Source organism: Oncorhynchus nerka, linkage group LG8, assembly GCF_034236695.1.
Source record: "Oncorhynchus nerka isolate Pitt River linkage group LG8, Oner_Uvic_2.0, whole genome shotgun sequence".
Taxonomy (NCBI): Eukaryota; Metazoa; Chordata; class Actinopteri; order Salmoniformes; family Salmonidae; genus Oncorhynchus; species Oncorhynchus nerka.
This window is the reverse complement of record NC_088403.1, coordinates 64116324-64188136: the sequence shown is the minus strand read 5'-3', so window position 1 is coordinate 64188136 and position 71813 is coordinate 64116324. Positions and strand designations below refer to the sequence as shown.

Sequence of the window (71813 nt, the reverse complement as noted above, 5' to 3'; positions counted from 1 at the left end):
GGTCAGGGTATATACTGTAATATGGGGAGGGGAATGGTCAGGGTATATACTGTAATATGGGGAGGGAATGGTCAGGGTATTTACTGTAATATGGGGAGGGAATGGTCAGGGTATATACTGTAATATGTGGTAGGGAATGGTCAGGGTATATACTGTAATATGGGGAGGGGAATGGTCAGCGTATTTACTGTAATATGTGGTAGGGGAATGGTCAGGGTATTTACTGTAATATGGGGGAGGGGAATGGTCAGGGTATTTACTGTAATATGGGGGAGGGGAATGGTCAGGGTATATACTGTAATATGTGGTAGGGGAATGGTCAGGGTATATACTGTAATATGGGGGAGGGGAATGGTCAGCGTATTTACTGTAATATGTGGTAGGGGAATGGTCAGGGTATATACTCCCGAGTGGCACAGCGTTCTAAGGCACTGCATCTCAGTGTAAGAGGCATCACTACAGTCCCTGGTTTGAATCCAGGCTGTATCACATCCGACCATGATGGGGAGGCCGTCATTGTAAATAAGAATTTGTTCTTATCTGACTTGCCTAGTTAAATAAAGGTTAAATAAATACAAAAACAGTATACAAATTGAATTCTGTGGTATTTACTATACTTAAAAACCTGTAGTGATTTTGCAGACTTTACCACAGTGTTGCTTTTTCCCTCCAGATAATACTGTAAGTAGGCTACTGTGTGTATGTGTGACTGCGACACAAGTGAGATAACGTGTATTCCATTCCTATCATCACTATGTCGTCACCCAGCAATGATCTGAGGAGGACTATGTTACCTTACGAGAAACCCTTGACCAACAAAATACTTTCTATGCAGAAATGCTAAACATACAATAGGCCAACTTCCGATCTTTCTGCAAACAACTGGATTGATTCGCCAGTCGTGGAAATACTTAAAGACCAGTTTGCACAGCATGGTCTCAGAGAAAAACGTATTATATTTGACTCAAATCCACGCCACTCCATTTAGTATGATATGTTACGTTTAGGATGGTCACATGAGACAATAGGTTACTTAACGTCAAAATGAAAGCAGGGTGGTTGGTTGGGTTGGATGGCTGGGCGAATGACACGAATCTCATCACTGACAACTTTAGCATTTTATCTAATTTAGCAACTTCACAAACTACTTATTAACTCTAATATCTAACAACCCAAAAGTTGCGTGTCAGGGGAAAAGTAGAATTGATTTATTCCCGGAACGGGACCGATGTATGGAAGTGCTTGTCAAACAATCGCTTCAAAGGGCTCCTTTACTAGGCTACCCGCACACGTTCATCCCCTCACAACCCGTTTCCAGCCTCATAACAGTCGTGAATGGAAAGAGACATCCGTTAAAACCAAAAATCGAATGAAATGCGGTAATGAGTTAATAGTGGTGTAATAGCCTACAGTTCTCTGGACATTTTGTTTGAATTATTGCCGAAAAGCCTCATGTTTTACCTGTACAGCGTACCGCCTTACTTTCACCTCTGGTTGCAGTGTTTCAATCTCATCATGGACAACTTAAGCTACTTTACAACTATTTAACATGTAAATTAACAGGTAAATTCTTCCCCCTAACTTTAAAACTCTTAATTAAGGATACGCCCCCTTTTTTTCTTCTTCAATTTTCGCCTAAAATGACATACCCAGATCTAACTGCCTGTAACTCAGGACCTGAAGCAAGGATATGCCCATTCTTCATACCATTTGAAAGGAAACGCTTTGAAGTTTGTGGAAATGTCAAATTAATGTAGGAGAATACGACACATTAGATCTGGTAAAAGATAATACACAGAAAAAAACATGTTGTTTTTATTTATTTATTTATTCATCATCTTTGAAATGCAAGAGAAAGGCCATAATGTAATTATTCTAGCCCAGGTGCAATTTAGCAGTTTATGTTTGAAGTTTTAGACTGATCCAATGAACAATTGCATATCTGTTCAAAATATTGTACCAAGACTGCCCAAATGTAACTAATTCGTTTATTAATACATTTTCAAGTTCATAATTGTGCACTCTCCTCAAACATTAGCATTGTATTATTTCACTGTAATAGCTACCTTGAATTGGACAGTGCAGTTAGATTAACAACAATTTAAGCTTTCTGCCCATATCAGATATGTCCTGGGAAATGTTCATGTTGCTTACAACCTCATGCTAATCACATTAGCCTACGTTAGCTTAACTGTCCCGTGGGGGGGGCGATCCTGTAGACGTTAACCTAAGCACTTGTGTAATGTAACCTAACCTAATGTAGCATATAATACTAAAGCAGTTGAAAGTAATGTATCATACTAAATGGATTAAACCAAACTGGTGGGATTAAGACATATTGAAAACAAATGTTTAACCTTTATTTAACTAGGCAAGTCAGTTAAGAACAAATTCTGCTTTACAATGACGGCCTAAGGGGAACAGTGGGTTAACTGCCTTCAGGGGCAGAAATACAGATTTTTACCTTGTCAGTTTGGGGATTCAATCTAGCAACCTTTCGGTTACTGGCCCAACACTCTAACCATTAAGATTCCTGTCGTCCCAGAGGATAATAGGATAATATATGTCCTACAATTAGTTTTATATTGTATAACTGCTATTATATTGTTAGGCCAATGTAATGTAACCTAACTTAAAGTAGCATATCAATCCAAATGGAGTGTTATGGATTTAAAAAAATATATATAATACGTTTTTCGCTGAGACCAGATTGCCCTATGGTATTGATCTGTGTGTTGTGTCATAGGCTACATGGTGGGATGGGCAAAAACAAATCTGAACTCATCACGAGGGGCCGCTGTTGATAACAAGTTTAGATAGCTGGCCGCTAAACTAACTTTGCAAATCTAAAAAATGTTAGCTGACATGGGCTAATTGACTGACTATCAGTGATTAACATAACAAGAGAAAAACTGCTGATGCACAACCGAATTTCGAAATTGCGTCTTGTGTATTCTACTATTCAAACTCAAAACAATAGGTTGAGACCCTTGCTGAGTTCATTATAAAAAAGGGTGGAAATTCATCCGAGGGCCTTCGAAAGAGGGGGGGTCGCAGGCAGCCAGTGGTCCATCCCTGATCTACATGATGGGAGAATACAATGAACATCAATAACTATATCAGTGTTCATACAATGGGACATTCCCACAGTTAATGTATTACAAATAACTTGAATGACTCAATTAAAAGCCCCTACAGTATATCTTTAGCAGGGTTTGGGTAGGTTACTTCCTAAAAGTAATCAGTTACAGTTACCTCTCCAAAATTGTAATCCATTTTTGGGATGACCTAAACTCAGTAACGTAATCTGATTACATTCAGTTACTTTTAGATTACTTTCCCCTTTAAGAGGCATTAGAAGACAAAAATGTATGTAACCACTGGAACGACATCTGTTGCAGGATAAATCAATGTTAAAGTTTTCATAGCTGGCCACATATGGATGTTCAATTTTACTTTATGGGTTGGTTATGTAGGCTTCCTCTAACCCATCGCTTTCTACTGCATATAATAATACAAATAAATTACATCTTTACATTAAAAACCAAAGTCTATCAGAATTCCAACCTTCAAGAATAAGACTTGGAAATATGGAAGTATAGATTAGCCAAATTGTTTTACCCGAGCATAACCCCTTAACTAAGGATTTATTAGCCAGCTTTGCTCTGTTGTTTATGATTTTGTTGTCATGGAGGACTGATTGGGCTCGTTGATTCGAGTTGAAAAATAAATGTTGCGCTCATGGAATGGCGTGCTTTGAGGACTACTAAAATAAGTGCAATTTACATGTGAAAAATGAATGCTACATTTGATATAGGCCTTTTATTTAACTTTGTGTTGGTGACTCTTAGATATCTTGATAATATAGAGCTGTTTAAAGGGCAAATCCACAGGTGAAACAATAACAAAACGATCGCCCCGCCTCTTGTTTTGGTATAAAGCTGAAGGATGGGCCTGGAGAAATGTAACCACTCTCAGATTAATAGACAGAGCTATGGATGCAAGGACTGACCATCCATGATATCACAATTATTGTTTTTAACCATATTGTGAGGCTATAGAGTGTGTGTTTACATTTACAATGTTTACAAACAAGCAAGAAAAAAAGTTTATATTTTGGGTTCTCGTGAAGTGTGAGAGTTGAACTAAGATCATGAGGCATTTAGAAGTTATATTCTTCAAGACAGCCGGTCAAAAGGTTTAGAACACCTACTCATTCAAGGGTTTTTCTTTATTTTTACTATTTGCTACATTGTAGAATAATAGTGAAGACGTCAAAGCTATGAAATAACACATATGGAATCATGTAGTAACCAAAAAAGTGTTAAACAAATCAAAATAGATTTTATATTGGAGATTCTTCAAATAGCCACCGTTTGCCTTGATGACAGCTTTGCACACTCTTGGTATTCTCTCAACCGGCTTCACCTGCAATGCTTTTCCAACAGTCTTGAAGGAGTTCCCACATATGCTGAGCACTTGTTGGCTGCTTTTCCTTCACTCTGTGGTCCGACTCACCCCAAACCATCTCAATTTGGTTGAGGTCGGGGGATTGTGGAGGCCAGGTCATCTGATGCAGCACTCCATCACTCTCCTTCTTGGTAAAATATCCCTTACACAACCTGGAGGTGTGTTGGCTCATTGTCCTGTTGAAAAATAAATGATAGTCCCACTAAGACCCCCACACCATAACACCTCCTCCTCCATGCTTTACGGTGGGAAATACACATGCGGAGATCATCCGTTCACCCACACTGCGTCTCACAAAGACACGGCGGTTGGAACCAAAAATCTCAAATTTGGACTCCAGACAAAAGAACCAATTTCCACCGGTCTAACGTCCATTGCTCGTGTTTCTTGGCCCAAGCATGTCTCTTCTTATTATTGGTGTCCTTTGGTAGTGGTTTCTTTGCAGTAATTCGACCATGAAGGCCTGATTCACACAATCTCCTCTGAACGATTGATGTTGAGGTGTCTGTTACTTGAACTCGGTGAAGCATATATTTGGGCTGCAATTTCTGAGGATGGTAACTCTAATGAACGTATCTTCTGTAGCAGAGGTAACTCTGGGTCTTCCATTCCTGTGGTGTTCCTCAAAAGAGCCAGTTTCATCATAGTGCTTGATGGTTTTTGCGACTGCACTTGAAGAAACTTTCAAAGTTCTTGAACATTTCCCAATTGACTGACCTTCATGTCTTAAAGTAATGATGGATTGTTGTTTCTCTTAGCTTATTTGAGCTTTTCTTGCCATGATATAGACTTGGTCTTTTACCAAAAATGGATGTAGCAACTACAGATTACCCCCACACCATAACATCTACACTATGCAGCTGTTGTTCCATAGGCTGGGATCTACACTATACAGCTGTTGTTCTATAGGCTGGGATCTGCACTATGCAGCTGTTGTTCCATAGGCTGGGATCTGCACTATGCAGCTGTTGTTCCATAGGCTGGGATCCTCACTATGCAGCTGTTGTTCCATAGGCTGGGATCCTCACTATGCAGCTGTTGTTCCATAGGCTGGGATCTGCACTATGCAACTGTTGTTCCATAGGCTGGGATCTACACTATGCAACTGTTGTTCCATAGGCTGGGATCTGCACTATGCAACTGTTATTCCATAGGCTGGGATCTACACTATGCAACTATTGTTCCATAGGCTGGGATCTACACCTGTCACGTTCTGACCTTTATTTCCTGTGTTTTGTATTAGTTAGTATGGTCAGGGCGTGAGTTGGGTGGGCAGTCTATGTTTGTTTTTCTATGATTTGAGTATTTCTATGTTTCGGCCTAGTATGGTTCTCAATCAGAGGCAGGTGTCATTAGTTGTCTCTGATTGAGAATCATACTTAGGTAGCCTGGGTTTCACTGTGTGTTTGTGGGTGATTGTTCCTGTCTCTGTGTTTGCACCAGATAGGACTGTTTTGAGTTTTCACATTTCTTGTTTTTTGTAGTCAGTTGTTCATGTGTACCTTAACGTATTAAAAAGAACCATGGACACTTACCACGACGCATATTGGTCCTCAGATCCGTTTCGCCTCTCCTCTTCAGAGGAAGAGGAGGAAATTCATTACAACACCATGCAACTGTTGCAAGAGCGTATTTTTCACTGGCTGTCCATTGGTTTCAAAAACAATGATTGATAGGCAGCTTAAACGTCTTGAATTCAACCATTATGGGGTTGAAATACACATTTAGATTGTGAACAGCCGTCCACAACAACCACAATCCGTAAGGTGCAAATAGCTAAATGAGAGAGCAGCAGTGTGATTCACATCAATGCACTATGTAGATCTCAATAATAGGTGATATTTGTATCCCTGTAGACAACATCACTGATGTCACCTTTACCTCCAAGCGTTTATTCAAGATGGATAATCTTTAGATGCCGACAGCAGTCTCACCATTGGAAGACATAGCTTGGTACTGTAGCCTACAAAAGCCTATTCCTGCTCTTTTCCCACAATCCATCAAACACATTTGGTGTGTCATCATAGTGGTCTCTGATTGGTGGTCATCATTTGTTGTGTCATCATAGTGGTCTCTGATTGGTGGTCATCATTTGTTGTGTCATCATAGTGGTCTCTGATTGGTGGTCATCATTTGTTGTGTCAACATAGTGGTCTCTGATTGGTGGTCATCATTTGGTGTGTCATCATAGTGGTCTCTGATTGGTGGTCATCATTTGGTGTGTCATCATAGTGGTCTCTGATTGGTGGTCATCATTTGGTGTGTCATCATAGTGGTCTCTGATTGGGGGTCAGACTCCCTCAGGTGGAAAAAATGTAAACTTGCACCTTTTTTTCAATGCTGATTTGAATGTCATTGTGAAAACAGAGAAGGGTCAAAGATCATTTTTCTTTCAAACAGCCTTTCTGAATTTAAACGTAATCCTCGAAGTAATAATCTAGTTTTTCAAAAGTATCTGGAATCTAATTACAATATTTTATCTGGTAATTTAAGGGATTTACAGGAACCGTTTGTTTTGTACTTGACATGTAATCCGTTACTCCCCAACTTTGATCTTTAGTGTTTTGCCAGATCCAATACTCCTAATAAACTCCAAAACCACATTTACACATTAATACAAGTTTATTTGGGATGTTTTCATTTCTCAACCTTTTTTTCCAAGATGATACATGGCACATAACATGTAAACAAATCAAAATAAATGTTTACTAAATTAAACTAAAAGAATAGTAATTGAGGCCATAATCAACATTAGGAACCTGTAACTGTGGCAACATAGAACAGTAATATATCCCTATGTTTAGATGAGTCAGAACTTGTTCAATGTGCTTTCTGATCCCAAATGTAATCCCTTACAATGCAATTTGCCCCAGAGTCATATATTTGTATTCCTTTTTTCCTCCTTATGATTGGCCGGTTTAGGTCATCTGATTCTATATCTGTGGTTAAAGGCAACTTCTACCTCAAGCTATCTGACCACTGTCAAAGTTGACAAGATAAACACTCAGTGGTCCTGCAATTACTTATGGTTGTCACATTCGACTAATAAAATGTTCTCAAACATGTTTACATACCAAATTATTACCACATCACAAGGGAAAGAGTGTGTAATAGCAAATAATGGTCAACAAAACACTTGAGACAAATAGACAAGAAATTGAAAACACAAATTGCGATTTACATTCAAAAGTATGCCTCTCTTTGACAAAACTTTACATTTAAAATCTGAAACATTCCCTTTGATTAACTGAGTGGAATACATTTTTTTTTTTAAAAGGCCCATGATTAACCTCATCTAGATTACGATTCGGAAATCAAATAGCCTAATAGGCCATTCTAAAGGGTTGAGGGCAGTGGTACAAGCACAAAGAAATTAATAATAATAAGAAAAGAAAAACAAGACAGCATAGGTTCAAAATCCAGCTATAGTAGAAAGCACATTGTGAAATACTGCACTGAAAGCACAAATGACACAATCTAAAATGTTCAGCAGCCAAAGAGTTCAGAGTGAGTATATTCAAAGTCAGTATATTTTAATCCTAGTATCTGATCCAATGCATATGATCCACCTCAATTAATGAATGTACAAATCAACTTAAATGAAACTGCCGGTCTACAACGCTGAAATATTCCCTCATCTTATCCATATAGATAGTTTGTGTGTGAGCAGTACAGTTAGATAGTTTGTGTGTGTGAGCAGTACAGTTAGATCGTTTGTGTGTGTGAGCGGTACAGTTAGATAGTGTGTGTGTGAGCGGTACAGTTAGATCGTTTGTGTGTGTGAGCAGTACAGTTAGATCGTTTGTGTGTGTGAGCAGTACAGTTAGATAGTGTGTGTGTGAGCAGTACAGTTAGATAGTTTGTGTGTGTGAGCAGTACAGTTAGATAGTGTGTGTGTGAGCGGTACAGTTAGATCGTTTGTGTGTGTGAGCGGTACAGTTAGATAGTTTGTGTGTGTGAGCGGTACAATTAGTTGATGTGTGAACAGTTGGGGTTACAGCAGTGTTAACAGTTAACAGCAAGTGACAAAAACACGATGATAGGTGTATTGAGACTGTGAGCTGATACAGTGCGCCCTTTGACCCCTGAGTGGCTCTTCAGAGGGACTGGTAGCCATCTGATCTTTTTCGCCTGCTCAGGAGATAGGCCACCACCACGATGATGATGAGGATAAGGAGGACAATCCCCACAGCAATGGCCACGCGGTAGTCAGCAGGTCTGTCGGCGGGGCAGGGGTCAGCTGGAACACAGAGAAATGGGTTTAAGGTCAGAGCTAAGGCTGGATGGAATCTGCAGGGGGACATTTTCGCATTTCACTAACTATGCGCTTGTTAGATATCTAATCTAGACAACTGATGCTATTAATCAATTGTTAAGAGTATTTGGTTTGGATTGGTTTGATTTGTCTGTATTGATTTGAATCGGTTTGGTGAATCAACCACTGAGGACCAGGGAGGAACAATGACATGAACAGATGAAACATGTTTGTTTTGTTTTTGTAGTAATCTAAAAACCCGTAAACACATACTGGCAATGCAAAACGTCAGAAGACATTTAACAGGTTTGCCCTGAGGTTTAGTATGTTCAACATTGCAATGCAATGGGATACATACATGTGCCGAAGTCCCACTCCTTGGTGATGTTGAAGGCCTGTATCCTGTCCTGGGTGATGTCCAGATAGAGCCCTTTTCCCATGAAAACTGATTCGCTCTTGCAGGAGTAGGAGTGGCCAACCTTAGTGTGGAAGAGATCCAGTGACCCATTTTTGGCGACGTAGGGTAGAGACATTTTGCCGTTGTCTGCAGCATAAAAACAATCAACCAATCAAACGTCACCATCACAAATGTATCATTTTTTGTCTTGGTGAAAAAACATTAAAACTGTGTTGGTCTACATGGCATTAAAAGGTGTTTGTTTATTGTGGAAACAGGTGCACTACTGTAAATTCCCTATTCAAACATAAGGCCTTGTTTCAGTCATATGACGCAGACACACATACAGATATAGGATCTTAATTTGAGCCCGTGTTTGCTTCAGCAGGAAAATAATCCTGCAGCAACAGGAAATGTGAATTCTTCTGTGGATTATAATTCATGGACATTTTCTGTAGGGGTTGATACATTTGTCTTTAGGGCAAATCAAGTATGAAGTTTCAAAGTGGAAATTACAAACGGTAGAAGCACTTTTAAAACTCAAATACACTACAAGTTTGCATTTTCCTGCATGCAGGAAAATGATCAGTAACTAAAAAAGAGTGATCAAATGAAGATCCTACATCTGTAGATGTGTTGGTGGTTGGTAGTTAAGCAAAGCCGTGTTAATATTTACCCTTATATTACACAATCTCTTCCAGAGACTGACATATCAATGCAAAACGAGCAACTGATGTGGGCCTATGAAAAAGTCCAAAGTGTCAACAGGAACTTTTGGTGGAGATTATTACATTTACTGCATGAATAACACTGGCTGGGGCTAACACGTTCATCGTTCTATAATGTGTGGTCCACTGCATTGACAGACGGGTTGGAATAAGAATCTCTGTGCCCAGACGGCATGTAACATTACCTCCAGACGTTAACGGGTAGGAAAGAGAGAAAGAAACCGTGTCGACATAGACAGCGTTTTGGGTGGTGTTCTGAAAAAGACAAGAGAAAGATTTATTTTTTCACACACACACACACAAGGAATCACCTAATCAAAAGGTTTGTATTGCGTCACAATGGCAGTAAAGCAATGTTTCATCTACCGTAATATATTTTATGACCCTCCTAAGTAACATCAACGCTAAAACAATATGACAATATCATGATTTCACAGTACCGCTAGACAGTAGCTAGAAAAATGACAACGTTGCAATCTAACCCAGTCCACTAATTCATCACTTTTTCCACACAAGGTTGCTTCCCTAGCAGGATGCAGAAATATGTCTTCTGTCACCCTACTTCCCCTTTACAAGCCAATGTTCCCTTTTGAACACAGTCAAACAATTTACCAATTGATTATAACTGTGTAGATTATTTTTTATTTTTTTATTTAACTTTTATTTAATCTAGGCAAGTCAGTTTAAGAACAAATTCTTATTTACAATGACGGCCTACACCGGCCAAACCCTCCCCTAACCAGGACGACGCTGGGCCAATTCAAATCAAATCAAATTGTATTTGTCACATGAGCCCGAATACAACAGGTAAGACCTTACAGTGAAATGCTTATTGTGTGCCGCCCTATGGGACACCCGATCACGGACGGTTTTGATACAGCCCAGGATAGTTACTGTGGAGCTTGATACACAGGATGTCAAAGTGATGTGACAAGGTGAGCTTTATCTAAGGTCAGGACCATGTGACCTGACTAGGAAAAACTTGGGAACATATGTGGCATATAGAGAGAGATATAGGGCCCGGAGTTTGTCCAGGTCCGGGTCCCAATGCAAGGAAAACCTCCTGGCCCTTTGATCCAATACTTTTAAAAAAACACTGGCACATGTAGAATAACCACATTTTCATGCATGTCTTGTTTCCCCATACACAAATAACCATTATTCAACATTTTACAAACAGTGTTCGATTAATCATTATAGATCTCCATAAATGTAATAAACGGTCAACAAACTGCAGGCTAATCTCTATACATGTTGTAAACTCAGGTCATATTCAATAAGGCTCACAGTAGCAAAAAAAGAAGAAGAAGTTTTCCAACAGAAAGCGAAGAAAATGAACGATTCTTATTGGACAAGTTCAGGTAGTCTCTCTCTGTTTCAGTACATTTTTCTTCTGTTTGGTGCCTAATGAATAATACCCATGGGGGTGGTTGTTCTTTTTCTCAGTGGGTAGTGATGATAGGAGTATCGAAGCCATTCTTACCTTATTAAACATGAAGGTGATGAAGCCCTCCTTGAACGTGAGGGTTAAGTTGGCCGTGGAAGTCTCACAGCCCCCTTCAGCATTTGTCTGCGCTGGTTGAACGATGAATACTCCTGTCTGGAAAATGAACAGATGACATTAGTTGTACATGTCATACACACACAACGGCGTAATGTTGAGGAAACAGAAGATTAAAACACACGTGGCTTATGGCCACGTGTCAATATGATGGAGGATGGTAAAAAAAAAATATCCTGGACCTACAAAACATCAACTGAAAGAGTTGGTAACTCAGTGGCTCAATACATGTGATAAACTTGTAATAACTTAGGTGACACAGAGAATTTTTCCCTGTTTTGCAAAAGCCTCGTATGATGCACTCTCATGGGCAACGCACTTTCAGTAAGTCTTATTTGGCCCCAATTTGACCGTTAAAATAATCAGCCAATGTGTTCTTGGTGTTTGTCATGAGGCTCACACGGTGCTGTACCTTTCCAGTGTCTTCCACTCTGATCTGCAGGGCCAGCTGGGCCATCAGACACAGACCCTTCTTCGACTTGAGAGTGTAGTTTCCCACGGTCAGGTTAGCAGGAGGGGTGGGCTCCGGTTTTGGAGTGGCAGTAGTGGTGGGAGCATGTGTGGTGGCATTGGCTGTTGTGGGGGCAGCTGTGGTGGCATTGGCTGTTGTGGCATTGGCTGTTGTGGGGGCAGCTGTGGTGGCATTGGCTGTTGTGGGGGCAGCTGTGGTGGCATTGGCTGTTGTGGGGGCAGCTGTGGTGGCATTGGCTGTTGTGGGGGCAGCTGTGGTGGTATTGGCTGTTGTGGGGGCAGCTGTGGTGCTGTTGGATGCAGTCGTAGTGGGTGTAAGAGTTGTAGTAGGAGCTGCTGTGGTGGTATCATTCTGGGATTCTGTGGTGGGTAATACAGTCGTAGTTGTAGTAGAGGTTGTGGTAGTGTTGGACGTGGGGCCAAACTCAGAGGGGGGGAAGACAGTTGCAGACGGTTTGGATCTTTTGGTATCCTCTTGAGCAGATGCCAGCGCTTCAGGAGGAGAAAGAACCAATAGTTAAAATGTAATCTTGTTTGCTAATGAGATATTCTCCAGCATCATCATTGGATGTAAATCAAATCATTTGAATTGAGGATTCCATAAACCGGGATGAATGGTGAAGTAACTTTTTCAAATCTTGATTTGGAGAATTAGATGTTGGCTTTAGTCCATGAACCCTGCCCTAAAATACATGTGACTACAATCTTTGAAAAATCTTGCTTTCTAGAACCTAAACAGGTTCTTCAGCTGTCCCCATAGGATAACCCTTTGAATAACCTTTTTTGGTTTCTAGGTATCACCCTTTTGGTTGCAGGTAGAACCTTGTGGGGTTCTTTGTAGAAACCTTTCCACAGAGGGTTCTATCTCGAAGCCAAAAGGGTTCTACCATGAGGACAGCTGAGTAACACTTTTTTCGAACCATTTTTTCTAAGCATGTAGTCTGAAACATGAAACCTGCAACTTGGTGTGGGTTTATCCGGAAGTGCAGAATAAAATATTTCAATGCCTTCCGTGTAGGCAGCAACAACAACCTCGACTTAATGCCGCATTCACGTGCTATAATACATTTGGGGCAGGGACAGAATTAGTATTCATGCGTTCTGGTATGATGTTGGCCATACATGCATTCGTTTAAATCAACTTTATCGTTCACCTTTTATTATTTAATTGGCTAAATATATAGCGCGTTCGCTTTGTATTCGGAACTATTAAATACTCGGAAATGTCAGACTTGCTAACTGGTTATAGTTAAACACGTGCCGCGTTCAACCAGCTAGCAAGTCGGACATTTCCGAGTTCCAACTACAACTTGAACGTGGTATATTTTTAGCATATCAAAAAATAAAAGGTGAACGATAAAGTTGATAAAAACGAATAAATATTTAGCTAACATCATACCAGAATGCATGAAAACTAATTCTGTCCCTCCCCCATATGTATTATTATATAAATATAATACATTTTTTTTGTATTTTTATTTGTTTTACTTTCTGTGAAAGCTCTGTCCTAACGCGGCCGTAACAGAACGATCATCAGAATGAATTTTTTAAAATAAATTTAAAAAGCTCATCAGAATGAACATTTCATAATGATTTATTAGACAACAAATCGAAACTCACATGACCATACTTCAACTAACTCGTGGAAAACAAAACACATAGGCTACTACTCCGTTAACGTGATTAGGGGTATGGAATATGGAAAAAAATATATGGAAATAAATAGGCTATGTAATATAATGATCAGAAATAACACATGGTTATTGATTTGCAGGGAATTTAACATCAGAGAAAAGAAAGCTTTTTCAACATCTGAAACAGAAAAATAGGTGGATCCCTTCTTATATCATCAAAATGATCTAAACTCCATATCATTACATTTTGGGGAATATTTTAGGTTTTTTAACCTGAAAACATTCAGTTTGAGATGAGTAGCAGATTGACCAACAAATCTATTCTATTTAGGAAAATCAGGGGGAACTTACCTGAGACAATAGCGCTGAGTATAAACACGAACAGAAGTACCTTCTTCATTTTGACTGATTCTATTATTCGACTTTCAAACCAATATAATAGCCTACAATGTGTCTGACCCAGACTCTTTATCCCGGAGATGTAGGCTAGCCAGACAAACTACCACAGCAAAATGGAGAAATGTGTCGATCAGCAGCTGCGTTATACGAAGGAAACGAAACTAAACCAACAAGTTCGAGGAAGTTGGAACTATTCCTCAGTCACTGCACAGTCAGACCACGAGCGTTGAGGTTGAGGTAGATATTGCTCAATAAACTGATGGGGTCCGTGCTAACCGGAAACCATGGGACGTCCCTACTCCAATTGAAGTTGAAATGTAAAATGGTAAGGGTTCGGGTAGGGGTTACATTTAAGGTTAGGGTTTAGGGGAGGGACGTCCCAAGGATCCCAGATAGCGGTGATCAAACTGATACAGTAGGAATAGGATAGGAAGCAGAAAGTAAGAAAACGAAAGTTGGGCTAATATTATACCTATTTATTTTAATTGTGATATGAACAGACTGTCATTGTCTCGTGTTTTGATGAAGATTATGTTAGACAGAAACAAATCTATAATTTCGGGGACTTCAATAGGCATTAGGTTTGGAAAGTCTCAACCACAGATCATGCAATGGTATTGAGTTTTACAGCTGCTGGGGTCAAAATCATGTGACAAAAAAAAACAGGAAATAAGTCACACCTCTAAATGGCATGCACACACACACACACACACACACACACACACACACACACACACACACACACACACACACACACACACACACAGACAGACAGACAGACAGACAGACAGACAGACAGACAGACAGACGTGAGAGAAAGTAGTGTAGAAAACTACCAAGAAAACAATTAGACAACTACAAATTAAATCCATTTTGGATAACTTCCTGGACAAAACATTTCACTGTAATAGTGAAGGTGTATGTAAACTTGGCAGTAGAAAGTCTAAACAGTATATTTGACCTTTCAACTTCTCTACCAAATCTAAAAATGTAGAGCAGACAACCTAAGAAAATTAAAAACATTGACAAACGGTTTGATGAAGAATCCAAAAACCTAAGAAAGAAATTGTCTTTGTTTTAGTATGGTCAGGGCGTGAGTTGGGTGGGTTGTCTATGTTCCTTTTTCTATAATTTGGGATTTTCTGTGTTCGGCCTGGTATGGTTCTCAATCAGAGGCAACTGTCAATCGTTGTCCCTGATTGAGAATCATACTTAGGTAGCCTGGTTTCACTTTTGAGTTGTGGGTGTTTATTTTTCAGTTTCAGTGTTTGCCCTATTTGGGACTGTTTCGGTTTTCATTTTGATTCTCTTGTTCTTTTGTATTTTGTATTCATTAAATAATTATGGATACATACCACGCTGCATTTTGGTCCGATCCTTGCTACTCCTCGTCAGAAGAAGAGGACGAGAATCGTTACATTGAGAAACCAATCCAACCAAAACCCAGAAAACCCGAGCCTTCACTAAAGTGAATCACTTAAACAACACATAAATACACTATTGTGTCAAAAAAAGGGACAGCACCTCAGAAATCAGCTCAACGTAATTGAAGAATCCATAGAACCAGGACACAAAGAGTTATCTATCCGAAATAGAGATGTATGGATAAACAAATTCTCCAATCTTTTTGGCTCTATAACAAAGAACAAACAGCAAAAACATATACTTGATCAATTACAAATCTTAGAATCAGCTATTAAAGACTACCAGAACCCACTGGATTGCAGAACAAACTGGATTCCAGAACCCACTGGATTCCAGAACCCACTGGATTGCAGAACAAACTGGATTGCAGAACAAACTGGATTGCAGAACAAACTGGATTCCAGAACCCACTGGATTGCAGAACAAACTGGATTCCAGAACCCACTGGATTCTGCAATACATTGAAATACATTACAAATACACTGCAAATACAAACCCTCCAACACAAAAAGGCCTGTGGTGTTGATTGTACACCAAATGAAATGATAAAATATGCAGACCACAATATCCTATTCGCTATACATAAAGTCTTTAACATCATCCTCAGCTCTGGCATCTTCCCCAATATTTGGAACTAAGGACTGATCACCCCAATCCACAAATGTGGAGACAAATTTTATCCCAAATGACTACAGTTGTATATGCGTCAACAGCAACCTTTGGAAAATCCTAAGCAAATGTCAAATGAGCTTTTTACCAAATTACCGTATGACAGACCACGTTGTCACTCTGCACACCCTAATTAACAAACAAACGAAACAAATCAAAGTCAATGTCTTCTCATGCTTTGTCGGTCACTCTGACTGAGTTCCAGAGTTCCTCTGTAGCTTCCAGAAGGACAACCATCTCTGCAGCACTCCACCAATCAATGGCCAGACGGAAGCTACTCCTGAGTAAAAGGCACATGACAGCCCACTTGGAGTTTGCCAAAAAGCACCTAAAGGACTCTCAGACCATGAGAAACAAGATTCTCTGATCTGATAAAACCAAGATTAAACTCTTTGGCCTGAATGCCAAGCGTCACGTCTGGAGAAAACCTGGCACCCACCATCCTTACGGTGATGCATGGTGGTGGCAGCATCATGCTGTGGGGATGTTTTTCAGCTGCAGGGACTGGGAGACTAGTCAGGATCGAAGGAAAGATGAACGGAGAAAAGTACAGATAGATCCTTAATGAAAACCTGCTCCAAAATGCTCAGGACCTCAGACTGGGACGAAAGTTCACATTCAAAACAGGGCAACGACCCTAAGCACACAGCCAAGACAAAGCAGAAATGGCTTTGGAACAAATCTCTGAATGTTCTTGAGTGGCCCAGCCAGAGCCCGGATTTGAACCCCATCGAACATCTCTGGAGAGACCTGAAAATAGCTGTGCAGCGACGCTCCCCATCCAACCTGAAAGAGCTTGAGAGGATCTTCAGAAAATAATGGGAGAAACTCCCCAAATACAGGTGTGCCAAGCTTGTAGCGTCATACCCAAGAAGACTTGAGGCTGTAATCGCTTCCAAAGGTTCTTCAACAAAGTACTGAGTAGAGGGTCTGAATACGGATATAAATGTGATATTTCCGTTTTTTTATTTGGAAAACATTAGCAAAAAATTCTCAACCTGTTTTTGCTTTATCATTATTGGGTATTGTGTGTAGATTGATGAGGGGAGAAACGATTTTATCCATTTCAGAATAAGGCTGTAACGTAACAAAATGTGAAAAAAGTCAAGGGGTCTGAATACTTACCGAATGCACTGTACATCAACGAATTGGGCAATTAGGACAGTCTGCAGCACCTGGCCTCACCCAACTAGAACCTGAAGTCAAATGTCTACTGTTTGCTGATGATCTGGTGCGCCTGTCCCCAACCAAGGGGGGCCTACAGCAGCACCTAGATCTTCTGCACAGATTGTGTCAGACCCGGGCCCTGACAGTAAATCTCCGTAAGAAGAAAATGATGGTGTTTGCAAAAGGTCCAGTTGCCTGGACCACAAATTCAAATTCCATCTAGACACCATAAATTTAGAGCACACAAAAACTATACTTACCTTGGCCTAAGCATCAGCATTAAAGGAAACTTCCACAAAGCGGTGAACGATCTGAGAGACAAGGCAAAAAGGGTCTTCTACACCATCAAAAAGAACATAAAATTCAACATCCCAATTTGGATCTGGCTAAAAATAATTGAATTGTTTATAGAACCTATTGCCCTTTCTTGACAAACAAATCTTTTGTATGATAATGGGAATGGAAGTTAGGGAAATTAGCATTTTGGGTACTGCTACACTGTGAATGGCAATCATTTTCTATACAACTCTCATTAAAAAGCATTATACCAGAAAAGTCCAGTGAATAACTATTTTGCAGGTGGAACAAAGGAGTAAAATCTAATAACGAGTTAAAAGTACTCTTGAGAAGCTACCCAGGAAAGGGCTGAAAATAGCAGTTGTGGACTCGAGTCACATGACTCCGACTGGATTGACTCAAATTACGAATTTGATGATTTGAGACTCGACTTGATATAAAATAAAATAACTCGAGACTTGACTTCGACTTGGAGTCTGAAAACTCGACTTTGATTTGAGACTGATGACTTGAAATTGTCAGTGTTTGTAATGTTTTGTCACTCATTTTGTGGCACAAGAGTCTACCGGATTACTCTACACCCAACCAGAGACAGTATCCGCAGTAATCGCTTTTGCAAAAAAATAATTGCAACAGATTGGCGAGTGAAACGCACTCTCGGCACTCTGATTTGACCAGCAAACTGTCAATCAAAACAGGCTGGGTGAGCTAGCGAACAGATTGATGATTTGCTGTACAGATGGTATTGTTAGCAATTGGATATGTAGATGGGTGAGCCGGTCAAGGATCGATTCAGACTAAGTGGTAAATTTTATGACAAGTAAACAGTTTATTCAGAGTGAAAATATCTGGTACACGTAAATACGGCTCTTCCGTTAGTTCGTGTTGGAACAGCAGGCAGAGAGCGTAAACAGTCAGCACAGCTCTTATATACGTCACAGAAAGTAGGTTGACCCTAGGAAGATCGGATCTCCGGATTGGTTCAGCTGGTTGTAGTCTGTAGTCTTCCGCCATTGGCTCAGTTGTCTGTCCATCATCGTAGGATCTTCTTCGGGCACACAGTGTTCGGTTAAAATTAAAAGGAGATTGTGTGTAATGTGGGAGCTATCCTGTAGGGGACCCCACAGGCTTTACTGTGAGTTGTAGCCATGTAATTAGCAGTAAGTTAGTCACCTGCATACGAAATAGCAATTCCTTACAAAACCCTCTCTTCACGTCTCACCAGAGACGTGACACAACCTAACTGGATCCAGACACAAAGAGAAACTTCTCCCATAAGGACTATGAAATAAGGCACGGTATTAAACAGAAATAGATATTTATGTATTACCATCATGTTCTCCATTCAATCCCACTATGTACTAAGTTGGCTACCAGCCACCTAGGAACTTACAACCCTCATTTAACAGAGCGGAGAACAGCTCAAAATAAAAGTAAAATGATTGTCCACATTAGCCCACTTTTTCCAGCAGGAAAAAGTTTCTGATACCCTCTCTTCACATCTCCTAAGAGATGTGATATAGTCCAGATACATTACTCCAAGCAAAAACGAAGACATAATCCAAAAAGGAAAAATATCCTAAACTAGGTATGTCTATCCGGAAATGGCCCACAAAGAAAAATAATTCCCCCTCTTCCCATCCCAGATGGGACACGACATACAATGGAGAAGCTTAATCAATAAAAGCAACTGGATCCCCCTTTTTACTCCTGCTAGGGTGTCACTCAATTATCCTTTATTTCAGCAGTCATAGCATTTCATGAAAATAATAAACAGTTTATTACTAATTACAAGTTATATATGCCTTTGTTCCCCCCAAGGGTGTCACTTATCAAAAACAGGATAAAACTTTATTGTTATTGACATGTAAGATGTAGGATAAAACTTTGGTCATGGAAAACAGAGTAAAGAATTATTAGAAACCATCTGGTCCTCTCAGCTACTTCTATCCTGTACCAGGTGGTACCAGTCCCATCCTCCCCTGAAAGCATGCGTCCGTATCAGCATCGCCAACTGGAGCATCAAGCAAAGGCATCATGCCTGAAGCCCTCACCACATCTGTAACAGACTTGTCAAAACACAGTATGATGCAAGCAGCACATCACATCAATAACAAATAATACAAGAATTAGGGTCAGAAATCCAGTAACCATCCTCTGCTACCATTTCTGTTAGCAATTGGATATGTAGATGGGTGAGCCGGTCAAGGATCGATTCAGACTAAGTGGTAAATTTTATGACAAGTAAACAGTTTATTCAGAGTGAAAATATCTGGTACACGTAAATACGGCTCTTCCGTTAGTTCGTGTTGGAACAGCAGGCAGAGAGCGTAAACAGTCAGCACAGCTCTTATATACGTCACAGAAAGTAGGTTGACCCTAGGAAGATCGGATCTCCGGATTGGTTCAGCTGGTTGTAGTCTGTAGTCTTCCGCCATTGGCTCAGTTGTCTGTCCATCATCGTAGGATCTTCTTCGGGCACACAGTGTTCGGTTAAAATTAAAAGGAGATTGTGTGTAATGTGGGAGCTATCCTGTAGGGGACCCCACAGGCTTTACTGTGAGTTGTAGCCATGTAATTAGCAGTAAGTTAGTCACCTGCATACGAAATAGCAATTCCTTACAGTATCCGGTGCAAGGCATACGTCAAATTGTAGGGAGAGAGGATTTCCATCAGGGGCGCAACTTTCACTGGGGACAGGGGGGACATGTCCCCCCACATTCGGAAATATAATTTCTGTCCCCCTCAGTTATATCGTTGGAATGTGATACAAAATTAGGTAATATTGTGCTTTAGGACCTTGCGGACGCCTCCGAGCGGTCGGGTAGGCTATTTGGAGTGCTTATCCAACTGGGGAAAATAATAATAATATTATATGTATATATTATATCCCCTCACTTCTAAAACCAAAGTTGCGCCCTTGATTTGTCATTAAAAAAAAATATGCAGCTCCAAAAAAATGTGCTGATCACGAATACTCCGCAAACTCTCCAGCAACGGAGCAACAATTACTAGCATTACTGTTCGATTGGCATGTAACAATTGCTTGACATTGATCATTTACTTATGAAGCGTGCATTTGGAATGTGTTATTACTGTGGCGAAGTTGCACGGTAGGCCCGGCTCCCGCCAGTAGAGACTCCTTTTAAAAAAAAATATTGTTTAAATGTTCGCTGTTGCTTTCACACGTTTAAATGCATAGGCCCTATGTGGTAAATCTATATTCTATCTAATACTACAACAATTGCTAGCGTTTCATCATTCCATCCCAGTACCGTTTATAGCAACACGTAGATACTTCTGTCTCATGTTTGATAGGTCTTCGATACATTTTAATTTTATAGCCAACTATTTCTTACCATGCTCTGAGTGGGAGCGATGTTTATAGTGCACATGAACGTTTTCAAGACTCAGAAATTCTGTTTATTTAATTCAATGTATGGGTTCCTTTGTTCATATTTCATGGGTTATGTCGGAGTTCCGTGTGTCTGTGATATCTGTCATTTTTGTTGTCTGAAATAGGAGCGCATAGGCTACGTAGCCTGCGCTCCACGCTTTTGGAGTCAGAAGAACGTTGGATAAGAGAAAATGATTGTTCCATCTATTCATTGTGTGGAAATATCATTCATAATTGTTATGTCTGAATGTAACAATGGAACATGCTTTTTACATTGTAGAACCAGGTTATTGGTTGTAATTGCCAATTGGGTAGGCTAATTGTATGGTCCTGAGGGCCAGGTTCTTATGCAGGCCTACCTGTTTATGCTCCTGTTAGATTAGATGTGATTTCTCAAGGGGAGGTTCTATGGTCTTGTCCTCCACCTGTGTCTGTTCAGATAGGACAGGTTAGGCCTGATACAGAGGCTATTTCTTTTGGGGCTATTGCCTATGTATATTTGGTGAATCTACATGCATATTTTGTATGATATGGTGCTTTCCCCATTGGAACACCAAGACCTGTAAATAAATCGACACTCTGAGCACGTCAACCTGCCTTGCCTTCAGCTGAATCAATGCACAGGACATCTACAAGGTCCCTATTTTACAATTGCATAGGCTAATAAAAAATGTGTTGTAGATAAAATAATGAAAATAACTGTCTGGTAGCCTCAATAAATAGACAAAGAGTTGTAGTAGAACAAATGGTTGCATGTATAGATTTTTTTTTTTTACTTGACTTGAAACCTGAAACCTTGTGACTGGACTTGACTTGCTCTTAGAATGCATGAGTTGGCCTTGAGAGCTGCCCTACGGGATACCACATCCTTCACGTGTGACATTAGGGAAACTTCCATGAAAAGGAAACCCTCTGAGTTCTATTAGATAGATAGCCCTGAATCCACAATATGGCGGAGGTTGAAAAGCCATAAAACATGTTTTTTACAACAACAGGTTATGGTCAATAATATCGAAGGCTGCACTGAAATCTAACAGTACAGCTCCCACAATCTTCTTATTGTCAATTTATTTCAACCAATCATCAGTCATTTGTGTCAGTTCAGTACATGTTTAGTTCCCTTCTCTATTAGCAGGCTGAAAGTCTGTTGTCAATTTGTTTACAGAGAGGTGACTTTGTATTTTCTGAAACGGGTTCTAAACTGACACATGGAATTGTTTTAAGATGGTTATACCATGGATCATTTGGCTATTTGATTTTGAATTTTAGGACCCCTTTAGATATTAAAACATTTGAGTCCTCAACTGGCAGCTTCATTAAAATGTACACCGCAAAACACCAGTCTCAACGTCAACAGTGAAGAGGCGACTCTGGGAGGCTGGCCTTCTAGGCAGAGTTGCAAAGAAAAAGCCATATCTCAGACTGGCCAATAAAAAGAAAAGATTAAGATGGGCAAAAGAACACAGACACTGGACAGAGGAACTTTGCCTCGAAGGCCAGCATCCCGGAATCGCCTCTTTATTGTTGACGTTGAGACTGGTGTTTTGTGGGTACTATTTAATGAAGCTGCCAGTTGAGGACTTGTGAGGCGTCTGTTTCTAAAACTAGACACTCTAATGTACTTGTCCTCTTGCTCAGTTGTGCACTGGGGCCTCCCACTTCTCTTTCTATTCTGGTTAGAGCCAGTTTGCGCTGTTCTGTGAAGGGAGTAGTACACAGCATTGTACAAGATCTTCCGTTTCTTGGCAATTTCTCGCATGGAATTGCCATCATTTCTCAGAACAAGAGTAGACTGACGAGTTTCAGAAGAAATAACTTTGTTTCTGGACATTTTGAGCCTGTAATCGAACCCACAAATGCTGATGCTCCAGATACTCAACTAGTCTATTGCTTCTTTAATCAGAACAACAGTTTTCAGCTGTGCTAACATAATTGCAAAAGTATTTTCTTATGATCAATTAGCCTTTTAAAATGATAAACTTGGATTAGCTAACACAACGTGCCATTGGAACACAGGAGTGATGATTGCTGATAATGGGCCTCTGTACTCCTATGTAGATATTCCATTAAAAGTCAGCCGTTTCCAGCTACAATAGTCATTTACAATTAACAAAGTCTACACTGTATTTCTGATCAATTTGATGATATTTTAATGGACATTTTTATATATATATATATATATATATATATATTTAAAAATAAAAATAACATATTTCACCCCATCACTGGTCATCACTGGTCTGGCAACAGCCTGGTATGGCAACTGCTCGGCCTCCGACTGCAAGGCACTACAGAGGGTAGTGCGTACGGCCTAGTACATCACTGAGGCCAAGCTTCCTGCCATCCAGGACCTCTATACCAGGCGGTGTCAGAGGAAGGCCTTAAAAATTGCCAATGACTCCAGCCATCTCTGTTTATTATCTATGCATAGTCACTTTACCGCTACCTACATGTACACATTACCACAGTTACCCCGACTAACCTGTGCCTCCGCATATTGAACATGACCACTCTATGGAAAGATGGTACTGTCACGAACACAATACTCTATATAGTATTACCCCACAGGTGTCACAGACTCGGTACCGGGTTTAAAAAGGAACAGAAGTATGGAGGTTGTTTTGTGCTTCCTGAGCTTTGTTATATCTCCTATATAGGACAGACACTTCAACACCTTAATTCCTTATAATACAATTTTTACTGTCTTTTTGGCCATTTCTGAATGTGTTATTCAATGCGTTTCTATGGGCTACAGTAGTAAAGGCCCAATTCCATATTTTATCAAATATTTTTTTATATAAATGTTTTGATACCTAAGGGGGTTTTAACATTCCAAATCAAATAGCTAAATGATCCATGCAATTGTAACCGATGTGAAATGGCTAGCTAGTTAGCCGGTGGTGCGTGCTAATAGCGTTTCAATCGGTGACGTCACTCACTCTGAGACCTTGAAGTAGTTGTTCCCCTTGCCTTGCTTTTGTGGAGCGATGGGTAACGATGCTTCAAGGGTGACTGTTGTCGATGTGTGCAGAGGGTCCCTGGTTCAAGCCCATGTAGAGGAGAGGGACGGAAGCTATACTGTTACATTGGTGCCATGACCCGGATCACTGGTTGCTGCAGAAAAGGAAGAGGTCAAAAGGGGAGTGAGTGTAACGGATGTGAAAGGGCTAGCTAGTTAGCAGCGGTGGTGGTGGTGCGTGCTAATAGACGTCACTCGCTCTGAGACCTTGAAGTAGTTGTTCCCCTTGCTCTGCAAGGGCCGTGGCTTTTGTGGAGCGATGGGTAACGATGCTTCGAGGGTGGCTGTTGTCTATGTGTGCAGCGAGTCCCTGGTTCAAGCCCAGGTAGGGGCGGAAGCAATACTGTTTGTTACACTATGACCATCTTAAAACAATTCCGTATGTCAGCTTAGAACCCATTTCACCAAATACAATGTCACTTCTCTGTAAACAAATTGACAACAGACTTTTAGCATGCTTATAGAGAAGGGCACTCAACATGTACTGCACTGACACAAAGTGATGGGGAGAGGTCTGTCTGTAATAAAGAGATGGGGAGAGGTCTGTCTGTAATAAAGAGATGGGGAGAGGTCTGTCTGTAATAAAGAGATGGGGAGAGGTCTGTCTGTAATAAAGAGATGGGGAGAGGTCTGTCTGTAATAAAGAGATGGGGAGAGGTCTGTCTGTAATAAAGAGATGGGGAGAGGTCTGTCTGTAATAAAGAGATGGGGAGAGGTCTGTCTGTAATAAAGAGATGGGGAGAGGTCTGTCTGTAATAAAGAGATGGGGAGAGGTCTGTCTGTAATAAAGAGATGGGGAGAGGTCTGTCTGTAATAAAGAGATGGGGAGAGGTCTGTCTGTAATAAAGAGATGGGGAGAGGTCTGTCTGTAATAAAGAGATGGGGAGAGGTCTGTCTGTAATAAAGAGATGGGGAGAGGTCTGTCTGTAATATAGAGATGGGGAGAGGTCTGTCTGTAATAAAGAGATGGGGAGAGGTCTGTCTGTAATAAAGAGATGGGGAGAGGTCTGTCCGTAATAAAGAGATGGGGAGAGGTCTGTCTGTAATAAAGAGATGGGGAGAGGTCTGTCTGTAATAATTTTTTTGTCTAGTCATGTGGTCAAGTCCTGCAGCCTCTAGTTTAGTCTTAGTTTGATTATTGTCTAGTCATGTGGTCAAGTCCTGCAGCCTCTAGTTTAGTCTTAGCTTGATTATTGTCTAGTCATGTGGTCAAGTCCTGCAGCCTCTAGTTTAGTCTTAGCTTGATTATTGTCTAGTCATGTGGTCAAGTCCTGCAGCCTCTAGTTTAGTCTTAGTTTGATTATTGTCTAGTCATGTGGTCAAGTCCTGCAGCCTCTAGTTTAGTCTTAGCTTGATTATTGTCTAGTCATGTGGTCAAGTCCTGCAGCCTCTAGTTTAGTCTTAGTTTGATTATTGTCTGGTCATGTGGTCAAGTGCAGCAAAGAAAGACCTAGTTAAGTTGCAGCTGGCCCAGAACAAAAAGGCACGTCTTGCTCTTCATTGTAATCAGAGGGATAATATAAATGCTATGTACGCCAGTCTCTCTTCGCTAAGAGTTGAGTAGAGAATGACTGCGTCGTCTTCCTCTTTTTATAAGAAACATTAATGTGTTGAAAATTCCAAATTGTTTGCATAGTCAATATACACACAGCTCTGACACACACACTTAGCCCACCAGACATGCCACCATGGGTCTTTTCACAGTCCCCAAATCCAGAACAAATTCTATAAACCATACAGTATTATACAGAGCCATTATTACATGGAACTCCCTTCGATCTCATATGGCTCAAATGAACAGCAACCCTGGTTTCAAAAAAACAGATAAAGCAACACCTCACGGCACAACACCTCTCCCTATTGGACCTAGATATTTTGTGTGTCTGTATTGATATGTAGACTGTGTGTGCCATTTTAAAAATGTATGAAGTTCTGTCCTTGAGCTGTTCTTGTCTATTAATGTTCTGTGTTGTGTCATGTTTCATGTGGACCCCAGTAAAAGTAGCTGCTGCTTTCGCAACAGCTGATGGGGATCCTAATAAAATATAAATGAATGGCTTACTTTCTCGGGAAAAGTTCATAATACAAATGTGGTTTTATTGGTGATTTGTTGCCAGATATTTTGTTTACATAGCAGGTTAGGATAATTAACGGACAGGTTATCATAATTAACGGACAGGTTATCATAATTAACGGACAGGTTATCATAATTAACGTGGCAGGTTGGGCGAATTAACGTGGCGGATTATGAAAACTAACATAGCAGGTTTGGAGCACGAGGTTAACGTTAGGAAAATAGTTAGGATTATATCCTTAATTTGTCGCCACAGATGATTTGTTTACGTTTCAAACTACCCGTTGTAGCTGGATAGCGTAAGCCTATAGCGCCATCTAGTGGTTAAATCGGTGACAACAGTTGTTGACAAAGGTAACATTGGAGCCTAAAACACTGTGGCGACAAATCAGTATCTTGTTCACAGCCAATCCAAAAGCTAGAAATATGAATGGCCCATCCCGTCAAGTAAAAAAAAATTCACAGCCAATCCAAAAGCTAGACATATGAATGGCCCATCACGTCAAGTAAAAAAAAAATTCACAGCCAATCCAACAGCCAATCCAAAAGCTAGACATATGAATGGCCCATCCCGTCAACTAAAAAAATGTTCACAGCCAATCCAAAAGCTAGACATATGAATGGCCCATCCCGCCAAGTAAAAAAAAAATTCACAGCCAATCCAAAAGCTAGACATATGAATGGCCCATCACGTCAAGTAAAAAAAATGTTCACAGCCAATCCAAAAGCTAGACATATGAATGGCCCATCACGTCAAGTAAAAAAAATGTTCACAGCCAATCCAAAAGCTAGACATATGAATGGCCCATCACGTCAAGTAAAAAAAATGTTCACAGCCAATCCAAAAGCTAGACATATGAATGGCCCATCCCGTCAACTAAAAAAATGTGAAAATGCGATGCATTGCCATAAAAGGAATATAGTCGCTCATGCGCAGTGGGTGCAGTTTTGTTTGAAGTGAAGTGCTGCAGTTCGCCTTGCGGATGGAACTGCCCATTACAAACCATACTAGCTAGATACATTTTTTATTTTTTTATTTTTTAAATCATCTCAAATCTATGTACATGTTTTCTTGTCTCGATGCATCGGTGGAACAATGTTAGGTCATAATCATTACCCAAACGTAGAAAAGTCGCAACTCGTCAGCTATGTGGAAGATTATTTGGAATGTGTTGAATCCCTGCCTTTGGATATACAAAGAAACGTCTCTCTGCTACGAGAAATTGACTCAAAGTATCAAGGTATTGTTTTATTCTTTCGTTGTTTTTGGTGGTTTTATTTAAGAGTTATGACGATAAAATCGTATAAAAATTGAGTGCGTTGTATTGACCAGTGCCGGAGTCACTTTAGACAGCTACAATAACTAGCTGATGTTAATACTCCATACATTAGCAACTAGCTAACATTAGCTAGCTAGTATTAAACTCGGGTCCCCCCACCCCCTTTTCTTTCTGAAATATAACGTTTGGTTCTTCTATCGAGTAGTTATGTATGCCTTCAATTTGTTATCCATAAACAACGTCTCCGAAGTGAGGTCCGAGTTGCCTCGATAGCAATGAGATTGATAACCACAGATCAGCCATTTTGGCAAGAAGGGGTGTTTATTTGTGTCGTTTAGCGGCTTACTTAAGAGTTGGTCAAACCTTTTCTTTTCATTTGCATGCGTTTTTATTTATATTTTTAATGTTTACTATGCAAGGGATGTTGACTTTTTTTTTTTTTTTTTGGTCGACGGTGTTGCTTGCTAGCAAATGTTATATTGGGAGTAACGTCAACTCAGTTTAGGTGGTGGTTGCAATCCGCCGGTGTTGAAAATGTCTCATTTACGAGCTGAAAAAATGTCTCGTTTCTTTTGTTGTGCCAGTAACGTTACTTCGTCTGACAGTTGTGTTGTTGTAGTCGTGTGTGTGTGTGTGTGTGTGTGTGTGATCCACTTAGCAAGCAGGGGGACAACCCCCTGACCAGGGCTGTCACTAGTTACCATTGTCAATATCTTACAAATTCATAACTCAAATTCGCTTTTTAGTATTTAAGGTTAGGCATAAATGTTAGCAGCGTGGTTAGGTTTTCAAGACCAATGTAGAAACAGGCGGGGTTTATGACTTTGTGGCAACTAGTGACGACCCCTGATCAGGCAGAAAGTGTCATCACTTCCTGAATATAAACCAATGCGGAAGTAGTAAGGAATCTATAAATTCTAATATCTTCCATCTTATTACTCGTTTGTCAGATTGACATCAGCTGATTTCAGTGCTCCTACAGTTTGCAGCAACAATAAAATATGCATACAATTGTGCACAAAAGGGACATTTGTAATGCATTTGCCCCCTGTTCCTACCAGGAACTTCATTGAGTATGTAAAAGTTTCCTCTGACTGACATCGCGTCGGATAGGATTATATTCCCAATGCAAATTTCTCAACTCAATAGTAACGCCACAACATTGAACTCTTGTCATTCTGTGTGCTTTGCAGAGGTCCTGAAGGAGGTCGACGATGTCTACGAGCGCTACCAGGGCGAGCGGGACGCGGCACAGCGTAAGAGGCTTCAGATCCAGCTGCAGCGGGCCCTCATCAGCAGCCAGGAGCTGGGCGACGAGAAGATCCATGTGGTCACCCAGATGACTGAGCTGGTAGAGAACCGTTCCCGCCAGATGGACTCCCACTCCCTCTGTCTCCAGGAGCCCAGCGAGGCCAGCGAGCGGGAGCGGGTGGTCACCGAGCGGCGCTCCGGTTCCGTTCAGGAGGCGGCGGTGTCCACACCTGCGGAGCGCTCCTCCGCCCGCCGGCCGAGACGTCAGCGTAACAGCGAGAGCCGCGACGCCAACCACGCCTCAGGGAACGGAACAGCGATGGATGACCCGGTGGATGAACTGCCTATGCAGCCGCGGGAGAAGAGGTCAAAGTCTGCCAAGAAGAAGAAGCGCAAGGCCAAGCAGGAGCGAGGCACCTCGCCTGTGGAATTCACCATCGACCCCAACGAGCCCACCTACTGCCTGTGTGAGCAGGTGTCCTACGGCGAGATGATTGGCTGCGACAACGACGCGTGCCCCATCGAGTGGTTCCACTTCTCCTGCGTGGGGCTCACCTACAAGCCCAAGGGGAAGTGGTTCTGTCCCAAGTGCAGAGGGGACAACGAAAAGACTATGGACAAAAGCCTGGATAAGAACAAAAAGGACAGGAGGTCCAGGTAGTTGTGGCATGTCCTCTCTTTCCTCTCGGGAACATTGCCGAACTGAGGGTTGAGTTTGTCAAAGTAAGTCATTCAAGGTATGACTAAATGTTGTGAAGTTTTGAGAGCACAATCGAAACACATTTTCCTCCTGCAGCGCCTACTCTTGAGTAAAGGATTTGACCAATACTGAACTGGTGCTGTTACCATACTGGTGGACCCACACTGAAGCCTAAAGGTTATTCTGGGAAGCCAGATGTTGACTTTAAGAAGCCTAAAGCTGCCATCTACTGGGTTCTATCGTGTTACTCAACACTTGGCTGAATGGAATTAAAGTAACTCAAAAAGCATATTTTGGCTTACTGGCCATTTTGACTTGATGTAATGTACCTGAATGATGTCCTCTTTTTGTGAAAATGAATGCATTATGTTCGCCCCGTCTTTCAATTCAGTAAGTTTCATTTCTTATGCAGTTTTAAAAAATAAATATGTTCCAAATCAACAAGTCTGGATTCACTGATTTGGTCACTACCAGATGGGGCTAAATAGTTCATTGTGCTACGTTTTATTTGTATGGCAGATGGAGGGCTAGATTGCTCTGTTTCTGCCTTATGTGAAGTTACTTACCTGAGCTGGGATTTGACACAATACTTCACATTTTTAGGTTGTTTTATGATTTCTTTGCCAACTGACCATCCTCAGGTGGAGCACTTTTTGATTTGCTATATAATGATAATGATGATGATGATCGGGGGCACCGTCAGAATGGTATTTCATGTTTGTGTTGACATTCTATATACTTTGTCAAACTAGTGTAATGGCATGTAATGTTTATTTTATATCCATTAAAACAGTTCTATTGCAGATGGGAGACCAATCCTTGTCTTTTCTTAAATATATATATATATACACACATTTCACATTCTACTTATCAGGTCATCCTGTTCGAAGGCTGAAGTGTCTCGGTAAGTCAGGATATCTCCAAATACTCAACATGAAGTTCCTGAACAAACTCTACTCCAGTCCTACGTGTGTCCGACTGTCGTCTTCGTCCTCGCTACTACTGGACTCCGAGAACACGTCTTCGTCCCTGGAGCCGGTTGCCACGGCGACCCCCTGTGATTGTGACGTCAGCCTGACAGCGACGAGGGCGGGGCTGTGGCTAAGGCCCAACAGTAGGGTGCTACTGTTGTCTCCTCCAAGGAGTGTCAGACACTGGACGTGGGCATCAGGGGAAAGGACAGAGAGGACGTTGCAGGCCTCCAAGTCCCATAGGCTCAGCTCACCTGTGTGAATAAAACAGCATGAATTGTCACTTTACTATAACCTGTGTGACACTATATAACTCGCTCTACTTTCACTTGAGTGTAAACACACATTCTATCAGTTGTTTGTGAACACCCTGTCCCACTCACCACTATCCCTTACTGATGCACTCAAATATAGTGGCACCCTTGCACTTGTCAATGGAAAAGAAAGTTGTTTTCTCTTTTCAAAACTGGTTGAATGGCACCTGCAACTTACCACAAGTAGGATCAATTACAGTTGTCGAGGATGACTTTCCTCCAGCCAAATGTATCTGAATTTGGGATCATTTAGTCCAGATAATTTTTTTTACTTTGAAGTGAGTTTAAATATTTGTTTTGAGTCCTGTGCATGTTTGAAAACCATGTTTTTTTCACATCTATTTTGAGAAGAAATAGTGACTTGTGCAAGGTTGCCAATATCTTTGTGCACAGAGAAACCTAATTATCTCACTTTTCTATAAAAGGGAAAGATAGCTGAAAATCTAAAGTGGTCTCTGTCCTACCTGCTAGTAGAATGGCTTTGGCTCCTCCCTCAGTGATATAAAGCTGGTTGGATCCTCCTAGCCTCAGGCTGGCGTAGCCAGAGATAGTCTTGTGATTCCTCCTGAAGGGATCCCACACTTTAAGCCTAATCGGGAGAAGAGGTAAGCATGAGCCTTCTCATTGTGACAGACCATAAAGGCATGAGCCTTCTCATTGTGACAGACCATAAAGGCATGAGCCTTCTCATTGTGACAGACCATAAAGGCATGAGCCTTCTCATTGTGACAGACCATAAAGGCATGAGCCTTCTCATTGTGACAGACCATTCCTTCTCATTGTGACAGACCATAAAGGCATGAGCCTTCTCATTGTGACAGACCATAAAGGCATGAGCCTTCTCATTGTGACAGACCATAAAGGCATGAGCCTTCTCATTGTGACAGACCATAAAGGCATGAGCCATATGTTTAGATATGGAACTTAAATGACTCGGAGATGTTATGAGTGACGTGTCATTTTGAAACTTATTACTTGTTACATCCGCTGATCCCAAAGGCGACTCTGCTGGCATCATCTGTGATTGCCACACAACAGACTCCTGGCTCGTTCTTCAACCTTTTCCTCACCTTTCACAAGTGTAAAAAATACAATAATTGGGGGGGGTGTCAAATAATTTAGCCAATGTACTGTAAAATAGTGTTGTCACTGATCCCAGTTGGACAATAAAGCTATTTGAATCTGGCTTTATACTGTACACTCAGAAGAAAAGGTTATATCTAGAACCCGTTGAAGAACCCTTTTTGGTTCCACGTACAACCCTTTCCACAGATGGTTAAACCCGGAACTCAAAAGGGTTCTACCTAGAAAAAAAAGTTCCTATGGGGACAGCTGATAAACCCTTTTCGAACCCTTTTCTCTAAGAATGTACATACCGTGCCTTTCTGAAGGTCCCAGAGGGTGAGGTAAGGTATATGATGAGCTTGGCTGTAGTTGGCCAGCACCAGGTGTCCCCCGGGGTGTGTGAGGGCGGCGGTGTGGAGGATCAGCAGGGACGTCCTATCCTCCAGGGTGTGGAGGTGGTCCTGGGAGCCCACGCTGAAAACGTTGAGGTGGTGGGAGAAATAGGAACACACCACCACCTGGTAGTGAGGGGATCAGGGGAATGAAGATACATCGCAACACAAACACACACATTTTACCTGTTGGTCCCCACTGAGAAGGTACTGGTCTATGGAGTTGTATTTCTCCCTGTCTAGACTGCGCTGCTCCTCCTTCTCCCTCTGATCCTCCTTCTCCAGCCTCCTACACTTAGCAGAGTGGCTCTCTGTCCGCCTGTCCCAGGGCATCACTAGAGCTGGAGGAAATAGTCACCAAATAGCTTAGCTAGATCCCCGTGCACAACTTTTCTGGTATTGGTCTCTGGTATTGTTACCTGTGGTCTCATTTGGTGGTATCTGGGACTGTCTGTCTCTGACGGTGCTGCTGGACAGGAGAGACTCTGTGTGGGATGCTTTCATCCTCCCTTTGATATACCCAGACTCCAGGTCCCACAAAATCAGATGGTTCCTGTAACTCCCAACAGTCCCAAATGAAACAGGTCATGATCCCTGTACCTCCCAACAGTCCAAATGAAACAGGTCATGATCCCTGTACCTCCCAACAGTCCAAATGAAACAGGTCATGATCCCTGTACCTCCCAACAGTCCCAAATGAAACAGGTCATGATCCCTGTACCTCCCAACAGTCCCAAATGAAACAAGTCATGATCCCTGTACCTCCCAACAGTCTAAATAAAACAAGTCGTGATCCCAACAGTCCAAATGAAACAGGTCATGATCCCTGTACCTCCCAACAGTCCAAATGAAACAGGGTATGATCCCTGTACCTCCTAACAGTCCCAAATAAAACAGGGTCTGGACAATGAAAAAGCTCTAGCCTTCCACATCCCAAAAGCAATTCACGACAATGAGGCAAAACGTATTAGGGGCAACAATGAACACAACAACGTTAAGCTATGAGACAATTAGGACGCTAGAAGGTGTTATTTATCTAGAGTAACTGGCTCAGAGGGACTTTATTTGGGGTGTGGTGTTTCAGGAAGTGGACTAAGTTAGCTGGTGCTTGTTTCAAGTAACCGAATCGCTCTCACCTCGTCTCAGACAGACCCAGAAGTAGCTGCCCCTCCAGAAGCCTGTATTCGTGTCGGGGACAGGGGACGATGTAGAGACCAGACTGTCTCCTCACGTAGCTTCTCTTGATCAGGTCATAGACCAGTAGAGTCTACGGTGTCAAGTGAAACAGAAGATGAATGACTAGGCGTTTAGCTCAATGGGCTAACACAGTCTTGTTGCATGTAGGAGACCCGGGTTAAAACCTATAGGCCAGGGATCATCAACTAGATTCAGACGCAGGCCGTTTTTTTTCTAGAGCGGATGGACGGGGACCGGAACATAATTACAAATCATTTGTAGACGGCAAATTGAAGCCCAAACAGATTTAATGTTTGACTAAAACATAATAATTTCAAATCTTGATTACATTTGTATACGATTCTCTCTTATGCACGGGAATACTTGGGAACACATTTCTTAAATTAAAATAATTTGGGAGCTAATTTCCTCGTGTTTTCAGTCTATTATGTCCAACAATATATATATACAGTGGGGAGAACAAGTATTTGACACACTGCCGATTTTGCAGGTTTTCCTACTTACAAAGCATGTAGAGGTCTGTAATTTTTATCATAGGTACACTTCAACTGTGAGAGACGGAATCTAAAACAAAAATCCAGAAAATCACATTGTATGATTTTTAAGTAATTAATTTGCATTTTATTGCATGACATAAGTATTTGATCACCTACCAACCAGTAAGAATTCTGGCTCTCACAGACCTGTTAGTTTTTCTTTAAGATCCCCCTGTTCTCCACTCATTACCTGTATTAACTGCACCTGTTTGAACTTGTTACCTGTATATAAGACACCTGTCCACACACTCAATCAAACAGACTCCAACCTCTCCACAATGACCAAGACCAGAGGGCTGTGTGAGGACATCAGGGATAAAATTGTAGACCTGCACAAGGCTGGGATGGGCTACAGGACAATAGGCAAGCAGCTTGGTGAGAAGGCAACAACTGTTGGCGCAATTATTAGAAAATGGAATAAGTTCAAGATGACGGTCAATCACCCTCGGTCTGGGGCTCCATGCAAGATCTCACCTCGTGGGGCATCAATGATCATGAGGAAGGTGAGGGATCAACCCAGAACTACACGGCAGGACCTGGTCAATGACCTGAAGAGAGCTGGGACCACAGTCTCAAAGAAAACCATTAGTAACGCACTACGCCGTCATGGATTAAAATCCTGCAGCGCATGCAAGGTCCCCCTGCTCAAGCCAGCGCATGTCCAGGCCCGTCTGAAGTTTGCCAATGACCATCAGGATGATCCAGAGGAGGAATGGGAGAAGGTCATTTGGTCTGATGAGACAAAAATAGAGCTTTTTGGTCTAAACTCCACTCGCCGTGTTTGGAGGAAGAAGAAGGATGAGTACAACCCCAAGAACACCATACCAACTGTGAAGCATGGAGGTGGAAACATCATTCTTTGGGGATGCTTTTCTGCAAAGGGGACAGGACGACTGCACCATATTGAGGGGAGGATGGATGAGGCCATGTATCGCGAGATCTTGGCCAACAACCTCCTTCCCTCAGTAAGAGCATTGAAGATGGGTCGTGGCTGGGTCTTCCAGCATGACAACGACCCGAAACACACAGCCAGGGCAACTAAGGAGTGGCTCCGTAAGAAGCATCTCAAGGTCCTGGAGTGGCCTAGCCAATCTCCAGACCTGAACCCAATAGAAAATCTTTGGAGGGAGCTGAAAGTCTGTATTGCCCAGCGACAGCCCTGAAACCTGAAGGATCTGGAGAAGGTCTGTATGGAGGAGTGGGCCAAAATCCCTGCTGCAGTGTATGCAAACCTGGTCAAGAACTACAGGAAACGTATGATCTCTGTAATTGCAAACAAAGTTTTCTGTACCAAATATTAAGTTCTGCTTTTCTGATGTATCAAATACTTATGTCATGCAATAAAATGCAAATTAATTACTTAAAAATCATACAATATGATTTTCTGGATATTTGTTTTAGATTCCGTCTCTCACAGTTGAAGTGTACCTATGATAAAAATTACAGACCTCTACATGCTTTGTAAGTAGGAAAACCTGCAAAATCGGCAGTGTATCAAATACTTGTTCTCCCCACTGTATATATATATATATATATAATTATTTTTTTGCTCAGAAAACTTGGGGGGCCAAATAAAACCATGCCATTTGGGGACCCCTGCTATAAGCAGTCACATGCAGAGCACATATGTCACTACACGTATGCCACTGTCAACTCATGAGGTGACTTCAAGTGTAACCGTGAAGTGAAAGAACAGCGTAGTTCACAGTGGATTCAGTAGGGATCCCAGGCTAACTGATACATGAAGTAGGGATCCCAGGCTAACTGATACATGAAGTAGGGATCCCAGGCTAACTGATACATGAAGTAGGGATCCCAGGCTAACTGATACATGAAGTAGGGATCCCAGGCTAACTGATACATGAAGTATGGATCCCAGGCTAACTGATACATGAAGTAGGGATCCCAGGCTAACTGATACATGAAGTATGGATCCCAGGCTAACTGATACATGAAGTAGGGATCCCAGGCTAACTGATACATGAAGTAGGGAAGCCGGTGACCTGGAATATGGGTGAGGGGGTGTCTGTGAAGGTGGCCGTCCCTCTGTCTGTCAGGATGTACAGCTTCAGGTCGTGGGCCAACGCCACGTCGGTGTTGCCATAGAGACCGTGCTCCACTCTGACAGGTCGACCTGTGAACCTGGATCTGGCCAGGTTCCAGACCCGTACCGTGCCAGGCCGAAGGGACTTGCACACCGCGTAGCTGTCACCGGAGGGAGAAGAGACCCAGGAAAGAGCAAGGCAATCAAAGCAGATGCATATGAGGGTGCATCTCAATAATATAAAGTGGCTTCCTTCCTCCTTGTCTCATCTCCTTCAACTGGCAGGAGGAGCAAATCCCCAGTGGGTATGTACACTTCTCAACTATGCTGTGTAAATAGAACAGTGAATATGGAGGAGGAGGAGGAGGAGGAGGAGGATAGCAACTTAGCCTATTGAGATGACGTTAAAAGAAACCAATAATGTCTGAATATTTAAAATACTATTACCAGTACTATTTAAACAATACAGCAAATAGTACAGATAATACTAATCCTGATATTATTGAGATAATAATAGTCCTGTAAATTGAAGATTGTTGATAAAGACCTACCGTGGGCGTTTCCCCATGAGGATGACTTCTTCTGTGCCGTCCCTCTTCACCTTGTGGACATTGTAGGTGAGGGTCTGGTCGTTGACCCTGGAGGCCAGGTCCCACAGCCTTGGGTACCTCTCCCCACTGCACACACCCACACAGAACCGCAGTTCCAAACACACACCTACAGACAGGGGGAGGGGAGAGGACCAATAGGAAATGGTTTTCCTGAGCGTAAACTCAACGTCAATTTAGCATCAAAAGTAAACGGTTTGTGTCTGTCAATGTCAATGTTAGTCTCGGAGTTCACTGATAGGTCATGTCATGTGAATTAAATGGTGGTATGTTTATTCCCTGGGCCTTTCTTTATGAATCCACAGCAGTCTCGCCACCGTTAGACACAAACACTGCAAGATAATACCCGGATGAACTTGAAGCCTTTTCCGAACAGTCTCCGACTCCACCACATTCTAACCGATTTCCAATCAGTCAACCAAGACAGCAACCGATGCCTGGAAGTCTCCACCTAACCGCTCTTACTAACCTGCAGTCAGTATCCCGGGGAAACAGGCGATGTGTTTGTGGTCCTCTGTCTCCAGGTTCCATGTCACGACCTGCGTGATGCCGGTGCGGGGGGAGGGGCAGAAGGCCACGGCGTGCGTCCCCGTCCGGTTGACGGTGACCTGGGAGATGTCGTCCTGGCTGCAGCCCAGGATGGAGCGCTCGTACTTGAAACTGGCCGTGCTGTACAGCTCAATATGAATAATCTCACTGTCCCGCTTGTAAGGGTACCTGGGAGGGAGGAAGGGATGAGGGAGGAGGGAGGAGGGATGAGGGATGAGGGAGGGAGGCATAAACATAGGCAGGTGCACTATGAATAGCAATGGTCTGTTTCTTTAATAAAACATCTAATATGATCATGTGATTATGATGCCGTGATAGACTTTTCAGAAGCACTTATCACTACTCTGTTCATAAGGCATTATACACACACACACACACATCTATAATGCCTTATGAGCTATGCATTCTGGGTTGTAATGCATAACATAGGGTTATGGTTAATGGAGGGGATGCATACTTGCACTTAAAGTAACTGTCGAGTGAAAATCGTACTTTTAAAAGTTAATATCCTGTTAACTCATACCTAAAGGCCTACTCGTATTTGTGGCCAAAGCATAAATTAGAGAGAAAAAAACACCTCAATCTTGTATCTCAAGTAGACCGTTTAAAAAAAATGGTTGCTATTTCCTCATAATACATGACATGTTGGCTCATTGCCTGAGCCGGCCAATCAGCTGTCTACTCCTATGAATATTTTTAATGACCGGTATACGCCCACACCATTCTGTTTTTGGGGGTATGCCCACACCATTCTGTTGTTGGGGTACGCCCACACCATTCTGTTGTTGGGGTACGCCCACACCATTCTGTTGTTGGGGTACGCCCACACCATTCTGTTTTTGGGGGTACGCCCACACCATTCTGTTGTTGGGGTACGCCCACACCATTCTGTTGTTGGGGTACGCCCACACCATTCTGTTGTTGGGGTACGCCCACACCATTCTGTTGTTGGGGTACGCCCACACCATTCTGTTGTTGGGGTACGCCCACACCATTCTGTTGTTGGGGTACGCCCACACCATTCTGTTGTTAGGGTACGCCCACACCATTCTGTTTTTGGGGGTACGCCCACACCATTCTAAATATATAAAACAGATACCTGCAGAAGAGCAGTAGGTACTGATTGGTCATCTCCACTCCTTGTATGGAGGCAGCACCATGCTGGGCTCTGAGGACAGACAACACAGCCCCCCCTCTGGCACTAAGCACCGCTGCCTGACCTCCAGACCTGAGAGACAGAGAGACAGAGAGAGAGAGAGACAGAGAGAGAGAGAGAGAGAGAGAGAGACAGAGAGAGATAGAGAGAGAGAGGGAGGGAGAGAGAGAGAGAGAGAGGCCTCCAGAGAGAGAGAGAGAGAGAGAGAGAGAGAGAGAGAGAGAGAGACAGAGAGAGAGAGAGAGAGAGAGAGAGAGGGAGAGTGAGAGAGAGAGAGCGACAGAGAGAGAGAGAGAGACAGAGAGACAGAGAGAGACAGAGACAGAGAGACAGAGAGACAGAGACAGAGAGACAGAGAGACAGAGAGAGACAGAGAGACAGAGAGAGACAGAGAGACAGAGAGACAGAGAGACAGAGAGAGAGAGAGAGACAGAGAGACAGAGAGAGACAGAGAGAGAGAGAGAGACAGAGAGAGAGAGACAGAGAGAGACAGAGAGACACAGAGAGAGACAGAGAGAGAGAGAGAGACAGAGAGAGACAGAGAGAGAGAGAGAGAGAGAGAGAGAGACAGAGAGAGAGAGAGAGAGAGAGAGAGAGAGAGAGAGAGAGAGAGAGAGAGAGAGAGAGAGAGAGAGAGAGAGAGAGAGAGAGAGAGAGAGAGAGAGAGAGAGAGAGAGAGAGAGAGAGAGAGAGAGAGAGAGAGAGAGAGAGAGAGAGAGAGAGAGAGAGAGAGAGACAGAGAGAGACAGAGAGAGAGAGAGAGAGAGAGAGAGAGAGAGAGAGAGAGAGAGAGAGAGAGAGAGAGAGAGAGAGAGAGAGAGAGAGAGAGAGAGAGAGAGAGAGAGAGAGAGAGAGAGAGAGAGAATGCAAAAGCCAGAAAAAGTGAGTGAGAAAACACAGAGAGGAACCCACAGACTATTAAAGGCCCATCAAGACACTGCCTTGGCTACTCAGCCAGACTCACTCAGCCAGACCCAGACTCAGCCAGACCCAGCCAGACCCAGACTCAGCCAGACCCAGACTCAGCCAGACCCAGACTAGGCCAGACCCAGCCAGACCCAGACTCAGCCAGACCCAGACTCAGCCAGACCCATCACCTAACTCAAATAGCAAATAGACCATAGAAAGCCTTCCAGATACTGGCCACGTCTCCACTTCAAAGGGCTGTACGGTTGTAAACACAGTAACACAGTAACACAGTAACACAGTAACACAGTAACACAGTAACACAGTAACACAGTAACAGGGTTTATTTGAGGTTTCACTGTTTTTTTAAAAGTGCTATTGTTAGCTATTTTTCCTAACAATGGCAGTCCTGTGAGAACACAGCGGTAGCTTTGTAGAGTTAGTCATGACTACATATGGACCTCTGAATTCTCAAGTACTCAAAATACCTATATTGAAATATATACATTTGTTAGAACTTTGTATTTATTTAAAATAGTATTTCTAAAATAATATTTGGAAGCATTGTAATTCAATTGTGGTCTGCACACACAGCTGTCAAATTCTTTCCCTGTTACAGCAACCTGCCATATATGTATATACCTTTATTTAACTAGGCGAGTCAGTTAAGAACAAATTCTTAGTTACAATGACGGCCTACCAAAAGGCAAAAGACCTCATGCAACATGTAAATATAGGACAAAACACACATCACGACAAGAGAGACAACACTACATAAAGAGAGACCTAAAGACAACATAGCAAGGCTGCAACACATGACAACACAGCATGGTATCAACACAACATGACATCAACACAACACGACAACAACATGGTAGCAAACAGAATGGTAGCAGCACAAAACATGGTACAAACATTATTGGGCACAGACAACAGCACAAAGGGCAAGAAGGTAGAGACAACAATACATCACGCAAAGCAGCCACAACTGTCAGTAAGAGTGTCCATGATTGAGTCTTTGAATGAAGAGATGGAAATAAAACTGTCCAGTTTGAGTGTTTGTTGCAGCTCGTTCCAGTCGCTAGCTGCAGCGAACTGAAAAGAGGAGCGACCCAGGGATGTGTGTGCTTTGGGGACCTTTAACAGAATGTGACTGGCAGAACGGGTGTTGTATATGGAGGATGAGGGCTGCAGTAGATATCTCACATAGGGGGGAGTGAGGCCTAAGAGGGTTTTATAAATAAGCATCAACCAGTGGGTCTTGCGACGGGTATACAGAGATGACCAGTTTACAGAGGAGTATAGAGTGCAGTGATGTGTCTTATAAGGAGAATTGGTGGCAAATCTGATGGCCGAATGATAAAGAACATCTAGCCGCTCGAGAGCACCCTTACCTGCCAATCTATAAATTATGTCCAGAAGAAGGTCCAAGCGTCTTCGACAGAGGAGATCAAGCTGATTCTACATCAATTTACAGAGGCCAGTTCATGAAGGAAGGCTTGCTCATTTTTTCTTATTTTTTTTAGCAAGTGAATATGAGGACAGGTCATTTCACTGAGCAGCCATTATGAACACAGGCTGTAAAACAGTGATCACTAAGGTCATTACAGAAAACACCAGACTGATACCTATCAGGATTATTTGTGAGGATAACATCAAGAAGAGTAGCCTTTTCTGGGTGTTTGGAGTCATACCTTGTTTGATTGGTAACAATCTGATAAAGATTTAGGGAGTCCCATTTCACTTGGTCAGGTGGTTTAAGCGTGTCCCAGTTTAGGTCACCAAGCAGGACAAATTCAGACTTGGTATAGGGGGCCAGGAGAGAGCTTAGGGCAGGTATGGTACAGGCCAGTGATGATGGAGGACGATAACACCCAGCAACAGTCACCCAGCAACAGTCACCCAGCAACAGTCAACAAAGAGCTATTTGAAAGTTTAATACTTAAAACCAGCAAATCAAATTGTTTTGGGACAGACTTGGTAGAGACAACCGAGTACTGAAGGTGATCCCTGGTAAAGATTGCCACTCCCCCACCTTTGGAAGATCTGTCTTGCCAAAAAAAGGTTATCAACCAGAAAGGTTCACATCAGTGTTCATAACACTCTTCCTTAACCACGTCTCAGTAAAGACCAACACGTCTGGATTGGAGCTGTGAACTGTGACAATAACTCTAGTACGAACTCAGACCCAGGTGCAGAGAAACGCGGCAGGCAGAGGTGAGGGAAAATGCAGAATGTTTACTGAAGTTGTAGTGTCTTAACACTTAGTACTTATTTATATAATAAGAAAGACTATGAATACAAGCAATTGAACTGGAGCTTCACATTTACTCAAACGAGTTAGTACCAGAATAACATAGAACAACACTGCTCATGACCAATGGTGCTCCATCCTTAAAGGGGACATCAGTAATTAACAGAACATAACAGAAGTATTCACAGGAAAAACAACAAAGCAAGTGCACATGAGTACAACACAACACAAAACAAGACAAGAGACCTGAGCAACCGGCCCAGTTCCATAGAGGAACCTAAATAGCCCTAAACTAGGTAAACCCAATAAACCCAATCAGGCTCACCTGGACACTAGAAACATAAGGGTGCCCTCCAGTGGCACCCTCAGGTATAACACTCCATGATGACCTCTAACCTGTGACAGGCCAATCAAAGCACAGAACAGAGAGAGCTCTGCTGATTTATGACATCTGAATGTGCGTCAGATGGAAACATGATCATATTGTACAGCGATTTCATCAGGTAACATGAATACAAAGCCGACGAGAGGTGGTTTAGAATGGGATGGGAGGACAAAAGTCTGTGTAACCAATAGAGAGTCAGAGTCCCGAGTCTGGGAACAAAACTGAGTCTGTCCCACGGTTGGGTCAAGAAAGATCGTAGTCAACAAAGCATTCAGGAGTCATGAGACAAATAGCAAAATGCACAAGATAAAAAATATACAGTTGAAGTCGGAAGTAATTACAGTCATTAAAACTTGTTTTTCAACCACCCCACAAATGTCTTGTTAACGAACTATAGTTTTGGCAAGTCAGTTAGGACATCTACTTTGTGCATGACACAAGTCATTTTTCCAACAATTGTTTACAGATAGATTATTTCACTTATAATTCACTGTATCACAATTCCAGGTGGTCAGAAGTTTACATACACTAAGTTGACTGTGCCTTTAACCTCTTAAGTCGACCCTCTACTTTTTTGAACATTCTGTTAAAAATCGCGCAACATTTCAGCGCCCTGCTACTCATGCCAGGAATATAGTATATGCATTTGCTTAGTCTGTGTGGATAGAAAACACTCAGACGTTTAAAAAACTGGTTAAATCACTGCTGTGGCTTTACCAGAACGGCATTTACATCGAAAAGCACAGGAAAAACTGATCAGGTCTAGGACCGGATATTTTCGTTGAGTTTCTAGCCGGACATTTTTCCAGACGGACAGCTAATGATCTTTACATCGCCTCCTGATGAATTTTATCGCTTATTAACGTTTACTAATACCTAAAGTTGCATTACAAACGTATTTCGAAGTGTTTTGTGAAAGTTTATCGTCGACTTTTTGAATTTTAAAAAATGACGTTACGTTTTGAAACTATGTTTTTTTCGTTTATCACACAGTCTACATATAACGATATCTAGGCTTTATATGGACCGATTTAATCGAAATAAAGACCCAAATAGTGTTTATGGGACATCTAGGAGTGCCAACAAAGAAGATGGTGAAAGGTAATGAATGTTTTCTATTTTATTGTGCGGTTTGTGTAACGCCGAAATGCTAATTATTTTGTTTACGTCCCCTGTGGGTCTTTTGGGGTGTTGCATGCTATCAGATAATAGCTTCTCATGCTTTCGCCGAAAAGCATTTTAAAAATCTGACTTGTTGCCTGGATTCACAACGAGTGTAGCTTTAATTCGATACCCTGCATGTGTATTTTAATGAACTTTTGAGTTTTAACTAATACTATTAGCATTTAGCGTAGCGCATTTGCATTTCCAGAGCTCTAGTTGGGACGCAAGCGTCCCGAGTAGAAGCAACAGGTTAACAGCTTTGAAAATTCCAGAAAATGATGTCATGGCTTTAGAAGCTTCTGATAGGCTAATTGACATCATTTGAGTAAATTGGAGGTGTACCTGTGGATGTATTTCAAGGCCTACCTTCAAACTCAGTGCCTCTTTGCTTGACATCATGGGGAAATCAAAAGAAATCAGCCATGACCTCATAAAAAAAATTGTAGACCTCCACAAGTCTGGTTCATCCTTGAGAGCAATTTACAAATTCCTGAAGGAAACACGTTCATCTGTACAAACAATAGTAGGCAAGTATAAACACCATGGGACTGCGCAGCCGTCATACCGCTCAGGAAGGAGACTGTCATGTTATGTCTTGTTCCTGTGCTTTCTCTTCTCTTCGTTTCCCCCTGCTGGTCGTATTAGGTTACTATCTCTCTCTCTCTCTATCGTTCCGTTCCTGCTCCCAGCTGTTCCCCATTCTCCTAACGACCTCGTTTACTCTCTCACACCTGTCTCCTCTTTTGCCCTCTGATTAAGTCTCTATTTCTCTCTCTGTTTCTGCTTCTGTCCTTGTCGGATTCTTGTTTGCTTTGCCCTTGTCCCGTCCTGTCGTAATCTGCCTCTTCATCAGATGCTGCGTGTGAGCAGGTGTCTCTGTCCTCTACGGCCCGCGCCTACCCAGAGGGACCTGCAGTCTGTTGCCGCTAGCCCTGCAATTCTCCTCTACTACTAGAAGGAGGACTCTCCTGCAAAGATAGAGGATTTATGTTTTCCCTGTTTGGACATCTCCTGTAAAGATTGAGGATTTATGTTTTCCCTGTTTGGACATTAAAAGACTCTGTTTCTGTTGAATCGCTGTTGGGTCCTCACTCACCTGCATAACAGAGACGTGTTCTGTCTCCTAGAGACGAACGTACTTTGGTGTGAAAAGTGCAAATCAATCACAGAACAACAGCAAAGGACATTGTGAAGATGCTGGAGGAAACAGGTACAAAAGTATATATATCCACAGTAAAACGAGTCCTATATCGACATAACCTGAAAGGCCACTCACCAAGGAAGAAGCCACTGCTCTAAAACAGCAATAAAAAGCCAGACTACGGTTTGCAACTGCACATGGGGACAAAGATCATACTTTTTGTAGAAATGTCCTCTGGTCTGATAAAACAAAAATAGAACTGTTTGGCCATAATGACCATCTTTATGTTTAGAAGAAAAAGGGGGAGGCTTGCAAGCCAAAGAACACCATCCCAACCGTGAAGCATGGGGGTGGCTGCATCATGTTGTTGGGGTGCTTTGCTGCAGGAGGGACTGGTGCACTTCACAAAATAGAAGGCATCATGAGTGAGGAAAATTACGTGGATATATTGAAGCAACATCTCAAGACATCATTCAGGAAGTTAAAGCTTGGTCGCAAATGGGTCTTCCAAATGGCCAATGACTCCAAGAATACTTCCAAAGTTGTGGCAAAATGGCTTAAGGACAACAAAGTCAAGTTATTGGAGTGGCCATCACAAAGCCCTGATCTCAATCCTATAGAAAATGTGTGGGCAGAACTGAAAAAGCGTGTGCGAGCAAGGAGGCCTACAAACCTGACTCAGTTACACCAGCTCTGTCAGGAGGAATGGGACAAAATTCACCCAACTTATTGTGGGAACCTTGTGGAAGGCTACACGACACGTTTGACCCAAGTTAAACAATTTAAAGGCAACTTCTGACCCACTGGGAATGTGATGAAAGAAATAAAAGCTGAAATAAATAATAATTATCTCTACTATTATTCTGACATTTCACATTCTTAAAATAAAGTGGTGATCCTAACTGACCTAAGACATGGGAATTTTTACTACGATTAAATGTCAGGAATTGTAAAAAAAAAAAATGAAAAAATAAAGGATTTAAATGTATTTGGCTGAAGGTGTATGTAAACTTTCGACTTCAACTGTACATAACGACTTGGGGCTAACAAATTGTAAGTTCAGAGTCACTCGCCCCAACAGTGCATGTGTGCGGAGAGAGAGGAAGGGGGGGGGGTTAGGCCAGGACAGACGGTGAACTGGTCGCCAGGTGGAATCCAAGCAGCAGTGCAGCAGGTTATATAGATGGTAATCACCAGAAACCGAAGCCCAATGCATTATACTGCAACCATCCACACAGACAGCTTGTATTACTAACTACCTCAACGACCCAATTTGTCATTCCTTTTACATTTACACCACTCAGGTGTGAGAGGATGGATTCCACCAGCCAATCACATTATCCACGACATCCTCCTCCATCCTCCCATTTAATCAAGTCATGAAATAAGATTTTAACACTGCCTGGAAAATGTATCGTTTCATGTGTCATGTACACATATCCTGGTGTCCGACGTTATCCGTCTATTCGACAGGGGCTTATGTGTGAAAAGCTTCTCGTAATATACAGGATTACATTTGAATAGGCACCTGAGAAGTCAGTCTGTTTGAATAATTCAACAGTGTTTTCAAACCGGACCCGTGAAATCTGTCAAGGTACTACGCTCGCCTGATTTCACAGCGTGGTAACAATGAGGGCATGTGATATTATTTAAGAGCCAGACCAGGAGAAGTGACACCTGTCACTAATTGGTTATTACTCTATGGCACTAAGAGACAAATCACCATTAGCCCCAACGCAAAATAAACAAAAAAACGAATAAGAAAGACGGAAAGCAAACAAAATATCACGAATAACGTGAAAAAAAAACTAAATATTGTTTACTCTATCGACCATGGAATTTTTTTTCTTCAATATTCAAGGTTGCGAGTAAAACACTGAGTCTCAATGTCCTTGAATCTCCCTGTGTGTATAATTGGTTTGTTTCGTGTTTAGTTTTTTTGTGTGAACCAGTTACAGACTAGCTGTTGTCATGGACTAGCTGTTGTCACGTACTAGCTGTTGTCACGTACTAGCTGTTGTCACGTACTAGCTGTTGTCACGGACTAGCTGTTGTCACGTACTAGCTGTTGTCACGTACTAGCTGTTGTCACGTACTAGCTGTTGTCACGGACTAGCTGTTGTCACGTACTAGCTGTTGTCACGGACTAGCTGTTGTCACGGACTAGCTGTTGTCACATACTAGCTGTTGTTACGTACTAGCTGTTGTCACATACTAGCTGTTGTTACGTACTAGCTGTTGTCACGTACTAGCTGTTGTCACGGACTAGCTGTTGTCACGGACTAGCTGTTGTCACGGACTAGCTGTTGTCACGGACTTGCTGTTGTCACGTACTAGCTGTTGTCACGTACTAGCTGTTGTCACATACTAGCTGTTGTCACATACTAGCTGTTGTCACATACTAGCTGTTGTCACGGACTAGCTGTTGTCACGTACTAGCTGTTGTCACGTACTAGCTGTTGTCACGGACTAGCTGTTGTCACATACTAGCTGTTGTCACGGACTAGCTGTTGTCACATACTAGCTGTTGTTACGTACTAGCTGTTGTCACGGACTAACTGTTGTCACGGACTAGCTGTTGTCACGTACTAGCTGTTGTCACGTACTAGCTGTTGTCACGGACTAGCTGTTGTCACGTACTAGCTGTTGTCACGGACTAGCTGTTGTCACGGACTAGCTGTTGTCACGGACTAGCTGTTGTCACGGACTAGCTGTTGTCACGGACTAGCTGTTGTCACGTACTAGCTGTTGTCACGGACTAGCTGTTGTCACGGACTAGCTGTTGTCACGGACTAGCTGTTGTCACGTACTAGCTGTTGTCACGGACTAGCTGTTGTCACGGACTAGCTGTTGTCACGGACTAGCTGTTGTCACGGACTAGCTGTTGTCACGGACTAGCTGTTGTCACGTACTAGCTGTTGTCACGGACTAGCTGTTGTCACGGACTAGCTGTTGTCACGGACTAGCTGTTGTCACGTACTAGCTGTTGTCACGTACTAGCTGTTGTCACATACTAGCTGTTGTCACGGACTAGCTGTTGTCACGGACTAGCTGTTGTCACGGACTAGCTGTTGTCACGGACTAGCTGTTGTCACGTACTAGCTGTTGTCACGTACTAGCTGTTGTCACATACTAGCTGTTGTCACATACTAGCTGTTGTCACGGACTAGCTGTTGTCACGTACTAGCTGTTGTCACGTACTAGCTGTTGTCACGGACTAGCTGTTGTCACATACTAGCTGTTGTCACGGACTAGCTGTTGTCACGTACTAGCTGTTGTTACGTACTAGCTGTTGTCACGTACTAGCTGTTGTCACGGACTAGCTGTTGTCACGGACTAGCTGTTGTCACGGACTAGCTGTTGTCACGTACTAGCTGTTGTCACGGACTAGCTGTTGTCACGGACTAGCTGTTGTCACGTACTAGCTGTTGTCACGGACTAGCTGTTGTCACGGACTAGCTGTTGTCACGGACTAGCTGTTGTCACGTACTAGCTGTTGTCACGGACTAGCTGTTGTCACGTACTAGCTGTTGTCACGGACTAGCTGTTGTCACGGACTAGCTGTTGTCACGGACTAGCTGTTGTCACGGACTAGCTGTTGTCACGTACTAGCTGTTGTCACGGACTAGCTGTTGTCACGGACTAGCTGTTGTCACGGACTAGCTGTTGTCACGGACTAGCTGTTGTCACGGACTAGCTGTTGTCACGGACTAGCTGTTGTCACGGACTAGCTGTTGTCACGGACTAGCTGTTGTCACGGACTAGCTGTTGTCACGGACTAGCTGTTGTCACGGACTAGCTGTTGTCACGGACTAGCTGTTGTCACGGACTAGCTGTTGTCACGGACTAGCTGTTGTCACGGACTAGCTGTTGTCACGTACTAGTTGTTGTCACGGACTAGCTGTTGTCACGGAAGCTGTTGTCATGGACTATCTGTTGTTACGGACTATCAGGGATCTGAATCAAGGACTAAACTCTGACCTGTAGGCGAAAAGGACATAGTCTTTGATGGAGTTGTGGGAGACCAGAACGGAATGGTCTTTATGGATGGGGTCACACTCCAGGGTAATGTTGACACAGCACAGTAGAGAGCAGGACGAGACCAGGTCGAACACCTGAGAGGTCACAGAGAGGTCAATTAATCACCATGGCCCTGAACATAAACAATTAGCGTTTATGTTGCTTATGCTGACGTGATAATATATTGGACTGTTGCAATACCTTCACCAGATGACTTCCATCATAGAAGGCTACCAGCAGCTGTCCTTCACACGTGGTGGTTACCACAGGAACGTCCAGAGAGTCACTCTCGGAGTAGATCACTTTCCCAGAATCCACCTCTCTGACCTGCAGACTCTGTCCCATGCCAACCACCAGGACCCTGTCCTCCAGACAGAGAGTGAGGGAGTCGCCCACCACGCCCCCCACCCCCTCCAGAGTCCTCACGGCGCGCCCCAGTTCCAGGTCCCACACCTTCAGGGTGCCGTCCCCATCGCAGGTGGCTGCCACCAGACCCCTCTGTCCCCTGGTCAGGGCCGTTACTATGGACGTGTGGCCTGGAGCAGAGCCAGAGGAAAAGGCATTCATCATGCCATTTACCTAGAATGGCATAGGATGACCTAACAACTATATCTTAATGCATCATGTCTTAATGTTTGTGATAGTTCTTTACCTGCCAGCAGGGTGTGTGGGATCTCTCCTGGGGGCACCAGGAAGCTGTAGGAGGGCACCAGGACTGGCAGAGAGGAACGGGCACACTGGGCCAGCAGGGCATGCAGGTAGCTAAACTTCTGTGGGTCACCTGGTATGAACACATTTACACCGACAGAGAGCAGGCCATAACAGTTGGGAACCTCGTATCGAAGCTTTAAAAAACATTTTTTATTGTGTTGGAGGCACATCCATTTGAGACTTTATCCATCAGTGACAATTGTAAGGCAGGTGAAGTGTACCTGGAGCCACGGGGACGTCTTCAGCAACTATCTGTCCCAGACGGCCCATAACCTGGGAGGCTAGCTGGCATGGGTCCTGGAGCAGCACGGTCCTGGAGAGCTCCAGAGTAGCAGCCAACACCTCCATATCTACCAACTCCCTGACGGGGGGAATGAAATGTGAGAGTAGAGCGGAAACAAAGAGAGAGAGAGAGAGAGAGAGAGAGAGAGAGAGAGAGAAAGAGAGAGAGGACACACATCACTTATCTCAAACTTACAGAATCAAAACAGCAACTCAGACGAAGTATCTAACAGTGAACCTACTTCTCTGGCAGCACGACGCCCTTCAGGTCCTCTTGTAAATGGAGCACAGACAGAGCCCAGGCCTTGTGCAGCAGGAACTCATAGTTAAACACACACTCAGACAGGAAGGCCAGTATCTGGCCTGACCGAACCAGGTGGTAGGGCAGGCCATGGAGCTTTCTGAGGTTAAACACATAACTTTTCGTCAAGTCCTCCTCCAGTTTCCACGCCAGCGGCTGAAATATGTTTCTGTGTGGGCTATCCGTACCCCGGAAGTAGTCTGCGTAGTTTGCGTGTAGAAGCATGCGGGAGTCGTCCGTTTTGAGGTACCGTTTCACACACACCCTACCCAGCTCAGAGTGGGTCCAGCGGTAGACCCACGTCCCATCTGTCTCCGCCTCCGTCAGGTGACCCCCGAGGTCTCGTCTCAGCCGCGCCCACAGCACGCACGGCACCCTGGGAAGGCTGGAGGAGGAAGTGGAGGATGAATGGGAGAGCGATACTTCCTGTAGAACCTTCCCATCTCTCCCCAGAAGGTCCAGTAGCTCCTAATGATCATAATAATAACAATAACTATAATAACAATCATAATTACAATAGCAACTATAATAATAACAACAACTATAAGAATAGTTATAATAATAATAACTATAAAAATAAATATAATAAAAATAAATATAATAATAACTATAATACAATATATATAATAATAACAATAATAAAAACAACGATATTAATAATAACAGCAACAATAATAACTACAACAATTATAACTATAATAATAATAACAACTATAAGAATAGTTATAATAATAACTATAAAAATAAATATTATAATAACAAATATAATAATAACTATAATACAATATATATAATAATAACAATAATAAAAATAATTATAAAAATAATAATAACGGCAACAATAATAACTATAATAATAATAATAAACTATAATAATATCAATAATAATAGCAATCATGGCAATAATAATAACAATAATAATAATAATAACAATAATAATAGAAATTATAACAACAACAACAATAATAATAATATATGTATAATAGCATAGCTTTATTTTTCTCAAGAGAATTTCTGATTTGAAATTCAAATCCCAGTACATGCGGTACAATTCAAGACAATGTCCAGCTGTGTGATTGGTCTGGCTCTCTATTTCCGTTGTTATTCCATGTGCTCACAGCTCTTTACATTCTCCTTCACTACCAATGTGTTTCACCCACCTCTTCCGTGACACCACCTCTGGAGAGCGATATAACCGCGGCGGCCCGTCCCACCAGCTGCTCCCCGTGGGTCCTCTCCAAGCAAGCCAGCAGGCCTACGTAGAGCCCTTCCAGGTCGGGTGGGAGGCCTAGGCTGCCCTGGGGGGAGAAGGAGCTCCAGAGGACAGACTCAGCATAGACAACCTCCAGGTAGAGAGGGGAGGGACAGGAAAGGCAAGCCTGGAGGAGAAACTGCCACTGCCAGTCCTGGAGCCTGCGGTGGTCAGTCTGGAGTTTATGTTTTAGAGCCTTGGTGATGTCATCAGGACTGAGGGGTGGTAGGGACAGGACAGTGGGCTGGGCTGACTTCTGGATAGGGAAGGGAAAAACTGAGAATTTCATAATCAGTTTGATACTAGCATAATGACAGAGGGTTTTTAGATAGAACATGTTCCTGAACGGCACCGGTCAGGATGTCTCACATACAGTAACTTAGCAACAAGCAGGCCCCGCCCACCTGAGAATCTCGCCTTATCAGCCATCTATTTCCTGTGTTTGAGGGGTGCAAAATCCACTTGTCACTTAAATCTCGCCGGATCGATCGCTTTCATTTTACTCTGGCGACTCTTCCCACTTCCCGCGTGTGCCATTCGTTTTTTCCCCGTTAATGTGACGACCACGGAAACGTTTGTAATGACCAATCAAACACAACCCGGTTATGGCCCGAAATGGACTCAATGGTTTTCCGTTGCATCTATGAGAACGCCAACGCTTGGTCGGGGATTTAACGTCTCGACACTTACATCACAAGAAGTAGAAGAAACATATCTTCATTTAGGTGGGTGTTGAATTAAAAATGTTTTTTAATACAGTTGAAATGTTTACACATTAGATGCACTGAAATGAAGGCATTTTTCCCAGCAAAGGAACACTCAGATTATAGTGATATTATGTCTGATCTCACAAACAATGTAAAGTATGTACAAATACTGCATGTGTAATCTATTTTAAATTGCGTGGGTATTCTTCTCTTGACACACTTGTTGAATTATGCAAGAGAACGTGACAACTACAGTAATGAATCATTAATGAGGCAGTCTAGACAGCTCAGTTTATGATTACAGATAGGCCCTAGACAAAGGAAGTGTTTGGCGGTTGAAGTTCTGTTCCACCCCTTTATGTTAATATATTAATTTATGCAAATATACCCAGTGAAGATGAGGCACAGATCCTCTTTCCTAATATTGTTTTTAAATACCTGACATACAAAAATAGTATATATATATATATATATGAGTGCTTAATAAAGAAAAGAAAATGTGACATTTGACAATATATTGAATATCTGACTTCCCACCAAAATGCCTGAATTTTGCCATTATTTGTCCATGCCAATACAATGTTTATGTGAAATAATTGATGAATTTAAACAACTCTAAATATTTGGAGTATCTTCATCCATTGTCCAACTGTTGCATTTTATCACACATTGTATTTTAAACATTTTAACGACCGTTGCCACAGTCCCTGCACACCTGTCACTCTCCTCTCCTCGCTCCCCTAACCTCCTCTCTCACCTGTCACTCTCCTCTCCTCGCTCCCCTAACCTCCTCTCTCACCTGTCACTCTCCTCTCCTCGCTCCCCTAACCTCCTCTCTCACCTGTCACTCTCCTCTCCTCGCTCCCTAACCTCCTCTCTCACCTGTCACTCTCCTCTCCTCGCTCCCCTAACCTCCTCTCTCACCTGTCACTCTCCTCTCCTCGCTCCCTAACCTCCTCTCTCACCTGTCACTCTCCTCTCCTCGCTCCCCTAACCTCCTCTCTCACCTGTCACTCTCCTCTCCTCGCTCCCCTAACCTCCTCTCTCACCTGTCACTCTCCTCTCCTCGCTCCCCTAACCTCCTCTCTCACCTGTCACTCTCCTCTCCTCGCTCCCCTAACCTCCTCTCTCACCTGTCACTCTCCTCTCCTCGCTCCCCTAACCTCCTCTCACACCTGTCACCAAAAGCACTCACAAACTTCTACAGATGCACAAAAAATTACATTTGATTTGACTTGTACACCAGCGTTCCTCCAGATTGGAAAGTGACACGGGATATAGGTGGGAACGCCTAAGTAATGGTAGGATAAACACTGTTGTACAGTATCTTTTGTCAACCTGTCCTGACCTGCAGGGTGTGGGCGCAGGCAGAGTCTGTGGTGGCAGACAGGATGAGGTGGACGTGTAGGGGGAGAGGTGTAGACAGCCAGGAGAGGTCTGCTCCGTGCTCCTCGGAGAGAGCATCTATCCCATCCAGCACAAGGATTACGGGGCTGTCCCCCCTCACCTGACCAAGAAGGGAGTGGAACTCATTCACCAAATGAGGGAGACCCTGGGTTGAAAGGGACACAGAATGATATTGGTCATTTAATGTTTGTATTCAATGTGTTTTCATGTTTGTACCTATTTTTTGGTCTAAGGACATAACTTTTGTGGTATAAAATGACAAAATGTGGTTTCGGGGGGTGAAGTATCCCTTTACCTTCTTATCTATTCTATCAAGACAGCACTCATACTCTTCTATATGGGAATTGCATTGGTTGGAATAAGATGATAGATATGTCAGAGGTAGCTACCTCAGAGAGTTCAGTGTGATGGCTGTAGATCTCAGCCAGCTGAACACACAGGTTCTGGAGAACCAGACGCACATTCCTGCTCTCCCCCGTCAGGCCCACGAAACACACCAGCACCTTCACAGCTCTGAGAGGGAGAACATGCAAGTCCAGTTTGTGAGCACTACAGAGTCCTTCATATACACTCGGTCACAGGAATAGTACGGTTTGCTTATCACCAAGCAGTATGGATTCCAGAGAGCGCTTCCAATTCTCGACTTGGGGATCATATCGTATTCTTAAACTGAAATAAGTGCATAATACCTTGACATTTCCCAAACATTTCCCATTGATGTCATGGAGCCACGCCTCACCCAGTAATCCAGGAGGGGGCGAGGTGTGCCAGTCTGGCCATGGTGGTGCTCTTGCCCCAGCCAGGGGGACCCAGTAGGAGGATAGGTCTGACAGAAGACCCTTCCTCCACGGCCCTCCTCATCTCACCCAGGAAGCCATCTCTCAACACATGGTGATTTTCCCTGGAGAGAGACTAGTCATGAGGATATCAAACCACTTTGAAGCTAGCCTGGTTTGAGATCCGTTTGCGTTCTCTTGCCAGCTCGTATGGTGCCATATCTGGCAATGACAATTGGACCATAGGAGTTGGCACAAACATACAGTGTCTGAAACCAGGCAACTTAGAAGCATGCAGGTGGCCATTCTAAATAGAAGAAGCATGCAGGTGGCCATTCTAAATAGAAGAAGCATGCAGGTGGCCATTCTAAATAGAAGAAGCATGCAGGTGGCCATTCTAAATAGAAGAAGCATGCAGGAGGCCATTCTAAATAGAAGAAGCATGCAGGTGGCCATTCTAAATAGAAGAAGCATGCAGGTGGCCATTCTAAATTGAAGAAGCATGCAGGTGGCCATTCTAAATAGAAGAAGCATGCAGGTGGCCATTCTAAATAGAAGAAGCATGCAGGTGGCCATTCTAAATAGAAGAAGCATGCAGGTGGCCATTCTAAATTGAAGAAGCATGCAGGTGGCCATTCTAAATTGAAGAAGCATGCAGGTGGCCATTCTAAATAGAAGAAGCATGCAGGTGGCCATTCTAAATAGAAGAAGCATGCAGGTGGCCATTCTAAATAGAAGAAGCATGCATGTGGCCATTCTAAATAGAAGAAGCATGCAGGTGGCCATTCTAAATAGAAGAAGCATGCAGGTGGCCATTCTAAATAGAAGAAGCATGCAGGTGGCCATTCTAAATTGAAGAACACCAAAGACTTACAGAGTGTGTCCGTGGTTAACATGGCGATGGATCTCCTCCTGTATCCTCATTCTAGATGTTTCTCTCCGTCTGATGTCAAAGGAGCCTTTGGCTTTGTTCCCCTTCATGACTCTGGAGTAGGGGGACAGCCCAACTCAACATTAATGCCATCAGTTGAGTGTTACGCAATAATATCGGAGGGCCAACATAATGACAGATAACCATGTAACCGTGTCATATAGTTCCAATATACTTCATGACAGGTGTTATGCATTTATTTATTTCTCTCTCACTTGTTCAGAGAGTTGATGACAGTCCTCTGGAAGTGAGAGGAGATGTGTTCTGTGTAGAACTGTTGGGATCGGTTATGTTTGGGGTTCAGGCCATTCCTTCCCCAGTCCACGTTACGCTCATAGATGTTGGTGTGGCGCAACTTAATGAGGGAAGAAAGGACAATGTGTCAGTGGAGGCTCCTCAAAGGAGGAAGGGGAAGGGGAGAACCATCTTCCTCAGTGAATAAAATAAAAATTGTGAAACATTTTCAAAGTCATGCTTTTTAGATAAAACTACTAAGTAAATTCACGTCACCAAAAAATGGATTAAAACACACTGTTTTGCTATACAAGTCTACAGTAGCACCATGGTGTAGCTGGAGGACAGCTAGCTTCCGTCCTCCTCTGGGTCCATTGACTTCAATACACAACCTAGGAGGTTCATGGTTCTCGCCTCTTTCCATAGACTTACACAGTAAATATGACAACTTCAGGAGGACGTCCTCTAACCTATCAGAGCTCTTACAGCATGAACTGACATGCTGTCCACCCAATCAAAGGATCAGAGAATGAATCTAGTAAGCTACAGCTAGCTAGCACTGCAGTGCATAACATTTGGTGAGTAGTTGACTCAAAGAGAAAGACAATAGTTGAACAGTTTTGAACAAAATTATTTCTTCAAAAATGAATAAGAAGCAAGAGCGGGAGAGAGAGAGAGAGAGAGAGCAAGAGAGAGCTAGCTATAGCTCACTTTCACTTACTTAGCGAGTGAATGTAGCTAGTTTAGCCTATGCAAATACCAGGCTCAAACAGAGAAGGATGCTATGTTAGCTAACAGGCTATGGTTATCCAATACTGGAACTCTTCCAAGTCAAGGTAAGCTTTTGGTTTCTATTGATTTATTGCCACTGGGGCCTGCCGGTGTAACTGCTAAACTGTTTGCTGACGGTACAATGTACTGCGTGATTGTAGCGGGTTTACTAACGCGCTAGTTCTAGGAGTTTTGTTGACTATGATGTTAATACGGTGACAACAATGTGTAGCGGTTTGGCTGGTCACAGACAGCTGATGTGTTGTGCACTTAAGTCCACAAGTGAAGGGAAAAGTGTGTAAGGACTCTCAGAGAATTCATTGATAGACACTGAATTGATCTGAGAGTCACAGGGTTGTGATGGAGCTCATATAATTAAAGATGGACTTTATGATAACTCTGACTTGTGTGTGGTTTGCTCTCATGATTTGGTAAATACAGGAAATTTCCACGAGATGCGGTAAAGGGCTAATATAGTCTTTTATCGATGGCGGTTATGATGTCGTTTAGGACCTTGAGTGTGGCTGAGGTTGCATCCAGCCCATGACCCATGCTCGGAAACTAGATTGCATAGTGGAGAAGGTACAGTTTGCCAGCCGTAGAAAAATGCTTATTGAAATTCTCGATTATCGTAGACAGTGTTACCTAGCCTCAGTGCAGTGGGCAGCTGGGAGGAGGTGCTCTTATTCTTAATATTGTGCAGCCGTATTCATCGACCTGGACAACGCTTTCGACTCTGTCAATCACCACATTCTTATTGGCAGACTCAACAGCCTTGGTTTCTCAAATGACTGCCTCGCCTGGTTCACCAACTACTTCTCTGACAGAGTTCAGTGAGTCAAATCGGAGGGCCTGTTGTCCGGACCTCTGGCAGTCTCTATGGGGTGCCACAGGGTTCAATTCTCGGGCCGACTCTTTTCTCTGTATACATCAATGATGTCGGTCTTGCTGTTGGTGAGTCTCTGATCCACCTCTACACAGACGACACCATTCTGTATACTTCTGGCCCTTCTTTGGACACTGTGTTCACAAACCTCCAAACGAGCTTCAATGCCATACAACTCTCCTTCCGTGGCCTCCAACTGCTCTTAAACGCAGGGAAAACTAAATGCATGCTCTTCAAACGATCGCTGCCCGCACCCACCCACCCATCTAGCATCACTACTCTGGACGGTTCTGACTTAGAATATGTGGACAACTACAAATACCAGGTGTCTGGTTAGACTGTAAACTCTCCTTCCAGACTCACATTAAGCATCTCCAATCCAAAATTAAATCTAGAATCAGCTTCAGCTTCCTATTTCGCAACAAAGCATCATTCACTCATGCTGCCAAACATACCCTCGTACAACTGACTATCCTACCGATCCTTGACTGCGGCTATGTCATTTACAAAATAGCCTCCAACACTCTACTCTGCAAACTGGATGCTGTCTATCACAGTGCCATCCGTTTAGTCACCAAAGCCCCATATACTACCCACCACTGCGACCTGTATACTCTCGTTGGCTGGCCCTCGCTTCATATTCGTCGCCAAATCCACTGGCTCCAGGTCTTCTATAGTGTAAGTCTTTGCTAGGTAAAGCCCCACCTTATCTCAGCTCACTGGTCACCATAGCAGCATCCACCCATAGCACACACTCCAGCAGGTATATTTCACTGGTCATCCCCAAAGCCAACTCCTCCTTTGGCCGCCTCTCCTTCCAGTTTTCTGCTGCCAATGACTGGAACTAATTGCAAAAATCACTGAAGCTGGAGTCTTATATCTCCCTCACTAACTTTAAGCATCAGCTGTCAGAGCAGCTTACTGATCATTGCACCTGTACACAGCCCATCTGTAAATAGCCCACCCAACTACCTCATCCCCATATTGTTATTTATTTGTTTTGTTCCTTTGCACCCCAGTATCTCTACTTGCACATTCATATTCTGTACTTCTATCATTCCAGTGTTTAATTGCTAAATTGTAATTATTTAGCCACCATGGCCTATTTATTGCCTTACCTCCCTTATCTTACCTCATTTGCACACGCTGTATATAGATTTTTCTATTGTGTTATTGACTGTACGTTTGTTTATATCATGTGTAACTCTGTTGTTTGTGTCGCACTGCTTTGCTTTATCTTGGCCAGGTCGCAGTTGTAAATGAGATCTTGTTCTCAACTGGCCAGTTTAAATAATGGTGAAATAAAAAATAAATAAAACAATTGAAATAAGGCCATGCTCATAAAAACAATTCAAATCCTCCATCTTAAAAGACATCGACCGTCACTGCAATGTAGATATCGATGAGCAGTGTTACTCTGTGAATGTTTTCATTCGGTCTTTGTATCATGCTCTCTCCTTTATGCTCACACACACACACACACACACACACACACACACACACACACACACACACACCTTACCTTTTTGTGAACGCGATCCATGAAGCCCTGGTGTGCTGCATTCAGAGTGTGGTTGACCTGCGGTCGACCTTCCAGCAAGTCGATGTAGTGGGCAGCGTGTTCGTTCCTCAGGCTGTAGTGCAGGTCAGGGATGACCCTCTTATAGCAGTGGCAGTGTGCCTCTGGAGGGGCCTCGGCTCCTAGTGACTGGAGGCCCTGCTCTACCTCCCAGTCTAGAACTGGGTGGGGAGCAAAGCGTCAAAACCGACATGGCTGAACACAATGTAGACTACTTCCTGTACACTTCCTGTAAGAGGGAAATAACCTGACCCCCCCCCCTGTACACTTCCTGTAAGAGGGAAATAACCTGATCCCCCCCTGTACACTTCCTGTAAGAGGGAAATAACCTGATCCACCCCCCCCCCCTGTACACTTCCTGTAAGAGGGAAATAACCTGATCCACCCTGTACACTTCCCGTAAGAGGGAAATAACCTGATCCACCCTGTACACTTCCTGTAAGAGGGAAATAACCTGATCCCCCTGTACACTTCCTGTAAGAGGGAAATAACCTGATCCCCCCCCTGTACACTTCCTGTAAGAGGGAAATAACCTGATCCCCCCTGTACACTTCCTGTAAGAGGGAAATAACCTGATCCCCCCCTGTACACTTCCTGTAAGAGGGAAATAACCTGATCCCCCCTGTACACTTCCTGTAAGAGGGAAATAACCTGATCCACCCCCCCATACACCCCATTACAAACCTGTCCTGAGGAGGTGCGATGTCCCCTCCTCCCCCAGAGCCTCTGTCCCACTCCTCTGTAGCACCCCCCACAGGTGCAAGCATGTAGCTTGCCACGCCTTCCTCGCCTGCCTCCTGCGCTGGCCATCTCTACTCAGGAAGTCAGGCTGTTGGGTGCTACCAACACATACAGGAACTAGGTCATTTTAAGATGATTGACTAAGGAGACCTAACGACAATCCAATATGGTGAAGTGATTTAAGAGACTTGTGAATGGAATGAAAAAAAAGCTGAGAGGGAGGGTCGTTGTACTGTGAGAGATCAATTCCCTTACGGTTTGTCTGGCTAATTTTAAATACCCTCAAACAATCACTTTCATAACAACACATGGCCTAGGGGCAAGAGCCATGGAAACCAAACAAAGCATTTCATATGCCAGTTGGTTTTGGATTCCCAATGGTCGTTGGTAACTAGTTTAGCAAGTTACACAAGCTTCAAATAAGAAACTATACTAGTGGTCCTTGTGATGGACAGTTCGACAATCCATAAAACAAACAAGTAGGATACTATGCAACAAAACCGCAAAAAAATGCTTTACAAAATACAAAGTTGACATCAATGTGTCATGGCCAAACTTGTGACAATCTCTCAGACTTTGAACTCAGGCATAGCAATAAGAGCAACAGTGTAATTGTATATCTTACCTCACAGGGAGTAGACGGTACACAGGAGGATCACAGTTCTCATCTAGTCTGTACCACGTCTGGAGTAGGATCAGATCCCGGTCGAAGTCTGCCCAACACCTCGTCGCCGCAGGACTTATCCGCGTCTCATCTGCATCAGAGAGGGAATTACGGGATACGGAAATCTCATCGCTCATTAACCCAGATTTTGGAGCTGGATCTCCTGAATCATGATTGTTGTTGTGTTCTGGAACAACAAAGCTGCCCGTGTCACTTCCTGTGGCGATATTAGACTTGGAATCACTGATGACGTCGTCCATCTTGGGGTGTTTTTTCTTGGACATCTTCTGTCTGTCTCTCTCCACCACGTTCACGATGGCCTCAAACACCTCTCTGGAGATAGTGCTGGGCAGGGTCTGGACCTCGTACTTCTGACCAAGGAATAACTATAAAATAAAACACTAATGAATAACTTCAAGAATCCAGGAGTTTAGCTAGTGACTGGCAGAAGGGTCGTAAACGTGTGGGACGATATGTTGGATAAGAGATCAGTGAAAAGAAAGATAAAAAAGGAAGAGAGAAATGATTTGAATAAAAACAAATGAAACTAGAGAGATATCTCACTATGAAGTTTGGCCCCAGTGTTTCCTGACACTGTGCGAGGGCCTCCACGTGCAGCTCTGCCGTGTCGTGTCTATCCGACACAGGGTCTCCCACGCCCAAGCGCAGGTCCACCATCCTGAAGTCATAGCCCCTCTGTTTGCAGTAGAGGTACAGACGAGGGAACACAGTCTCCATCAACGCACTCCTCTCTGCCACCGTGTCTGTGTGGGGGGGATGGGATTATGGTTGACACACATACAGAGACAAGCACACGTGCACGCTCACGCTCGCACGCTCACCTTTATATCCACCACATATGTAGATCATGAATCTCCTCTTCTTGGCACGTTCCAGGTCATCTGTTATAACTGTGAGACCTAATGAATGAGGGTCACCTCCTGTTGTCTTGACAACACCATTAGAAGATCCAGCCAATAGACATTTGACAATTTCGGGAACACTTTCAGCCCATGTGGTGACATCCTGGTTTACACAAACACGGTCCTCTTCCTCTTCTTCCAGTGCCACCAAACTCTGTAGCAGGTTTTGAGGAGCAGTATCCTCAGTGTCTTCAAGACCTCCATCTGTTAATGCTTTGAAAGCTGCTTTGTCCTAAAAAAAAATGTAAAAAGGAGAAAAAAATGGGATCAGGTTTTTTTTTCTCCATTATCAGATCAGGAAGGATGAATCAGCAAGGAGTTGCTTGGTCCTCCTCACCTTGAATAAATATGTGTTCTGCAGATGCAGCACATTCACCCCTTTCTCCTCTGACGGTGTGCTTTGTCCATACGACTTTACATGGCGCTGCAGAAATTGATACTGAGAGGAATGTGTGGATTTACAACATGAATAATTAGATAGAACACATGAAAACATAAGGCGTCCAGAGGTGTGCAGACGACTTACTCTGAGGTGAGCTGTTATCTGGGACTCTGACTCCTCACTGACTTTGGTCAAAGGAATACTCCTGTCTGCTCTCTACAATATAAATACAGACTACAGTAAGCAACACATGGATGGACTATACATTGACAGGCTGAGAAAAGCTGCCTATCTGTCTGTCTCCTCCCGACATGTTCATTACTACGGGACAGCTGGAGATCGAATTTAAATATTGAAACAATGTTGCATATGTCGGAGAGACAGACAAGGTTTATACAAATCACCTCTGTTGAAAACTAAATGTTAGAGAGACAGACAGCAGGTTTATACAAATCACCTCTGTTGAAAACTAAATGTTAGAGAGACAGACAAGGTTTATACAAATCACCTCTGTTGAAAACTAAATGTTAGAGAGACAGACAAGGTTTATACAAATCACCTCTGTTGAAAACTAAATGTCAGAGAGACAGACAGCAGGTTTATACAAATCACCTCTGTTGAAAACTAAATGTCAGAGAGACAGACAGCAGGTTTATACAAATCACCTCTGTTGAAAACTAAATGTCAGAGAGACAGACAGCAAGGTTTATACAAATCACCTCTGTTGAAAACTAAATGTCAGAGAGACAGACAGCAGGTTTATACAAATCACCTCTGTTGAAAACTAAATGTTAGAGAGACAGACAAGGTTTATACAAATCACCTCTGTTGAAAACTAAATGTCAGAGAGACAGACAGCAGGTTTATACAAGTCACCTCTGTTGAAAACTAAATGTCAGAGAGACAGACAGCAGGTTTATACAAATCACCTCTGTTGAAAACTAAATGTTAGTCTAAAAGAAATGTGAGATAATGTCTAGATGCTTTTTATAGTGGAGATCAAGTTTATAAATTGCCTGGCTGGGCTGATGAGACAGTGAATTGCTCAGTCAGATGGAACAGAATAAATAGGCATTTTAACATCATAGATTTATCTGGTGGTAATTTGTGGAATAGACACCGGCTGGAATGCAGTTTTATCAGCATTCAGAATTAGACCCACTCATTGTTTAAACACGTGTCACTCAAACTGGATCAATTACCTTACCTTATTGGACCTAATCTTTTTCGCTAGAATGGCATGGTCGGATCGACAGTCGGAAAAGAACATCTCCTGGAGTCTTTGGAATGTGGGAATGGTCGCTCTCTTGTTTTTGCTGTCCTGATGCTATGACGCATTACCAATGAGAAAGGAACACTGGGTGAACTGATACTAATAACGGTTATAAAATCAATGTAAACGACTTATGTAGAACAATTGAACCCTCAAATTGGGTGATAAGAGAGCAGATAATCTAATGGAATATTATGAGACTAGCTGGCACCTAAACTCACCCGACGCAGTGAAGTAGAGCCATTGGAAATTAGTGGAAATATTACAACTTCTTTCACCTATGAACAAAATGGAAAATTGTAGCCTAACATTACAGGAAGCTCTTAATTAAGAGGTACACATTTATGTTCAGTTATAGTAAGTCATGTTAATTTAATATAAAAGCTACAAGGTGTGAGAAAAAAAGTTATACAATTAGTTCACATTTTTACGAAAGCTACAAGGTGTCCATAATTGCAAATTAGCGCACACAGGAATAACGAAATAGTTGGGGACTTACTTTCCTTGTCTTCTTTTTGGGGACAATTCCGTTATTAGAAGTCCACATTTTTCTTAATTCTAGGATAGAATCACCCATCTTCATTGGCTATCCTGGCTGTCGCGCATTTATTTCTTATCCCGCTCGAAGCTTCAATGGCTCACCATCCACCATCACAATTCAACGCTGACAGTTTCATCTGTCCCACTGTGTTTGGAGAAGTGACAACTCCTTTGGCAATTAGTGTTGTCCAGGGCGGTGTTCCGAGTGATGGTTCATGTTCCACTAATAGTAAGCCAACTGCGACGCACTGACCCGGTGCGTATAAACGCATAATAAACGGACAGAGTTAACAGTTCTTTACTTACACCTCGGTTTAAGAATGCGTCGGGATATTCGAAAGTAAAGTTTATTTTCGGACGTAGCTTTAATGACGTAGAAAAATAAGCTTCAGGCGGGCCTCCTATTCATTACTATGTTTTCTACACTCTAGATACTATTCAGATACATCGCCATGGGAACCAAATATCATACCCCCACAAAACTGGTGCAAGGGGATAAAGTATTTGGTATTCACATTAGGCCGTTTCCCTGTGTTTTTCCCTTTATCAAAACGACAACAGAACATAAAATACACTACATTATGTCAGAGTGTATTTTTAGTTGGGAAACATGAACAAGCTAAAAATAAATATAAGAACAATATCGTAATAATCATTTTTTATAAAAAAAAAAAAAAATGTTTCTCCAGCACATCTCTAAATTAAAGGGACACAGTATCACATATTCAGTCGTGTCCTTCATAACATGTTGAGTTTATGTTCCACACCACTGTACATCAGATACACTGAGGATCCTAAAGTCACACAGCCATACGTTGACAGTCCTGGTAAAGCACGTTTTACAGCTCTGATGCCTAGCAACTGAACCGGTCTCAAAGTGGACAGATTTTCAATTCCCTGGCAGTGATGACAGTACATGGAAGTCTGGCTCATGGTAACAAGAGGTCCAAATCATTCCACTTTGACAAGCATACAGTACTAGTGAAAACAGATGACACTGCCACCCAGTCACCATTCACTCACCTCGACCTTTTCCGACGGCACAAATACTAGCACACACCCGTACAAGCTTTCGTTGTTTCAATGCAGCTCACACTGCAATCCACCGTCATCACCACCGTTAAAACCAAAATGAGTCACACATTTGGGGTCTCCTCCAAGCAAATGAAAACAGTTCATAAAAAATAAAGCCACATTTTAAACTCCTTCCGATATGACACTAAACCACCTGTATGTGTGACGCCCTCTCAAAACGACAGCTTTGACAACTATTGATTGTGTTCAGGTGTAGAGGGACCCCGTCTTCCCTTGGAGCGAAAAAGCGGCCATCTTGGGTGTGGTGTCTTGGGGCAGACTGGAAGGAGTCTACGGAGCAGCGGCCAGGTCAGGTGGTCTGAGTGAGGTCGGGAGACTTCACTTCCTGGTAAAAGCAGTACCAGAGACCTCTCCACCTCCTCCACGGCATTCTAGTCTTCCTCTTTACCGCCTGTTCTGCTCAACTGAAAAACGATAATATAGAGAAAAGCATTTAGAAACCACAGTAAGCTCAGATGGGGCATGTTTTTTTAATGTATATTGGGAAATATGTAGTTTTTCCATTGTACTTACATGCTGGAGTGTCATGTTCAACAAGTTGAAGATGCAAGAAAGGACAGAAATTAAAATGATGAACAATGGTGCTAGCGGCAACACGGGTGCTAGCGGCAACAAGGGTGCTATTGGCAACAAGGGTGCTATTGGCAACAAGGGTGCTATCAATAGCAAGGGTGCTATCAATAGCAAAGGTGCTATCAATAGCAAAGGTGCTATCAATAGCAAAGGTGCTATCAATAGCAAAGGTGCCTTATGAAAAAGCTGTCGTTTATGAAAAATCAGACAGGACAACAAAAATAGTCAGCACAAAATCAACTGCCGTGAACAGACTGAACGAATATACCTTGATGACGTCGACCCAGTCCCAGCCTCTGGGGAGCTCCCCCTTGTTATCTGTTGAAACGGTATAGTGTGAATAGCACCGTTTAAATATCAATAGCCTTGACTTTTTAAAAAAAAAGGTGATTTGTGATGGAAAAGTAAATACTCAAGTCATTTCAGTCACTTACCAGTTCTACATGTGATCTTCCTCTTCTGTGATTTGGTCAGCTGTTCCTTCTTCTCTTTCTTCTTGGCTGGGGCGTTGAGGTCACTGTTGGATGTCAGTGTCTGGGGGGGGAAACAGGTGACCTCTGGTTAACGAGCACAATGTGTATAGAAATACTAAACCGACTTGAACGGAAAGTCCTTTTCCAAGTCATTCTATTTCTGTGGTTGTGTGTGTGTGTGTGTGTGTGTGGTTGTGTGCGTGTGTGTGTGGTTGTGTGCGTGGTTGTGTGTGTGTGTGTGTAACACACTGACCACGGCAGTGACCACGGCCTGGTGGTTCTCCATCAGCGCTTCCTGGTTGTCTTTGGCCCACTCGAACAGGGTGTACATCATGGCAGTGCCCAGGTTGGCCTCCACCTGCTCCTCCAACCCAGAGATGATCAGCTGCTTGGTCTCTGAAGATCTGATAAAATAATCATTTTTAGAATAAAAAGCCATTTAGCTGGTGTTTTTACCCAAAAACGACTTACAGTCAAGTCTCGCGTGCATACATTTTCCGTAGGAGTGGCCCCAGGAGGAATCTAAAACACACTATCCTGGCATTGCACGTGCCATGCCCTACCAAAAGAGCCACGGAGGACAGGACCAACTCAATGTAATTACCTCAGGAATTAGTTAGATAACTTCATACATTAAAGTTATTTTGTATCTTTACAGACTCGCTGCATTGCATTGGTGGATCATGACCCAAACTTAGGCATATGGGGCAGCAGGGTAGCCTAGTGGTTAGAGTGTTGGACTAGTAACCGGAAGGTTGTAAGTTCAAACCCCCGAGCTGACAAGGTACAAATCTGTCGTTCTGCCCCTGAACAGGCAGTTAACCCACTGTTCCAAGGCCGCCATTGAAAATAAGAATTTGTTCTTAACTGATTTTTTTTTTTTTTTTTTTACAAATATGGCATGGTAGTAACATAAATGAGGCTAACCACAATAAGTATTGTACAGTGTCAACCAACGGTGACTTACATTTTTTTGTTGAAAAAGCCACCTAGAGAAATTTCAGGTGCCGTTTCAGGATACATCTCAGGCCATGAAATATCCAGAATGAACGCTTTGGAGTCGTCCTGTTCTCCTATCTGGAAAGGGAAGTGGTTTGGGATGTTAGACAACGTTCATTCACCTCCACAGTGTTCCCCAAACCTCTTCCTGACTACCCAGATGATTAGTAAACCAACTGAAATCAGGTGAGCCTAAGAAGAGGTTTGGGAGACAACAACCACCCGAGCCACTGCCTGTTCACCCCGCTATCATCCAGAAGGCGAGGTCAGTACAGGTGCATCAAAGCTGGGACCGAGAGACTGAAAAAACAGCTTCTATCTCAAGGCCATCAGACTGTTAAACAGCCACCACTAACATTGAGTGGCTGCTGCCAACATACTGACTCAACTCCAGCCACTTTAATAATGTAAAAATGGATGAAAAATGCATCACTAGCCACTTTATATGTTTACATACCCTACATTACTCATCTCATATGTATATACTGTACCCAATACCATCTACTGCATCTTGCCTATGCCGTTCTGTACCATCACTCATTCATATATCTTTATGTACATATTCTTCATTCCTTAAGGTAAGGCCGCATTACGACAGAGCCTGGGCGCGAACCCAGAGTCTCTGGTGGCACAGCTGGCACTGCAGTACAGCGCCCTTCACCACTGCGCCACCCGGGAGGCTAAATGTATATATTTTTAAAGCAGTTTATCATTTTTAAATCTGTGAATGCTTTTTTCACCCAACAACAGCTGGTTCAAAGGGGATGTGGCTGATTTAAATTCATCAGCAGTAAGATATTCCTGAGCATCCTGTGCCATAGGATAAATAAATACTAAATAAAACTCCTCCTGCCGCCTATTAACAAACTGACAATCTCCTAGATATGGCCACACCTTATCCGTTTCCGGAACACGTAGGAGAAGAGGATGGACCACAGGCAGAAGGGGTAACCCAGACATGTCACTGGGGCTATAAAACTGAAGCATCCTTTTAGAACCATTTTCTCACCACCAAATATGGTAGTGAGAGGAAGTCCAGTCGAGAGGTAGTTGGAGAGGATGGAACTGTGTTGAACTGGGCCGACATTCTGCACACTCATCGATTAAACATCTGATCTCAATACATGTTTCTGTTCCCAACACAGTGCACTAAGTGTTATAGACTTGAGGCTTTGCCAAAGTACAAATATATATTTAAAATTGTGTCGTTTAGAAGGAGTGCAAAGTCGAATCGAGTTGGTGCACATAACTACTTCAGAGGAGGAGTTCCCCAATGGAAATATGCTACAACGCACCAACAGGATGTCACAACAGGATCTCCTGCATGGCTTTGCCTCCTCCTTGCTTGTTCTAACCACTATGCTTCATTTCCTCCCACTATATGACAAAGATGAACTCTCTTTGGACAGATGTTTTCCCAATTGAGAATCTCACCTCTACAAATTCTGCGCCACATTCCAATCAACAAGCTACTCACCCTAAACTGAAATGAAACCGGGCTGACTTCCTTGAAGCACTCGTCCCCCTCGTATATCGAACGTAGGGCTTCTAACTCCATCTGGAACAGTAACCAAAGTGAGAGAGAGAGAAGACAGAGAGAGACAGGGAGAGAGAGAGACAGAGAGAGACAGAAGACAGAGAGAAAGAGGTTATTCATTGATTCTGGATAAAAGACAGTAGGTAGCTAGATAATATATAGAACAAAAACAAAAAATGCAACAATTTCAAAGATTTTACTGAGTTGCAGTTCATAAGTTCATTAGGCCCTAATCTATGGATTTCACACTACTGGGAATACAGGTATGCATCTGTTCGTCACAGATACCTTTAAAAAAGGTAGGGGGGGGGGGGGGGGGTGGATCAGAAATCCCATCAGTATCTGGTGTGCCTCATGCAGCGCGACATCTCCTTCTCATATAGTTGATCAGGCTGTTGATTGTGGCCTGTGGAATGTTGTCCCACTCCTCTTCAATGGCTGTGCGAAGTTGCTGGGTATTGGCGGAAACAGGAACACGCTGTCGTACACGTCGATCCAGAGCATCCCAAACATGCTCAATGGGTGACATGTCTGGTGAGTATGTAGGCCATGGAAGAACTGGGACATTTTCAGCTTCCAGGAGTTGTGTACAGATCCTTGCGACATGAGGCTGTGCATTATCATGAGGTGATGGCGGCGGATAAAATGGCACGACAATGGGCCTCAGGATCTCATCACGGTATCTCTGTGCATTAAAATTGCCATTCATGTTTGTCCATACCATAACCCCACCATGGGGCACTCTGTTCACAACGTTGACATGAGCAAACCGCTCTCCCACACAACGCCATGTCTGCCATCTGCGCGGTACAGTTGAAATCGGGATTCATCCATGGAGAACACACTTCTCCAGCGTGCCAGTAGCCATCGAAGATGAGCATTGGCCCACAGTAGTCCGTTACGACGGCAATCTGCAGTCAAGTCAAGACCCTGGTGAGGACGACGAGCACGCAGATGAGCTTCCCTGAGACGGTTTCTGCCCGTAATTCTTTGGTGGTGCTAACCTACAGTTTCATCAGCTGTCCAGGTGGCTGGTCTCTGATGATCCCGCAGGTGAAGAAGCCGGATGTGGAAGTTCTGGGTTGGCGTGGTTACAGGTGGTCTGTGGTTGTGAGGCCGATTGGACATACTGCCAAATACTCTAAAACAATGTAGGAGGCGGTTCATGGTAGAGAAACTAACATTCAATTATCTGGCAACAGCACTGGTGGACATTCCTGCAATCAGCATACCAATTGCACGCTCCCTCAAAACTTGAGACATCTGTGGCATTGTGTGACAAAATTGCACCTTTTAGAGTGGCCTTTTATTGTCCCCAGCATAAGGTGCCCCTGTGTAATGATCATGCTGTTTAATCAAATTGTTGATCGATAACAACTGTCAGGTGGATGGATTATCTTGGCAAAGGAGAAATGCTTACTAACAGGGATGTAAACAAATGTGTGCACATTTGAGAGAAATAAGCTTTTTGTGCGTATGGAAAATATCTGGGACATTTTATTTCAGATCTTGAAACATTCGACCAACACTTTTCATGTCGGGTTCATATTTTTTGTTCAATATAAATACGTTAGCTATCTAAGGAGATTCAGTGTACTGACTCACACTACTCAGAGCTATCGTTGGCTAACTGGTGGTGTGGCTAAAACTAGCCTAGTTCTTCAGTTAGCTAACTAGGCAAAACTAGCCTAGTTCTTCAGTTAGCTAACTAGACAAACATCCACTGACTACGGTAATGCTAGTACTTCGTTCATGACACTTTGTTTTTTGTCGAAAACTTAACAGTTCAGCCTTCGTACATCACTGCTAGCCAGCTCTGTTAGCCCTGTTAGCTAACTAGCGCGCTGTTTAGCATCACCAGATATTACCTCTTGATCCTCGTTGGCAGTCATGATTTCTTTCTTTCAGGTGACGCTAAACAATGTAGTCAAATATGTCTAGCTAACAGTACAAAATATGAAAAGTGCAGAGTTAACGTGTCATGTCTGTGATAAAAAAAAAATATATAGCTAGTTTATAAATGTAGCAACGTATCTAGTTGATCCAACGTCAGACGTGACCCATGATGTTCTTCGCATTGTACGCATGCGCAATGTCTCTGAACTTTGAACCCGACCACTCTTGCAGATACTGCAATGCTTTTTTATGGCCACAGGAGGGTGTCTGGAACTAAGATTTCCTAAAAATACTCAACAAAAATATAAACGGAACATGTAAAGTGTTGGTTTGATGAGCTGAAATAAAAGATACCAGACATTTTTCCATACGCACAAAAAGCTTTTTTCTCTCAAATTATGTGCACATAATTTGTTTACATCCCTGTTAGTAAGCATTTCTCCTTTGCCAAGATAATTCCACAACCTGACAGGTGTGGCATATCAAGAAGCTGATTAAACAGCATGATCATTGCACTGGTGCGCCTTGTGCTGGGGACAATAAAAGCCCACTCTAAAATGTGCAGTTTTGTCACACAACACAATGCCACAGATTTTCTGAGGGGGCGTGCAATTGGCATGCTGACTGCAGGAATGTCCACCAGAGCTGATGCTAGAGAATTTAATGTTAATGTCTCTACCATAAGCTGCCTCCAATGTCATTTTAGAGAATTTGGCAGTATGTCCAACTTGCCTCACAACCACAGACCACCTGTAAATCACACCAGTCCAGGACCTCCACATCTGTCTTATTCAGTTGCGGAATCGTCTGAGACCAGCCACCTGGACAGCTGATGAAACTGAGGAGTATTTCTGTCTTTTGTGGGGAAAAACAAATTCTAATTGGCTGGGCCTGGCTGCCCATCCAGGGCTGCGCCTCTACTCAGTCATGTGAAATCCATAGATTAAGGCCTTAATGAATTTATTTCAATTGTACTGATGTCCTTATATGAGCTATAACTCAGTAAAATTGTTGTTGCATGTTGCGTTTATATTTTATATTTTTGTTCATTTTGTCTTTAGAAATAGGCAGACTGGTATGGAACTTGGTACTCACCAAACAAACATTAATCTGGTACAGTATCAATTGTTGAATCGAAAGTACCATATCGCTCATCGTGACAATACACTGAATAGACGCTCTAATCTATTTTTAGGCCAGAGAATGGCTCACGAGGCCTTATAAATCAGCACCGCAGCTCAATGACATCAGCCCATGTGTCGTTGACATAAAGGTCAAGTGATCAGCCTCAGGTGTCTTGTTGAACCACACTTTGGTCCCACTGGTAGGGTCACTCAGAGATACTAGCTAAGGCCTACCCTAATTCTTATTTAATTCATAGAAAAGCATCTCTTTCTTCCCAGCTAACAACAAGCGTTTCCACAACCTTATAGAACGTTCCCTTAAGGGTCTCGTTTTGTTGTTACCCTATAACCTTCTCATAGGAATGCTCCAGTGATGTACAGGGACTGTTTCCGAGAGACCGTTCCCTTAACGTCAAACAGAACATAGCCAGAACATGGTTGCCATGTTCTCAGAATATAAGATATGGATGTTCTAGACACGTTTTCACGGGAACGTTGCAGGAGCATTTCTGTGTTTCAGTTGTCAGGACCCAAAGAAATGTAAAAAAGAAAAATGGTTTCATTAGACGTTAGCCCTTGTTCCTGTGGCCAAGGCTATTAAAGGCCCTGATTGGTGAACAATCAGCTCTTTGTCTGTTGGCACGGTAACAGACACTCACACACAATGCCTTTAACATACAGTGTTTTCAACTTACATATTAAGGCCCTGATTGGTGAACAATCAGCTCTTTGTCTGTTGGCACGGTAACAGACACTCACACACAATGCCTTTAACATACAGTGTTTTCAACTTACATATTAAGGCCCTGATTGGTGAACAATCAGCTCTTTGTCTGTTGGCATGGTAACAGACACTCACACACAATGCCTTTAACATACAGTGTTTTCAACTTACATATTAAGGCCCTGATTGGTGAACAATCAGGGCCTGTAAGTTTTCAACTTACATATTTGACACACTTTCACATTCATAATGACATGATGTCTGTTCATTTAATATTCAGCGCGTCCTCACCTGGGATTTGAACTCATTCCAGGCTTTCTGCTGCCACGTCTGTGTCGGTTAATCAGTTCATATTTTATTTATCGTAGTGATGTAAATCTCAGCTCTGTTAAAAGCGCACTCAAGAAAAATGATTTTTACTGATGATCGTGATTCAGGAGTGTCATTGAAACAGGGTTATATGCCCCACCAACATTCATCAACTATACAAAAAGCCCTAAAATGGCTGAAATAAGTCAATAAAATCAACGATAAGAAAATAGTCATATTAAGTGACACGTACATGGTGGAATGGCAAGACGATTGGAATCATTGAACCAAGAGGTTGTGAGCTAAAATCACAGAGGAGGACATGTGGAATAATAATCACTGTATAAATGAACATGCACAATGTAGGCAAAGTGTGACAAATATGTCAAATACCTTAAAATAATTGTTTGTGAGTGTCCCTAACCTTGCCGACAAAAACAAAGAGCCGTGAATAGATGATTGGTTCACCAGTAAGACCATTGATTGACTTGGCCACAGTACTACGGGGGTGCTGTGATGAAGGTGACTGATACACGCGAATGTTCTTCAAATGTGTCTAGAACATGATTATATTCTGAGAATTTGTCAACCATGTTCTGTGTAGCTCATTTGGTAGAGCATGGTGTTAGCAATGCCAGGGTTGTGGGTTTGATTCCCACGGGGGACCTGGTAAATAAATAAGACGATGTACGTAATCACTAAGTGTATTTTCCTCTGGACAAGAGAGTCTGTTAAACGACTAAAATGTAAATGCTTCTGTGAGAACATTCGCCCTTAAAATAAATAACAATTTAAATGTCTAATGGGATGTTGATGGAATTAGTCTC

General features: G+C 42.8%; 4 protein-coding genes across 4 annotated transcripts; 1 reads left to right on the top strand and 3 right to left on the bottom strand.

The window, feature by feature from the left end:
- Positions 1–7073: 7073 nt before the first annotated feature.
- cd68 (CD68 molecule) lies at positions 7074–14216 on the bottom strand. The gene is made up of 6 exons (XM_029646163.2): positions 13868–14216; positions 11824–12374; positions 11334–11450; positions 10036–10105; positions 9084–9269; positions 7074–8710 (listed from the first exon to the last, which is right to left on the bottom strand). Exons 1-6 carry the CDS (start codon positions 13914–13916, stop codon positions 8568–8570), a joined length of 1116 nt encoding a protein of 371 aa, XP_029502023.2. The 5' UTR covers positions 13917–14216; the 3' UTR covers positions 7074–8567.
- A 12675-nt stretch (positions 14217–26891) lies between these two features.
- LOC115117677 (inhibitor of growth protein 2) lies at positions 26892–29999 on the top strand. Its single transcript, XM_029646167.2, has 2 exons — positions 26892–27204; positions 28437–29999. Exons 1-2 carry the CDS (start codon positions 27060–27062, stop codon positions 29153–29155), a joined length of 864 nt encoding a protein of 287 aa, XP_029502027.2. The 5' UTR covers positions 26892–27059; the 3' UTR covers positions 29156–29999.
- Positions 29554–62803, bottom strand: LOC115117676 (uncharacterized). The gene is made up of 32 exons (XM_065021983.1): positions 62216–62803; positions 61938–61994; positions 61651–61770; positions 60588–60659; positions 60399–60500; positions 59981–60293; positions 59703–59902; positions 59100–59524; positions 58418–58572; positions 57677–57894; positions 54479–54618; positions 54207–54317; positions 53296–53457; positions 52946–53069; positions 52498–52701; positions 50351–50698; positions 49132–49658; positions 48829–48968; positions 48549–48677; positions 48098–48432; positions 47858–47991; positions 37970–38098; positions 36791–37038; positions 36265–36430; positions 35673–35874; positions 33073–33203; positions 32356–32489; positions 32123–32277; positions 31856–32062; positions 31455–31549; positions 30944–31068; positions 29554–30419 (listed from the first exon to the last, which is right to left on the bottom strand). Exons 1-32 carry the CDS (start codon positions 62297–62299, stop codon positions 30148–30150), a joined length of 5964 nt encoding a protein of 1987 aa, XP_064878055.1. The 5' UTR covers positions 62300–62803; the 3' UTR covers positions 29554–30147.
- Positions 62804–62899: 96 nt separating this feature from the next.
- On the bottom strand, positions 62900–69025 carry rwdd (RWD domain containing 4). The gene is made up of 6 exons (XM_029646164.2): positions 68802–69025; positions 66874–66954; positions 65365–65474; positions 64651–64801; positions 64359–64458; positions 62900–64242 (listed from the first exon to the last, which is right to left on the bottom strand). Exons 1-6 carry the CDS (start codon positions 68823–68825, stop codon positions 64118–64120), a joined length of 591 nt encoding a protein of 196 aa, XP_029502024.1. The 5' UTR covers positions 68826–69025; the 3' UTR covers positions 62900–64117.
- Positions 69026–71813: the final 2788 nt, after the last annotated feature.

What these genes read in the sequence shown, in the direction of transcription:
- cd68 (XM_029646163.2), bottom strand. Translation starts at nt 13,916, where the DNA reads ATGAAGAAGGTACTTCTGTTCGTGTTTATACTCAGCGCTATTGTCTCA. An exon ending in ACTCAGCGCTATTGTCTCAG is followed by an intron (nt 12,375 to 13,867) that starts GTAAGTTCCCCC and finishes CTCCTCCTGAAG; the next exon opens with CGCTGGCATCTGCTCAAGAG. An exon ending in CTACCCGTTAACGTCTGGAG is followed by an intron (nt 9,270 to 10,035) that starts GTAATGTTACAT and finishes TTTATGCTGCAG; the next exon opens with ACAACGGCAAAATGTCTCTA.
- LOC115117677 (XM_029646167.2), top strand. Translation starts at nt 27,060, where the DNA reads ATGTTAGGTCATAATCATTACCCAAACGTAGAAAAGTCGCAACTCGTC. An exon ending in AATTGACTCAAAGTATCAAG is followed by an intron (nt 27,205 to 28,436) that starts GTATTGTTTTAT and finishes TGTGCTTTGCAG; the next exon opens with AGGTCCTGAAGGAGGTCGAC.
- LOC115117676 (XM_065021983.1), bottom strand. Translation starts at nt 62,299, where the DNA reads ATGAAGATGGGTGATTCTATCCTAGAATTAAGAAAAATGTGGACTTCT. An exon ending in GTCATCAACTCTCTGAACAA is followed by an intron (nt 54,318 to 54,478) that starts GTGAGAGAGAAA and finishes CCCCTACTCCAG; the next exon opens with AGTCATGAAGGGGAACAAAG. An exon ending in TATGTCCTTTTCGCCTACAG is followed by an intron (nt 38,099 to 47,857) that starts GTCAGAGTTTAG and finishes TCTGTCTCTCAG; the next exon opens with GTCTGGAGGTCAGGCAGCGG.
- rwdd (XM_029646164.2), bottom strand. Translation starts at nt 68,825, where the DNA reads ATGACTGCCAACGAGGATCAAGAG. An exon ending in CTGCCAACGAGGATCAAGAG is followed by an intron (nt 66,955 to 68,801) that starts GTAATATCTGGT and finishes TTACTGTTCCAG; the next exon opens with ATGGAGTTAGAAGCCCTACG. An exon ending in GGCTTTTTCAACAAAAAAAT is followed by an intron (nt 64,802 to 65,364) that starts GTAAGTCACCGT and finishes TTATTTTATCAG; the next exon opens with ATCTTCAGAGACCAAGCAGC.